The 72,089-nt window shown below is 38.6% G+C and overlaps 1 protein-coding gene across 8 annotated transcripts; it reads left to right on the forward strand.

Annotated features, from left to right (window-relative positions):
• The first annotated feature begins 8,569 nt into the window (after positions 1-8,569).
• On the forward strand, positions 8,570-59,316 carry PPP6R3 (protein phosphatase 6 regulatory subunit 3). Of its 8 annotated transcripts, XM_058858821.1 has the most exons (26): positions 8,580-8,727; positions 22,327-22,496; positions 22,866-22,955; positions 28,121-28,248; positions 30,223-30,455; positions 31,483-31,669; positions 32,499-32,636; positions 33,192-33,257; positions 34,171-34,283; positions 34,727-34,840; positions 35,513-35,642; positions 36,742-36,894; positions 38,834-38,983; positions 39,483-39,547; positions 41,926-42,041; positions 42,429-42,514; positions 43,686-43,772; positions 45,337-45,434; positions 47,072-47,126; positions 47,765-47,895; positions 48,508-48,626; positions 49,956-50,109; positions 51,184-51,290; positions 52,224-52,374; positions 55,586-55,708; positions 57,692-59,316. In XM_058858821.1, the coding sequence occupies exons 4-26, from the start codon at positions 28,237-28,239 to the stop codon at positions 57,741-57,743; spliced, it is 2,640 nt and encodes an 879-aa protein (XP_058714804.1). In that variant the 5' UTR covers positions 8,580-8,727; positions 22,327-22,496; positions 22,866-22,955; positions 28,121-28,236; the 3' UTR covers positions 57,744-59,316. The 8 variants fall into 8 exon arrangements, with proteins under 8 accessions (XP_058714833.1, XP_058714804.1, XP_058714851.1 ...); XM_058858868.1 differs by lacking the exon at positions 28,121-28,248; XM_058858831.1 differs by lacking the exon at positions 22,866-22,955.
• Positions 59,317-72,089: the final 12,773 nt, after the last annotated feature.

A 72,089-nucleotide genomic window follows, 5' to 3' on the forward strand; every position in this document is an offset into this window, starting at 1 on the left:
TCTCCTCAGAAAACAGAATATTTCTTAATTTTTATAGATTTTTAAATGCCTTAATGAGAAATGTCTAAAATATTTCAAATGCTGCAGAAAACCTATGGGTAGGGGGTTTATCTCTTTGGAGGTATCACAGAACAGCTACCAGGCACTCTTCAGAGCTCTCTGGTGCAGGATGTTCCAAGCACAGTTTAAAAACTCTTATTCATTGATGTCCTATTTCTTTTACTCCAACAGTGAAATTACTCTTTGGAAAGAAGCTGTCAGGTGAAATTCTCAAACATGAGGAATTAAATCAGCCATATAAAATCCAGACTTGGAGGGGGACTCAGGGAGTGTTACACATTTGCTGCAGTCAAGTCCTTGGTGAGATCAATTGAGTTTGGAGATACTTGCTCTCAAGCAGGGGCTGGAGAACTACCCTTGAATTCTGGCATCAGTCTTGACCCATCCTAAGGTTAGCTCAAGCTCTGTTCAGTCTGGATGTGGCATCTTTAGTGTGCCTGTGCCACTTTGCTAATATAAAAAGGCTTAAATAGCACTGTCAAGTGGGTCATGAGGTCTCTGTAAGGCATTTCCCATCTTAGAGATGGGAACTACTGCAGAGTTAGTTGCATTCACTTAGACTTTTTAGGAACCTAATCCCTTTGACAGTCACTCCTCATCTTTGCATACATGTTCCACACCATGAGGGCAGCAGGTCAGGACAGATAGGAAAAGAATGGGCCTGAGATAAAGAAAGCATCTTAATTTTCCGTGAAGTATTGTGAAGGTAATTCTTCCACCTTGTTTTTTTTCTTTGCTTGTTTAGTTGCCTTAGTTCTCAAAGATGGACCAGCAGATCATAGTGGTCCTTCCTAGCATTGAGACAGGGAAACATCTTCCTTTGTTCCTTCCCACCCAGTGGAACAATGGGTTAAAACCAGAGTTTGCCTCTATTTCAAGGTTGCAGTACTTAAACTATGTACAAGTTTTCATCTTGACCAGTTTGGGGGAATGACACGCCCTTTTCTGTGGTGGAGTTGAAGGGGAAGAAAGATAAGAGAAAGGAAAAGCTTGAAGCAAAAATAACCTGCAACTGCTGCTTATGACATGCACCTGATTAGATTATTGTGTTCACAAGTTTGCCTGGGTAATACAGCCTGTTTCTATCACCTCTTTCGGTCCCATGCTACCACTTCACAGAAACTCAGTAGTTACTAGGCAGCTGTATCATGGCTGGTTGGGAAATGACACAATATATGCACTTTGCATGCTTGAAAAGCACCTTAATTTTACTAGGAGAAGTACCATGAAGGTAATTGCTCTAACTTGTTTTCCCTCTGTGCTAGTTTAATCAGCTTAGCTATTAAAAGATAACATGGGCTTAGGACTATCATTAGACCAAAGTGGTCATGTGGTTGTGCTGGTAATTAGCACTGTTGCTGAACAGAGTGAGATTTTTTTTTTTTTTAATAGGTAACTACATAACAAAATCAGTACTCATTGCATATCTAACAAAGCAAAAGAAAAATGAACTCTCTCTCTCTCTCCTGGGATCTGTATTGAAGTACTTGTCTAGCAGCTTTCTTCTCTCTTTTCTCCTCTGTCATATTAGTAGCTGTATCAAAAGCATTTAACTGCTTGAAATGGGATTAAGACACTGCAGTCCAAAATTGCAATCCTGCAATCCTCCGGCCCAGCTGTTCTGTAAGTTTTAAGGTATGAAAAAAAAATCCCTGGGAGGGCCCTGAGGGGGCCAAACAGGTGACGTCTGAATCATGGTGTAGAAGCTCTGTATCATTTGGCCTGAGTCCCCCGGAGTTCAGTTTGGTCAGCATCCCAAATCCTCGGCCTACTGCCAGGATACTGGACTCTACACCCCAAGAGTCCTTGGGTACGTTTTCTTTTGAAGAACAGCCAGAAGGAAAAGAAATGGAGATAGGTGCTCCTTTTACACAAGTCTTAATGAGAGTGTGGTTTAGCTCCCATTCCCTTCTTTTGTCATGGAAATTTCAACCTGCACCTCCCAAATGTACCTATAATCACCAAGTTACAAACTTTCTCTGGGGTGGGAATGTGCTGCCAGGCTCCTGTCAGGTCAGTTAGGACCAGAGAAGGATGAGCAATGCTGTACACCAGTCATCCAAGACAACTCCTCTGTACCTGCACTGGGTGCTGCATGTATAGGTTGTTTAATGGATATTAAGTTCTGCTCTCCCTTATGCTGAGACTTGGGTTTTGGCCTCAGATGCTTGTTGGAAACTACACATTATTTCTTCTGCTTACAGTACACACCCTGTTTTATTACTAGAGCATAATTTGCTTCTGACGTTAATAACTCATGTAACCAGGTCTTCCCCTCTTACCCATGATTCCTAAGTGCTGTGTTTGGATGGAAGAAGATAAACTGTAAGGCTCCAACCCTTTTATCTGGACAAAATAACACAAAGGCTCAAGGGAAGCCACCCTGCATATATATATGGGGACAGTGGTAGCACCAGGACCTAATGTTTAGGTTTATTAGGCTTCCATTTCTTCAGCCATTTTCCCATGTAATAAGGTAAGTAAGGTAACAAATTATGTCAAACTGCCTTTTGACCATGTCCTTACCAATCACTGTTTCCTCTGCTCTTTTATTAAATGGATGGGAAGAAATCAGTGCTTTGCCTATACTGCTGGCACACCTTGCCCAGCCTTCAGCATCCTCTCAGAAAGAGAGAGGATCCATCCCAAGAGATTGATTTTCTGTGCAGCCACCCAGCAGGCTCCCACACTGTGTACATTGCTGCCAGGTCAGCAAAGCTAACAGGTTCTGTCTGCTTTTTGCTCTCAGGTGATATGCCATTGATTGCTGGACAGGTGGGAGAAAAAGATGACCAGTACTGATATATGCCCTTCCAGGGAGATGGAAGGGGGATGGCCAAAGCACTCAAGTGAAAACAAAATGGGTTGGTGTCAAAACTTCCCTCCACGTCTATGTTCTTTCCAGCAGGGCCGCAAGCATGGTATGGAGGTCCTACCCTACACCCCAGCAGCTTTGCCTTAGAAATGCTAATAGGATCAATGCTTGAAATGAGATTAGAAAACTGAACTTGAACATTTTGTTTCAACTAAATGGATTAACTTGTGGGTCTGGTGCAGTCAAACATCCATGTTCACCGTCAGGAGCATAACCATGAAGTTATTGTTCAGAAATGCTCCTTCCCTCTTCTTAAAGCTACTTAGTTTTCGCAATTTTAATAAGACGTTGGGCTAAACATTAAATCATTAAAATTCTTTAATAGGCTTTATTCTCTCCTGAACTATAAGACAAACAATGGATTTTGTAAGGGCCATGTTTAAACCAGAGGTGTCTCTGTCTTGGCTGACCTTACCCTATAAATATTCATTCAGTGCTAACAGAGATGGGGACTCTGGTGCAAGGCACCCAATTGTCCAGCTTTTTCTATGTCTATTTCCTATATGTAACTTGTCAGTGCTCAGAAGAGTGAACCTCAACCAAAGAGGTTACCCTATGACTTCATTTTATGCCTCAGTTGATTAACAGCCAAATATCACCAGTAGGGAGGTTCAGCTCCAGACCTGTGTGCATGTGTTCCCACTGCCTTGCAGGCCCTGGTGCTTCCCAGCGCCCGTGGGAAATCCAAGTCTGCAAGCTGGGTAAACTGGAAACAAATAATCCCTCACAGGGTCCCCTCAGCTGCCCTGGGGGGACAAAGAGGAGATAACATGTGGGTAGGGACAGGACAATGGCTGTCTTGGCAGAGCTGAAGCAGAAACACACCTCGCATGGTCATGGTCTGACATTATGGCTCCATAAGTAGCAGCAGCGGCTAGTACTGAAATGCTGCTGAAAGGCTACAGTCCTGCCTGCCCTCCTCTGCTGTCACATCCAGCAATTGCAGAGCCACGGGACAAGCTGGCTTGGCAGCCAGTGCCACTCTTGGGAAGACAGGTTTGTTCTCCAAGGTGTGGCAGAGCTGCTGAGTCACAACAAGCCCTAAGAAATGCTTCCTCTGGCACCTGCAGGGAGCCCACCGGAGCCCATCAGCTCCTGGAGGGAGCACAGCTATGGCTGAGGGGTTAAAGGTGCACACTGAGGAAACACGCTCAGCATCCATTGATGGGGTGGAAGTGATTGAGCAGGCTGATTATTTGTAGGTCTTTTTATTTGCCTATCACTTTATGCTGAGGAAGTGGCTTCCTCGAGGGAGTAGAGGAATTAATCAGAAGTGCTGTCTCCTAAAGTGCCACAGGCAGCAGCCACCACCAAGTTAAGATACTGACACTTGAAACCCTAGTCTAGTGATTTAGTAGAACACCATCAAGTTTCAGGTCCATTGCCTGAAAGTTAGAGTTCCCCTGCCAGCAATAAAATACTACAGTCACCTGAAGCAGGCTAGGTTTTTGTTTCTGATTTGCCTGTAATCACAGGCACAAGAATGGTGTGGAGATCTCCAGATTCGCACACAACTCCCAGCGATAAAGGACTGGGATTTCACTTTTTTGCCTCTGGTTCAGTTTACTGTGTGATGTTGGGCAAGCCACATAACCTCCCCATTTCCCCCAGCTCTTCAGTATTGTTCTGAGATACTATTTGTAGACATGAAATGTTTCTACCTTGAGGTAGTAGTGCCCTGGCATTAGCAGCTTATATGGTAATGGCAGCTTCACCTGGACAGTTGTAGCTTTAAAATGTAATTGCACAAAATCAAGATTTAGAAATATATTGATATGAAATCTCTAAGATAAAAACAGGGCCTATGAAATCCCAAATGTTTCTGGAATTGTGATGGTGGTGATAGGACCCTTGAAAATCAGGTATGTGCCAGTGCAAATATTATCCTGCCTCTTCTCAGCTGAGATGCATCCCTTGCTGCCAGGGCACATTTGCTCACGATATAGGATGTGTCCAAATATAGCAGTTTAACAATTATCTGTGAGGATATGCTTAATATTTACAGGAGCTATACTAGGTACCTAACTATTTTACTGTTGTAGCTGTTCTACACTCCAGCTACTAACCCTCTCTCTAGATACCACTTCTGGTGCTTGCTATATTTTATATATAATAATCTCATTATCATTTTAACAAACTATCTGCTTGTCCTGGGGATGCCATTTAACATGGTATACTCATCCATCCATTCTCTAGATGCATTCTTTCCTGTTAAGTATCTACTCACAATTTCCAGTGTCTTTCCTACACACTGTCATTGATGATACAACCAGAACTTCCACTACACATTTTATATTGTGAAATCTCCATTTGTTGTAGGTAGTGCAGGTACTCTCTGCTGGAACATGCAAGTGGCATGACATAAACAAAACCACCCCACAAAAAAACAGACACAGTAAAAGGAAAGAAAACAAAAATAAGACAGCTAAAATAAATGTGGAACAAATACAGTCTAGAGAGCTTTCTGGATTGACCACCAGCTGAAATGATGAATAAAGAAACAATGTCCCATTTCATGTCAATTGTTTTGAGGATAATCCTTTTTTTTTTTTTTTGGTACATTTTACTAAATAAATCTGCTTGCATGAAAAATAAAGCAAAAACCAGGCTGTACACTCAAAGACCTGTGTAACTGTGCAGTAGATATCAGCAAAAACATTTCATGCTGCTGTTTTTTTACCATGTGTTTGTGACACATTGAGATCACATGTATCCGTAATTGCTGCAGCTCCACTAACTTTATTCAGGCACGATGAGATGATCATGTGTCTGTGCTGGCAGCCAACAATATCCTATTAACGGAAGCAACCCACCAGGCTCACGGCTTGGGGACGGCTTCTGTTCGCAGGGGTTTTGTAAAAAAGGGCTGTGCCATCATATACTGAAGGGGAGCAAGCACAAGCACAGCTCTTAGTAAGATAATCACGCTGCAGCTCAATCTTTGGGAGAACCAGTAATGCCTGCAGAGGGGACAGGAGCCAAAGCTTGGTCAACTGGTAGAAAAGACGCAGGAACACAAAGAAAGCGGACCCTGTGGCCAGCTTTTTATGCAATAAGCGTTATGAAACCAAGCACCTGAGCAGCTGGCAAGAATTTCTGGAGAAAGCACAAAGGCCAGGCCATGTTAGCCTGTTTGCAGCTCTTGTAAATCTGGTAGCTACCTTCTCCTTAGAAACAAGTGTTTTAACATATTTTTCTGTATTTAGAGAAATCCCAAGCAGCTTGTACCCTATTTTGAAATTTTTGAACAGAATACTGTTGTGAAGGAGAAGATGTGGAGTCCATCTGATCTGACAAGGACACACACAGAAAGGTAAGCAAATGCTATAAAGCATTTACACTGCTATTACACTGTCCCTTTGTCCAAACCCCAAGATGTTTTATGTAGAGACATTAGCATCTTATTCTTGTAGACCAAGGTTTGAGCCCATTTCTAGCTTGGATCACTGTTTCTCTCCTGAAAAAGGTGCTGCTTTCTGCAGCAGCAGCCTCAATATTTATCTCCTTGTAATATCACTAGCTTTGTCTTAATGGGAGCAGACCTGCTGATTGTTTTCCAGTAAGATGTAAGCACAGCTGTACTGAGCTTAACTTTGTCAGATGAGCATGTGAAAAATGTGAAGATACATAATTTGCAGTGGAGTTGCTTTATCCTAGACTGCTGATTCATAATGAAGCTAAAGAAATACATTATTTTCCCCTCCCTTTACATGAAATAAATACAGTGCTACCCTTCAGTTTTCATGTCCTCTACATGAGGGGCCTGCAAAAAAACTACCTTAAAACTACCTTAATGCTAAACTATCATTTCAGCTCTGTTGTTTCTTTTCCAAGTGTAAATAAATAAATAGAGTCCTTGCCTTAACCAGCCCATTCCCTCTTAACAAGAAACCAGTCAAAACCACATTGAAACCTGACAAAATCCCGTTGAAGCCAGGCAAAAGCCCACCAAAAGCCTGTGGACATCAGGCAAGGCAGGTACCTGATGGTATCCTCCTGCCCACAGGTGATGCGCTACTGACCACGGCTGGGTGGTCTCCAACAGAGACATGGAGGTCATCCTGACAGTGACATGTTGAAACCAGGAAGGCTGCCCTGAGAGGCCAAGGGGTTGGAGCCGGAGGGGGTCACCACCTTTTTGGGCAGAGGTGATACAGGAAGCTTTGTGAGGGAGGGCCAAAAGCATCCTGGTGGGCCAGAATTCGTTCATGCCTTTAAGACACAGGGCACTGAACATGCACCCTGGGTGTCCTGCACCTGTTGTGGCACACAAGAGGCTGCCTGGTCAGGTGTGTGTCACCTGAGCTTTCCAGCAGAGCCCCTTGCCCTGCTCAGCCAAGCAGTGCAGCAGCCACAACAGCGGCTTTGCAGGTGGCAGCCAGGGAAGTTTGCCAAGGCTGAGGCACACCACCCACCCTGGATCTCACACACATTCATTCTAGAGCACTTCGGGCTCTATTGGGAATAGTGTGGCCAGAGGACCACGGTGCCCCCTGTACTCAGCACTGGTGAGGACACACCTCAGGTCCTGTGTCCAGTTCTGGGCCCCTCACTACAGGAAAGACACTGAGGTGTTGGAGCGTGTCCAGAGAAGGGCAATGGAGAAGGCTCTGGAGCTCAAGTCCCGTGAGGAGCAGCTGAGAGGGCTGGGGATGTTCAGCCTGGGGAAAAGGAGGTCAAGGCAGACCTCATCAATCTACCACTGCCTGGAAGGAGGTTGTAGCCAGGTGGGGCTTGGCCTCTTCTCCCAGGCAACAAGCAGGACAGGAGGATATGGCCTGAAGTTGTGCTAGGGGAGGTTGAGATTGGATATTAGGAAAAATGCCTACACTGATAAATGGTCTTGAATTAAAACAGGCTTCCCAGGGAAGTGGCTCAATCAACATCCCTAAGTGTTCAAAAGGCAGGTGGAACTGGGCACGTGGTTTAGTGGTAAGCAAGGTGGTGTTGCTGGCTGACGCCTGGACTTGATCACCTTAAAGGTAGGTCATTTCCAACCTTAACCGGATCTTAGGCGGCGTTGGAGGCCTCACGGGCACCGGCACGGAAGCAGGCTCAGGGAAAGGCAAGTCCCGTGGGTGGAGAAGGCGGGCACCGACCCCGCGACCAGGCGCACCCCGGGCGGGCGCTCTGACACCGGCCCCGCCTCGCGCCCCCAGCCCCCCCGCGCGCCGCCGCCCTGTTGTCAGGCAGTTTGGCGCCCGCGCGCGCCCCGAGGGCGTGGCCCCGCCCGCTGGCCAATGGCGAGGCGCGGCGGGTGAAGCTGCGGGACGGACGCCACCGCTGGCTCTGGCTCCCGCTCCCGCTCCCGCACCCCCTCCGCCGCGGCCTCCGAGCTCCTCGGCTCCGGATTGGGCGGAACGGGTTTATTTTTAAAAGGAACCTGCTTTCCCTATTGGTCGAGGGAGACGCCTGTCAGCGTGACGTTGCCTTGTTGCTAGGCCGGGAAGGTGGGAATCGAGGGGCACCCGCCCCATACGCTGACTGGCCAACGGGAAGCCGAGATCCCGCCGCCATCCGCCTCCCACCCTGTCGCCGCCGCGTAGCCGGGTGATTGACATTGGCCAGGCGGCCAGTGAGAGGCCGCGCTCCGCACAGCGCCCAATAGGAAGGCGCGAACCGGGGAGAAGGGCGGTGCCGGGGCGAGGTGATTGGCAGGTGGGCGGAGGCAGAGGAGGGCTCGCCGGAGCGGCCATGTCCGCCATCTTGGAGCGTCGGTGATGGTGGCGAGCGGAGGTTTTCCCGCCTGAGCGGAGGCACCCGGGGCCTGTGGCGGGGGACGCGCTGCCGAGGTACGGCCGGGACGGCTCCGTGATCTCCTCTCCGCCGCTTCCAGGGGAGCAGGGCTCTGGCGGCAGCCTCTCCGCGGCGGCGCGGGCCTAGCGCCCGCTCCCGGCCGTGCGGGGGCTCCGGGCGCTGCTCGGGCGGTACCGGGCCGGGGCCTGCCGGGGCCGCCGGGGCCGGTCGTGCGCGGCCTCCCGCAGCCGCAGCGCGAGGCCCGGAGCGGCCGGGGTGCGGCCGCGGGGCGCGGGCCCGGGGCGCGGCGGGGAGGCCGGGCCGCACCGCGCAGCCCTTCCTTGCCTGCCGCCGCTTCTGCCCTGGGTGCCGCGCTGGGGTTCTCTTGGGATGGTTCGGTTGTTCTGGGGTTTTAACAAGGCAGCTTATTTGAACGATAATGTTTTAAAAGCGCAGCAGTGTTCCGGTAAGCTTTAACTGCTGTTAAATAAGTTTGGCAAAATCTCACTTAGAACCTGCCAGTTTTTCTGGTTTTGTTTTGTGTTGGTTGCTAAGAACCTTCCGAAGTGTAAGAGGGAATTAGTGTTTTAGTCTATTTAGTGTCATATGAGACTATCTTGTATGACATAAGTGCAATTGAGGCTAAAGATCATTTCTGTCAGCATAAATGTTGTTTAAGTCATAACATTGGGATACTTTGAATGGGTGTGTTGCTATTTTAAAAAAAGTTTTCTGAGTGGAAGATTGGAGAAAACTTAGGAGTAGGTGGATAGCTTTTGGAAGGGATCCTTTGAGATGTTGACAACTTAAAAATGAAAAATTGCATTACTTACTGCTGGTGGTATTACTTAGGTTTAAAATGTCCTTCAGTGGAATGAGTCTAAATGTACTCTAGCAGTGTAGTGTGTCTTTGGATTGCACAAATACCTGTGTGTTTTGTCTTTTTTTCTGGGATGCTAAAAGATGGGAAGTCTGTCTGTTTCAGTGTTCCAGAAAGATTACTGCAGTTATTTGAATTGAATGTTCTATTTCCAACAGAAATTCAAATAGGACTCTGATTACTTAGCTCTGTGTTATTTATGTTTTCAGTAGCAAAACATAGACTAACTGAAGCTTGCAAGAGTTTCTTTGTTATACAAGTAGAAAATAACACTGCAGAATTACCTTTCAATATGTAAATTGTTAATGAGATGCCATGCAAAAGTGATATCCAGTTTACATGTTTTTCTTGACAGTTTATATTTTAAGTACTTCTTTAGGTTCACTTAAATTACTTGTTTTGTCTACCTATGGTATTATTTGAACATTAGAGATTTTTATTACTTGCTTTCTATTTGAAAAGCAGAATGTATAGACAGTCCTGTACTGTCTTGAGTTACTAAAGGAATTTATTTTCTAAAACTACGCAGAAATAGTGTTTTAGCCAGAAGAACTGTTGATGAAGTCTATTTACAATGATCAAGGAAAACATTGAGTTAAGTGAAAGCTGTAGTTTAGAAATTCCGGAAAAGCAACCTGTTTAACAGGACTGCCTTTAAGTGGGGTAGTGAATTACAACTTCTTTACAAGCCAGTTAGATTTGTATGTAAACTGCTGTAAGCATCACAGCTTTGAACTTTTTTAAAATACAAATCAACTAGCTGTTATTCCCTTACGGAATTAAAGATACTGAGTAGTTTATGTGTCTCTTCACAATACTGCCTGCAAACTACTCACTTCTGCTGAGTTGCTGAAGTGAGCAAAAGTGACGTTTTCCTTCGTGATGCTTCTGTCTTGCACTTAAGGGAGGTGATGCTATAGCCTGTGTGCCACTCAGAGAATCAGATCGTGTTCCAAGAATGAAATTCAAGTGAATTAGTAGATGGAACTTGAATTTAGCAGTATTAGAGCAGAAATCTGTGTATGTAGCTTAAGTATTGACAGATGTTGAGAAAGTGAACTCTGTTGTTATGGCTCAACATCTTTGCTTATTTACTTAGCTTAAGCTTGACATGCGTGTTCTGTGAAATGTGAAAGAGCTGTCTCAAAACCAACCAGTCAGAAGGCTGGGACAATCCAAAGGCAGAAATGTGTTCTGGTCCACTTTCCTTCCTGTCCATTAATGTTCTGTTTTATCCACGGCTTTGAAAAGCCTTGAAGTATATACTTTATTCCACAGTTAAAGATTGCTCTTTGTAAGTATATTGCAATAAGCCATTTTTAGCTTCAGTGTTTCAGCATAGTACACAACATCTTTGTAGGTGGGAGACTTTTGTATTCACTTTTCTTGGGTAAATGAGTTAATTTATGGCCTTTGGAACTATGGTGGAAACCATGGCTTTTGTGCTTGGGCAGAAGAGGTATGAGCACAGTGATCTCTTTCTCTGGTAAGGTAGGATGGCTTCAGCACATTGCCCTCTAGATTAGTCTTTTGTAGTAGCACCTTCACCTGTGATCCTTAAGTTTGCTGTGTACTCCACTATATCATATGCCAGGTTTAGGAATACTGTGTTATCTCAAATTAATATCTCACTGCCAAATTCTAGAAGAACCAATGTCTGGTTGGGTTGTCCTAGGAGTAAAAGATTTAGAGCCACTGTTTTTTGCAAAACTTTTCGCAATAATAAAAGAAGTATGGGTAACTGTAAAATAATATCTTTCTTGTGTCTTCTTCGGTCACTTGGAGGAAGAGAGCAAAGAACTTCAGAAATTAGTGGTCCTGGTATTTTTGGGGTGGGAAGGAAGCCTGAAAGATTGAGAAGACACACAGAGAGCATGAACATCACGTTGAAAGCTCTGCATAGCATGTTTAATTGTTTCTGTAGTGTGTCAGGGTGCCAGCATCTGTTTTAGAAACTATATGCTACTAAGCAACTGAAGTAAAATATTTTTCTACTCTTGGATATTATATGCAGCTTTATAGCTAGTTTGGGACACTTCTCAGGAAGTGAAATAGACTGACTTGAGAAGATTGGGAGGACATGCAATTTAAGCTTGCCTCTTTATGGAATAGCTCTTCACATAATATTGGCAAAAAAATTGTTGATATGAAATACTAGGCTTTTTGTGACCCTTGATTATTTAATAGCTTATATAACATATCAAGAAGCACATTTTAAATGGTATATCGGGTTTGGAATAGGTGAAAAAGTTCCTGCCTAACCCTTTGACTTTTTTTTTTGTTCTTGCTCTTAGTTCATACAGTCATCCCTGTATTTATTAATTAACATTAATTCTGTTAAATGGATGTAGCTTTTCCTCCTAAACTTGAAATGCACAATGAAAAATCTGTGGGATATGTTGCATATGTTCCAGCTGTGGAAAAGAATAGCAGAAGCACCTCAGCATACAACCTTATGGACCAGTGAAGCTGCAACACTCCACTGGAGGGGAGATTTATGTTGTTAGGCATCTTGGCAGAATGGCAGAGTGCCTGGGATATGCATAGTGGGGATTTGATTAATGAGGGGAAGGAGACTGAAAAAGGAGAATAAAAAAATATATGTGTGCGCAAGCAGAAATTGCCCAGTGGTGAGATTTGAGGAATGATTAGTTTCCTTGGAATGTTCTTAAAACTTTATCCGATTTTGTTTTCAAATGTGGTGGTTCCAAACATTTATGCAGTTTAAATTGTGCATCTGTAAGGAGCTGGAGCACATGGCCTTACCATCTCTGGCCTGTGTCCACTGGTCCTTCTTGAAAATAAGCACAGGAACACCATAGGCCATCTCTTGTCATCTCTGCCAAAAGATGCTTTTAAGCCTGAAGAAATCTCTAAAGCCTTTCTAGGATGCCCAGGCCCATCCTGGGTGAGGCTTGACAGATGGCCGTGTGATTTCCAGTTTAGTAAGAAAGCACAGTTGGGATGGAGGATGAAAACTTCAAATTTTTTAGTAGAAAGTAGTTTCTAAGTTAATTAAATATGTTCTAGAATAGCTATTTCAGTACTAAAAGCATTCTGATTGTTAATTACAAAGTGACTCTCAAGCCTCCTACCCCTGTTACACAGTGGGGGAGTTCTCTTCTTAAGTGACCATTGGCAGGATTTCTAACTGGTTGCCAGTATATAAAATAAGATTTTGTTGTACAAATTGAACTTCTCTGGGTTTTTGAAGTGAATCCCATTATTTCCTAAACTATTCTATAAATGTACATGATGCTCCTTTAGAGGAGCAAAGCCTAAGACTCTAATCCTCAGTTGTGTGTTACACATTTCTCTCTTGTCCGAGTAACCTAATTGATAGATTAAAAGCTTCAAGTAGTGCTTTATGCAGTGGCTGTAGGCAATGCTAGTGCAGGTGTTTGCATTTTCCGTTGTATTGTAACTGGTTTGAGCCTTTGTTAGAGCAGAAAACAAGGGAGCAGCAGATACTCTTAACGCTTGCCTTGCTACAAGTTGATATTATTTCAGTACTTGTTTGCATTGTGAAAGGAGTGTGAGCCACTGCCCCCACAGGGTGGATTTCTACACCTTTGTAGCGGAGTGCTTATACAATTAGTGATTCTCATAGAAAAAGTGAAAATAAAATGCGATTTGCTTTTTTTTGGTAAGCATAGTGGAAACTGAGTCTTGTGTTTCCAATATACTTGGTGCGGAGGAAAAAAAGGGGTTTTTGGCGGGGGGTGGGGGGGGGGTTTCAATTACTCTAAGTTTCATTAAGGCAAAATTCATAGGTTAGGTATTGGTGAAAAAATTAATTTTTTCTGTGATTTGCAGAAGGAGGGTTCTCCATATGCTGTTCTTGGCTACTGTGTGCCTACTACTTTGACAAGTTCCCAATCTTAAGAGTTCAGCTGTAAACTTTAGGTCTGGTTTGAACTGCAGAATTTGAATTAATGTTATTTCTTCTGCTACTGTCTTGATGGACTTGCTGGATATCCATGTAACTGAAAGCTAGGTCTTCTAGAAAATAAAAATAATAGGTGACATTTGACAACTTTAGCTATCACCAAACTTCTTGGAAAAGGATGGAAAGTTTAGAGACAGCTAAAACAAAGCTGTGGGTGGTGGCAGGAACAGATCCACTTTTAAATAAGGGGGGTTTCTACTGATGTAAGCATCTCCCTTCTCTAAGAACTCAGTGTCCATTTCATTTCAGTGTTGGTCAGTCTAGATGGAAGTGCACATAGAAGTTGTAACAGCACAGGAGTTTTGCTCCCATCGGCCTTGTTTGTCTTTTTCTGTTCTTTCTGGCTATTACAAAGGAGGAGTTTGTCACTGCTCATGGCAGCTCTGGGAGGTACTGACATGTAGGTGTCTTTCCCTGTCTGTGAGGGACAGCTGTAGAAGGTACACTGAGCTGGCTGTGAAGTATCAGTTCTTCCTTTTGGCTGTGACAAGCAAACATTTATCAAAGGATCCTTCTCTGTGTGTACTTGATGTGTTACAGCTTTAATCCACATCTAAATAGCAAAAAATTGTTCACTAAACACTGTATTTAGTGAAATTTGTTTGATAAGGAGATGGTGAAGGTAACATTAATGAGAGATCTGCATTTCTTAATGATCAGCATAAAAACCTAATGTGTCTTTTCTGGCTCCTTTCCTGTACTGTAAGGGCTGAGGCTCTCTTTTAGAGCCACAATGTAAGAGTTTATACATCTGGTACAAGTAATATGTGATTGAAGACTAAACTTACAACTTCTGAACCCATTAACGATTGATTACTTTAAGTACTCAGTAGTTGTGCCAGGTGCGGTTGTCTTAATATGACTTCAGTCATAGATTGGCACATATTTTTTTTTCCTGTGTCTGCCTCACCCAGTATGCCCTCCTGCTGTACTTAAATATGACTTATTTTGTGAACAAAAACCAAGGAACTTTAACATAGCTGAACTGAGTACCAACTATACTTGGCTTGGATGCTCTGCTTAAAAAATGCAAATGTATAATTTGCAAAAATGCAAATTATAAGTATAAATTAATCCCTAATGCCTTGGTTATTGACTAGGGAATTTAGTTGCCCAGATTGGACTTGGAGAGATAGGGTATTGAAGGTAGACAAAAATAATTCTGAATCTTTTATGTATGAGGCAATCTGTGGAAAAAAGATTCAAAGTCTGAAAAACCCATGGGGTTTATGTATTATATTTATTTATTATAGGAAACACCTGCAGATGTTTTTCACTGTGGGAAGCTGGATGCCTTTTAGGGCATAGCAAAAAGCAATGATGTTAATACTAGTATGAGATTTTTTTTTTTTCTTTGAAATGCAGTGGTCCAGTCTTCCCTTCTTCTAGACCTGGGAATTCCGAAGTTTAACTCCTAGCAATAAGGCTGGAAACTGGAATGCAGTGGCATTGGGTTTTTTCCTTCCCAGGTTGAAGTTGTAGCCCCATGCAGCCAGAAATGAAATTATTTCTAAAGACAATAAAAATTTGTAGTATGGTACTGATATCATGCTCAAAAGAAGTTGTTATTAGAGGTTATCCAAATATTTAATTTTTTAAAAAATTATTGTAGGTAGTGAACATTGAGTGAAACCACCTAAGAAGTCTTGTTGCAGACTTCAAGGCATTTCAAACAAAGTTAATTTCTGTGCCACTTTGCAGAGCGGTAACTTGACTTTTTGGAATGGTAATAAGACTGTCAAGACAAAAGAAGACTTAAGTTCAGGTCTTAAGTAAATTGATTTCTAAGTCTTTGGCTCAGCAGGGTATTTCTCTTTAGGGCTCTATCATGTAATGCTTTAATAAATACCATTTTAAATTCTGAGCTTGCATTTTAAATAGCTTGGTTTCTTTGAAACTTTATGCTTTAAATCCCTTGAGTAGGCGTAGGGCACAGAAGTATCACTGTAGTTTTGTGTAACTATAACCTATCAGTGCTGTTTTCAGTCTTGCATTGGGATTAGTTTTAACAGTGTGTGTTCAGTAATTCCTATTTAGTAAAGTAACACTAGGTGAGAGTTCAGGCTCTTCTTGCAGCAGGAGAAAACTTGGCAGATAGACTGGTAGTTAGGAGAAAGAACGTGTAAGAAGGAGAGGATTCTGAAAGTACTGATGATGAGTTACTGTGTGGTAGCCCTCTCTTGAAAGTGCACAAAGAAAATGAAAGAGAAAATAGCCAGTTGAAGGAAGGGTCATTTCAAAAGGACACTGTATCCCTTAACTGTGGCATATTGCTTGAATGGGTTTTTTAAACTCTGTTTGCAAGTTCATGCTAGTGTCCTTAGGGTATTGCACAGCTGCTGATCACTGCAGTGTAAAAATTTAGACTAATCTCCCTTTGAAAACAGTATTATTAAGATCTGCTGCTAAATCTTTGAGACAGACGTGCCCCAGAGTTGCCACTTGCAACCACGGTAGAATTCTGAAAGGCACAGAAACAAATCTGCTCCCTGATACTCCAGAGAGAAGCACTGAAGTAGATTTTTAAAAAGATTATTTCGAAGATCACAGAGAAAATAGTAGGTTTGCCTTTTTTAATGGAACTTTTTTTTCATTAAACTAGGGTGGGTCTTGGAAGGGTCTTCTTCTTGGAAGAAGGTGTCTTACTCTATTAGACAGTCTTGATTTTTGTACTATTGTCCAACGAAATAAGAGTTCCATGGCGAAGGCATTACTTCGGTTGAGACAACAGAGGCACCTCTGCCTAAAAAAATGTGTGGTTGCTCTCTGTGTGTGGTTTGTAAAAGCACAGTGTATCAAAACTCACATTACTGGAGTCTCCAAAGTACAAATTGTCTGTGGGACTGGGGAATGAGAAAGAAAGATAGCATTAGCTTAATAGCCACTTCAGACTTCGCTGAGAAGGCTTTTTGCACTGAAGTTGCATGATGTTGCTGGGTTTCTAATTTCTTTTCTGGAACATGTTTTTGCATGTACCTGTATAAAAATGATATAATTCATTAAACTTAACGTAGGTGAGAATTGGTGAAATCTTCCCATTCAAAGCATTATTTTCTTAGTTTTCTGAGATGAGTCTCAGAAAAGTCAAGCTGGTCATGCTTTTTTAATGCTCGTTGTTTAAGTAACATTGGACAGTTGTCTTCCTAGCACTCTGCATTACAGAAGGAGGATATTGAATCACTATTCAGCTGTCTTAGTCTTTGAATGGTAAATTGATCTGTTCGGCATCAAGTACTTAATTGACATTCCATATGTATTAGGATATTTTTCTTTTCTGAGTACTTACCTTCATCCTCAGGGTATCTGCAGAGGTGGGGAAAATGTTGTGTAGACTGTTTTCCTGGAATATACAGGGTATGTTCTGTTAAGGAAAGTAGTGTTCTTGTTTGGTTAAAGGCTCAAATAAAGCTGTAAGACTGGCACTAGGCTGGGGAAGTTTCCAGGTGACTATAAAGCATTTTGTTAAATGCAGATACCAAAATCTAAAGAAGTGAATATGCTAAAGTAGCATATTCCTTCTATCTAGGTGCTGCTTCTGTGTTTTATTTCTCTTGCATGGCATTGGAAGAACTTTTCTACTTTTGTCCTAGGGATTGTATTGTTAAACTTGAAAATGCTAGTATTGTAGAAAAAAGTATAGGTGGGGCTTAAGCTCCTTGGTAAAGCGAGTCAATTTAGTAGTCTTTGCCCATGGGCAAATCAAAATGAAAGATGTTTTAACTTGCTTAAATTAAAGATTAAGAGAAGAAATAGCTTCAGCTTTTCATGATGTTGGATTTGAACACTCTTTGAAAAAGACTGTTAGGGATTCTAACTTCCATTTTAAAAAGCAAAACATGTTTATGATACTGTCATTAGGGGAATGTTTAGCTTTTGTATGCATGTAGGGTGGGTTGAATAGTTCTGTCAGTTTTTTCAAGATATGGTAGCATTTCTTGATATCCTAATTAAAAGAAACTGAGAACTTGCAGTTGTCAAAACTTATTTTAATGGCTTTGTAAAGCTTAGTATGAGGAAAACCAGGAAGATACTCTTGCCCACAGCCTTTAACTAGTGCAGTTCATGTAATTTACCATGAAAATTCAGGTTACCTGACCAACAGTCCGAGAAACCTGTAATGAAATTGAAGAGCTAAGCAAGATGTTACAAATTGCTTCAGATTTAATTTTGAAGTTGCTATCTTCCTGCAAGAGTCCACTCCAGGTGTGGCAGCAGCTGTAGCTGACTGGAATTTCAGGAGGCAAAACGTGGATGTGCTCCTAGAAGCTGCTGACTACCATTTCTGAACTGCAAATGGTCTTTTAAGTATTCTTTTTAACGAGACTGGGATTTTGCATGAAAAAAAGCAAATAATAAACATGAATGCACTGTCTATACAGAAAGAACACTGGTGTCCTGGTTAGAAGTTGCTGAAGTAGCAGACTTTCTTTTACCTCCATGTATTTTTCATGTGCCTTAGAATTTAATTTATGTCCAACTTTCAAGGCCTAATCCACAGGGGGAATAGGAGGATGAACTTGAGAAAAAAAGATCCAAACCCCTGCTGTCTTTGAACTAATACAGTGAACAGAATAAAACACATGCTTATAAAAGAAACCTCCAGTAAAATTCATGCCTTTCAACTTAAGTCTTTGTCTTTAAGTTACTGTACTTGTTTCTAAAATGTTCAAACAAAAAAGTTAAGTTTACTGCTAAAGCAGTGTGTCAGTGTTACTGGGGGTGTTTGCATTTCCAGAGCAGCAGTAGTAGTACAGGAATTCAGGACTCATTTACACTCGCAAATTATCAGCTGGTTGGGACAACAGTAGGACTGATTTTGTCCAAATTCAACATCACCCATTTTATTTATCGGATTCAGGAGAGCTTTTCCTCTGTAATCCTGAGCAGGCTTGAGGTGATATAATTTAGGGCAAAGATGGAAGAGTCAGATCCTGATTGCACTGTCTCTAATGGTGTGTTCCTTCTTCCTTGGCTGCACTGGCCCCAGTGATTGATAGACCCTTTGAGCTAATTCATCCCATGGACATGGCAGAAAAACTCTTTCCCCTTCTTCCTCCTGCATTTGCCACTTTTGGAATAGGTTTTTCATTTGGAAATGTCTTGGCAGAGGTTTTGTCAGTGTTGGGGAGCCAACAGAGGGTGACTGCACAGCAAGGGGTAGAACAAAGCTGCTTTACATAAGCTAATTTAGTATCCTAAAGCACTCCTGTGAGACACCATGAGGAATTTTCAGTCCTTATCCTTATTCTGAGTGTGAATGGTGACATTTCAGCATACACATGTATCCTCAAAACAAGGTGTTGGAAACTGATAGCCAAAGCATTCAGAGTTTAAGTCCTGACCTAAGTGAGAGCTTCTCAGTGTTTAAAAATTGCCTTGGTTATCATGAAGATGCAGCAGTGTCTTGGCCCTTCAGCTCTTACCACTATTGATGGTTCTTACCACAATAGTCGCAACAATCTTACACAGATTGATGGTTGTGGATCACACTTTCAGGTCAAGTTTCTTCAAGAACCGCCTGTCCAAGGGGTTACTTAAAAGTTTTTGGGAGGTGATGTTCCTGATAATGTGGTAACACATGAGTGTTCTAAGGACTGCATGTTACTTTGATTTTTCTCATCTGACATTTGGAGAGGTGTGATAGAGAGCAATGCTGAGTCTTAAATTAAGATTTCACAGTGCTCTGCCTAAATGTTACATTAAACAGTTTTATATTGCTAGACTGTAATTTCACTGGGGGATCTTTCTGGGCCCATAAGCTGGTGGAAGAAGGGAAAAGATTCTACTATTTTGTGCTTAAGCTGTTTTTCATGTGTGTTGCATAAAAATTATTGGACTTGTCTTGGGCCAGAGAGGTGATAGAACTAAACTATCCCATGCCCTGTGCTTCCCTTTATTAATTGTAGTCCAGACCCTTATGTTCCAGAAGAAATGCTGGTGTTCTGCTAGTGGTTTTGTCACACTTATGTAACAACTTTATTTCAGATATATGAAGTTATAGAAGTTAAAGCACACAGTGAATTACTGTAGTAGCAGCACTATTCAGGAGCTTGCAGTTCTTGCACTTTTTTACCAGGAAGCACAAATGTTGCATTGGTTTCTACTAGTAGAGATGTCTGTTTGGTTTCAGTGTTTGAGCCAATACAGATGCATGGAAATGGTATTAGAAACAGACATGGCCCGGTTCATGCAGCATTAATAAAATTAGTTTAGTCCTCTTTATGGCAACTAGTCACTTAGTGGTTAACTTCTTTAATCTAAAAATGTGTGAATAAAGTTTGTTAGGTAATACTTCAAACAGACTTTGCCATGCTATTGCATTTCATGTGAAAATGGATTCTACCCTGGGTAGTTGTGTCTTGCTGTATTTTCTGGGTCTATCAGATAAACATGAACGTGGGTGTGGTCGGGGTTGTGATGAGTCTTTATAGTTCTGTGTTTGAATGTAATCAGTCTGTGCACATGACAATACTTCCATGCTGCTCTTGCATGTTACCTTCAAGTCTAAGGTTTTGACCTTCCATCATTTGATACTTCTTCACGACAGAACTGTATTAACTTAGCTGACCTGTTGCTGAATATAAACCATCCCTGGATATAGGAAGGTCAGATTTAAATAGACTTGAACGTCATCCAGTCAGGTGATTCTATTTTTTTACATTATTTTATGCAAAGAACTGTGGGGTTTTGGGAGTGGGGGTTTGTCCCCTTTTTCATAAAGCAATACCTAATCTGTGCTGCAGAGAGGAGCAGTCTGAGTTAATAAACCATCTGTGCCACTAAATGTAAGTCTTTAGACCAACCTCTCTACTCTTGCAGATGCCGAGGTGGATTGAAAAAGTCCTGATTGACCAAACAGAGTTTTGGTGGTGCACCCTTCATAGGGTATGCTATAATACGTGCACTCCAAGTATCTTGCTAATTTTGATTACACTGGAGTCTCTAATTTACTATGTAATTCTATTGCATTGAATTCAGAAGCCAAGTGTTCTGGTGCTAGGCAATAGTATTTAGACAGTGAAGTCTTCAAACAGAAAGCAGAGTAAAGAAGTAACAAAGGCATTATTGTAATGGGAGTAATAATAGTGGTTTTCATTTGGATAGTTCTACAAGCAGTTGAAATCTGTGAATCTTAAGAATGTGTAAACTCTTGTGAAAGTGCATTAAGCTAAGCAGGCTTCTTTGTTTCCACATGATATAACTGAAGAAGTGATGTTCTCTTCCTTTTTGGAGCTCTGCTTTGGAACATAGGTACACTTCTAAAATGCAGAAGCAATAACCTAGAAAACTTAATAAAGTTAACTGAGTCCAGAACATTTGTTTACTTTTTCTGCTCTAGTTCATCACTTGACTCACAGGGGATTGTCAGGTCTGTCAGGCGTGGAGACCTGAAGGTGTGCGGGTGAAAAAAACACATTTAAAAGACCTTGAAGAGAATTATGGTCAGTGTATTACACTGAGCTTCAGTTCATGTGTATGATACTTACTAAAATAACCCAAGAAATTATCTTTAAGGTCCTTTCCAACCCAAGGTATTCTTTGAATCTATGATCTTTAGGTTGACAGAGACCATCTGTTAAATCATGTGCAAAGCTCAAAAACCAGCTTTGAAGAAACAGCTCCTTATCTTTAACATGGAAGGTGTAAAATTAATTCATTCTTCTCTTTGGCAGAATGTTTGAAATGCTTTTGAGGTGAATAGTTTGGGTTTTTTAGCTGAAGATATATTTGTGACAAACTGATAGCAGAGCTTCTCAGCCAAATACTGGATAGTCAGTGACCTGAGTTCATAAACATGCCACTAATTTTGCTGCTCTTCTTAGTTGCAAGTATTTTATTTTCTATAAACAACATTACCCATGTTCCCAAAAGAAACGGAAGTATTGTGTTGCGTGAAACCCATGTTAAAAAGCAAAATCAAAAAGCCCTTCAGGGTGCTAGAAAGTGAAGATGAATTTTTGTCTCAGAAATTCTTCCTGCAACTGCTACAAACAGCTAATTGGAACGAAAAATCTGTTCATAGGATGCTTTTTCTTGCCTGTTTGGTGCTGACTAAAGCACAGACAGGTAAGTGTCAGTCTGAAGCCAGTGTAAGGATACTTAATAGAGCTCTTCAATTCTTTCAGTGTGAAGCAAAGTAACATTAAACTATCAAAAGTAGAGATTTTCATAATGGTGACTGAATGCTGTCTTAATTCAGCTTGTTACTTTGGAAGCCTGGATATGGTCTGTGCTGGTTTTTTCCAGGTTGGCCTGTTTTCAAATTGAAATTGGCTTAATTTTTTATAGACTTGTGCCAACATAACAGGCATTCTTAATGCTTCTTAATTTATTTCTGTGCAGGTTTGTGGATAAATTATATTAATATAAGGGAACAATTATGAAGATGGAAAAAAACTACTGCAGAAAGTAATGGGTATTTCAGATCTTCCTGATCTGAAGGTGTTACTTTATGGGAAATTAATAATAGTTTGGGTTTTTTTTAAAGTTTGGATTTGCGTTAGATTTCAGTAGAGTGCAGATTATAAAGACAATTTCATTTCTGTGAGACAAAGAAGTTTCTTCCTTTTAGTCCCAAAAATGGAGGGAAATGTTAAAATTGGTTTAAAAGTAAATAAATATTTCAGATGACAGGCTGCTTTCCGTTTTATTTTCAGTGTATGCTCTGCTGAACTGACACTTTTCTTCCTAGCAAGTTTTTTCTTTCCTCCGCTCACTGTTGTATTTGTTGGGAAACAGTCCTTAGCGTTCATGCAGTTGTCAAGCTATTGAATAGAACCTATTGACAATATTAAATTACACATTTTTTTTTTTTTGTCGTTGTAGGAAGAAATCTGCTTCATCTAATTAAATGCTAATTCAGTCCTGCTAATCTGCTAGTACTGTAGATTGAAAGATTTTTTTGCTGTTGCCAGGATACCCTGTAATGGGCAAGAAGCCTGAGAGAATACAAAACGTTCTGATTTTTTAACTTTTAAAAACTTTGTGTTTGACAGGTAAGAAACTATTAAACTTCACCTACAGCAGTAGATTTAGCTTCTGCATCTATAAATTCTTATCCTAAAGCATTCAGAAACCACTTAAATCTTAAGCTTTTCATGTCCCTGATGTCCACTAAAGTCACCTGATTTCATAGGTTCACATTTACCACTTTCTAAGCTGCAGTTCCTTCAGGTCAGGCTTTGTGGCCATGCCTTCCATTTCTTGCAGCTTTCTTATGACTACTTTCTAGCTGGCTGATTCTAACTTTGTCTTTTAACCTACTCTGCTCTTGCACTATCTTCTTTCTCCACCCTGCTTTGGTTTACTATGACTATCAGGGGTGTTCCAGACACACTGTTGTGGGTATTCTGTTTGTTTTACAGTGTTTTGCTTTTGTGCCAGGAAATGTATCTGCTGCCCAACTTTTTGAAAGAGTTTCAAAGCAAATGTGTTCATGAACTGACATATAGTAGGTATGGGTAATATTTATAGATTATTATATACTGTCTTCTGCAATTTAATTTTTTGGTACTAAACCTCATGTTTCACTGCAAAAGTGTCTTCTGAGTAGCTATGCATTGTTGAGATTGCATTTTATATAATGGAATTGTGTACATTTCTTAGTGCAAAAATATCTTCATTTTTGTTTTGAAGCTAATTGGAAGAATTCAGAATAGGAAAAATCTAAGTGAATTCTGTGACCAGTGAATATTTTAAATTTGTAATTGGCAGTTGATGTGGAATTACTAGAAAATTATTTGTCTTCTCTACTTGGGCAGGAGAGATTACTGTCTTAATTTGTAGCTATTGCAGGTATTCAAGATCTTTATTTATTAACACTTAGTAATCCGTGGTTTGAGATAGTGTAGGAATTGATGAGGATATAGTTGTTGCTTGGTATAAAATTGCTCTTGTAAATTCACTGCAGACTGTAGATTTCATCTGATTTTTCTACTTCTTTTGAACAGTTACGACCTCTTGAATTTTGAGGTGTTGGTATCTTGGAGTGCACTTTAACTAGTTTGGATTTATTTACATACTTCAGCATGTCAAAGCTATTGATTGTTGAGGCATTCAGTCATAAGGAGGGGTGTATATGCACATGATACGTGTGTGTGTATATATATATGTATATAACGTATTATGTAAAAGATCATAGGATGACAGAATAGTTAGGGTTGGAAGGAACCTCTGGAGATCATCTAGTTCACTCCCCTGCCAAGGCGGGGTCACCTAGAGCAGATGACACAGGAGCATACTCAGGTGTGGTTTGATTGTCTCCAGGGAGGGAGACTCCATGACCTCCCAGGGCAGGCTGTTCCAGCGCTCTGCCGCCCTCAGCGTAAAGAAGTTCTTTCTCATGTTGAGGTGCAACTTCTTGTCATTTAGTTTATGGCTGTTGCTCCTTACCCTGTTGCTGGGCACCGTGGAAAAGAGTCCAGCATCATCGTTTTGACATCCAGCTTAGATATTTGTACAAGAATGAGATGCTCTTTCAGTCTTTTCTTCTCTGGACTAAAGAGGCCACCTCCCACAGTCTCTCCTCCTAAGTGATGCTCCAGACCTCAAATCCGTGTCTGTGGCCCCTGCTGGACTCCTCTCCAGTAGTTGCTTTTCTTGCTTGGCCCGTGGAGACTAGATTGACCATTGCACTCCACTCAGATGTGGCCTCCCTAGGGCTGATTAGAGGGGCAGGATCACCTCCTTCCACCTGCTGGCCACACTCTTCCTGATGCACTCTGGAATACCATTATCCCTCCTGGCCACAAGGGTACGCTGCTGACTCATCCACAAATGTAGTACTGTCGTTCTCATCTAGATAGGAGTGCAGCTGGGATTCATGAATAAGGGAGACTAGGTTGATAAATAAGGGTAAAAATGATGTCGCTTCGCTTATTAACTGTTCTGTAACAATAGCAGGCTCCTGCTCATGTCTGATAGGGGAATGAAAGTTTGATAACTTGCCTCAGTAGAAGGTGGCACCTTGTTAGAGAGCTTGTTAGGAGATCACTGTCTGTCTTCATACACTTTTCTGGAATGTTTTTCTCCCACTCAAGAAAGGACTGCCACATGGCATCTCCTGCATTTTTCTCAAGAGGATGTAGTTACCCTCTGAAAGTATAGCAGTAGTTAGCAGAGGAGCACATGTGCTGTGAAAGAGAATAGCGTCTGGAAGGAATCCTTTCCTGGCATCAGGAGGCCACAGTGGCAGCAGTGTATGTGGCCAAGTATGGCCATCCTGGGAGCTGGGGAGGCTGAGAGATGCGCTCATGTGGGAGAAGGAGGCTTAGATAGACTGAGAGCCCCTTCTTGGGGATCACTCCCCTGTTCCTGCCGTCGCCCTGGGCATAGGGACTGCCCTCTGCCTCCCTGCATGTGCCTAAGCTTCAGCCTGCCCTTCATCCTGTCTCTGGGATCCCCTGCATGAGACAGTGGCAGCAGGTTTGCAGGAGGGTAAGAGATCCTTGGTAACCTCCCACTCTGCAGCCCCCTGTGCCCAGCAGTGGCTAAGAAGAGGGTGAAGCATCCAGAAATCCTGTTGTGAGGAAAGAAGTGCAGCCAGCCTGCGCAAGATCTCCCTGCCTTCCGTGAAAGAACTGTTGGTTGGTTTTATTTCCTTTTTAGTATCTTTCTAGTTTGTTATGCCGGTGGACTAGGAAGGAATGTGTGTGGTATTAGAAGTATGTATTAAATTGTTGAGGTAGAGGTAATTTCAAGCTGTCTGTTTCCTCCTTTCTCCACAGAGTTTGTTTGAAACTTAACTAGTTTATTATAAGTAATGAAGTTTTTATTTTCCACTAGATCTCAGGTTTGTGACATGAATAGGCTGTTCTGACACTGAAGAAGTAGCTACATGTTATTTTGTATTCACTTGATACTTGCAAGATCAATTTGACATAGAATACATTCTTTTATGAAATGTAGCAACTGTACCATGAAAGTTCTCATTTATTTCTCCTTTATATCTCTTATTTAAGCCTTTATTTTTTTTTTGTGATTGCTGGGTGTAATTCTACTGTAATTAAATCTAGAGATTTTGAACACCAGCTTACATCTTTCTAGCTAATAGTACTTAGTGAACCTCACTGCTCTGATGGAAAAGAAATTTATTCCAAATAGGTTAGGACAGGCAGTTGTAGACGTCAAATTTACAATGGGTGATGCTCTGCTGAGTACAACAGGGAGTTTAAAAAGTATCAACTAGAGTGTCTTCTGTGACTTTGCATTCACTGGTAATTCTTTTTAGATCTTATTTTTTTTTAAGACGTGCATTTATGCATAGTTTTGTTTTGAACAGATGGTCCACTTTCAGTGTCAAAATAAGCACTTTATAAATGCTAGGACAGTGTCCTATTACTGTCCATTGATTGGAGAAAGGGGATCCCCTGCCTCAAAACTGGAATCTAATTGAACACACCTATATAGTAATTAGGTGAGGTTATGTGAAGCTGACAGAAGGTCATGCTTGGCATTTGAAATAGATATCTTAATGTGTGTAAAGGTTTTAGAGGACAATCTACCAAAGTTTTTCATGATAAAAAAAATTATTTACTGTCTTTATTATTACTTTGTCCTTCCTTAAACTTATCTACCTACTTGGTTTTTAGGAGGCAAAGGATTCCTTGTATTGGAAGTGCTTTTGTCATTAGGAAGTGCAAGACCATCTTACTATCAAGGACTCCTTTGGTGGTTGCTCTCCTTGTATCCAACAACTAGATTGGCTTTTGTTAGTTGCTGCACAGAAATTATAAATCCTGTTTTGCTGAAGTAGGCTACTACATCACTTAAGATGTGCTTCAATTGTGGAAATGTTTGTTGGTACAAAAGTAGCTGATTTCCTTTTCCTTCTGTGTACTTGAACCCTATAGTAAGAAAATACAAGAGTGCACAAAGAAAAGTGACAGATTCTGAGTTTGATTTTTTTACAATGAAGTAATTGTTACAACTATATGTAGCATTTCTCAAAATTTCGCATACTACAGAATCTTCAGCTTGACACTGATAGACTTAAAGTTTCTCTTCCTTGAAAAGTGAAACTTGGCATTGCATTAAAATCTGTGAAGTTCCTACCTGAAGCTCTGTATATATACATCTATGTAGTTGTCAGGTAAAGAGCCTTCAGCTGGCTGCTGAAATCCTTCTGGTTTTCTTTCTACACTAGTCTAGATGCCCATGTCTGCTTGGAGCTGCCAGTACTCAACTTCTGTGTGGAAATCTGAGGTACTGAGTTGGAAGGAACTCAGTGTAAAACACCCTTCTCATGTTTGTTTAACCTAAGTATGATGCTTAAAAGTTCAATTCAGAGGAACAGTTTAGTTTTTATTATTTAGTTTTCTTATTTACTGGAAGGACTTCTGGATGCCTTAAAGACTTGTTAGTCTGCTTTGTAAAAGTCCGCTTTGTCTCAGTATAGGAGATGTCCAAAATTAAATCATATGCTTTTCTGACTGGAATTCACGTCTTAGTTTGGTAGCTTGAAAACAGGAATGTGTCTATTCAGAAAGGTGAGTGACAGCTACCATCACTTGAAGCTACGGAGAGACTTTGTGATACAACTGTTGCCGGTTGTATTGTTTTGGTTTTTTTTTTTCATGGAAATGCCACTTAAGCTTTTGACTTCCAAAAAGAGCCATTGACTAGTTACTGTTAAAAGTACTTGTGGGGTTTTCTTTCCCTGCAGCAGACAGAAGACGTAATTTTTCTTTCGTCTGAAAGGCTTGTTTCTAAGCTTTATTTCTTCCTTTGAGCCAATAATAAAAGCAAAAATTTGAGTTACTTGTATGCCAATAATTGGAAGCAGGCTTTCTTTGCTTTGTTGAACTGCTTTTTTCATTTTAGATTTAAGTCAAGTGTTTATTACATGGAATGCTGTTCATTCAGAGAAGGATCTGTTAACAATATTAATTAAGAAAACAAAGCAATGTTTTTTCTGGGTATTAGATGTTACTCAGGATCTTGACTTGTAAGTTGTGCATCAGCAAGTTGATGTAAACTTTAATAAGTATTGTTTAATGAACTGGATGTCAGTCTTGCTTACTGGGAACTTTCAGAGATCATAGAAGACTAACACATTACAAAAGACAGTCAAATACATGCAGCATCTTTGCCATCTTTAGCACATTTTGTCTTTCCACATGTGAGAGTTTTTAACGTCATCCTGGATTATTTTGCTTCTTGTAGTTTCTGATCTTGAGCATGTCTCATATTTGGAAGTCTTTTGTCAATCTCGCATTGAGTCCAGATGTCTTTTTCTGCCCTGATTGAAAGTGAAGTAACAGTGGGAGTAATACAACCCATTTGACCCATTGAGTTTTTTGTAAATTTGCAGGTAGTGAAGTCTTGGAAGGAGCACACTTAGGAGTTTCGGATAGAAGGCCTAATCCAATGGACTGAAATTTGAAAAAGCATAATGATTCCGAATTTCAGAATTAGTGGATTTTGGGAGGGAGGGTAGAAAGATAGGCTGTGAGAAAAATAGCAGTAACATGTTTTGATTTTAAAACTTCCAATCAAAACTATGCCAGGCTGATTCTAGATTACTGTCAGTAATAATGGGTATGAAAATTCTCTTCTCTTCAGGGTTCCTGGACTTTCCCTTTGGCACAGTTTATGTTGTTTATTTTTCCTTATTTCAAAGGACCTGGGCTCCTGTTGAGAAGTGATGGAATAATCTGTGGCCGGCACCTGACATATTGAGGGAGCAGCCCCTAAAAGAGCTTGCCTGGGAGACAGTTTGTGAAATAACGCAGTAACATGTTTGCAGTAGTATGCCTCTTTTTTTGTTATTGCTCTTTTCTATTGTTGAATTTCTCTTGAAATAACTGACTGAGAAATACATTGATACTACTGAAATGAGCATTAATCACTACAGAGGTATTTAGATCTGGAATTAGCATTGATAGTGGTTACTTATGAGGATGGTATTTTCACTAATTGGGCCAAGGGGAGGGATTTGATCTACTTCCTAGAGATTGAAAAATCCCAATCAAAAATATCATCTGGCTTTAATAATGCACTGGTTTCAGTTCCTCACAGTAAGTTTGTGTGTAGCTTGTATTATCCACAAGCTAGTGTTTTTTGTAACTGTGTAAGTTGATTTAAGCTAATTTGTAAGATCAGGTGTGTTAAACCCTGTGTGAAAATGTACTAATACTTCTAGAACAAAATAATTTTTTTCTGCTTCCTAATCATTTAATACTGGCATGGGATGTTAGATTAGTACCAATATTGCAGTTGAATAAATCTGTACATTGATTGATTTTGAACCCCCTATCTTTATGAACAGAAAGCTATGCAATCTAGGGCCAGTTATGAATGTTACAGCTTCTGAAAAAAGATTAAGCGGAGTAAGGTGATCAGTATGTAGTGGTTAAAGCAACAATTAAAACCTTCAAAGCAATTAAAATGTCTCCATCGTGAATATACCAAGCTTTAAAACATTTAGGCTGAATACTGAAAGTCTTGCTAATGGAAAGATTGTGCACATAAAGGTTTTGCTAGATCCTTGAGGTCATTTCTGTTTCCAAACTGCTCAAGTGCTAAATTTGACACAATGCTGTTCTAAGTAGCTGTAGTGTGCATGCTGAATCAGTTTTAACTTGGAAATAAGTTCTTAAATGGAACTCTTAGTTGGAAAAGAATTGGATATTTCTATTCTAATTTTATGGGGTGTTTTGAGTGTATGACAACAGCATAGTTGGATTATTGCCTTTAAGCTTGCAATATACAGTCTACAGTTTACAGAAGTGTCCTTGCTAAAATAATACTATTCACTGAAATTCCCTGCCTTAACTACATGTCCTCACAGCTGATATTGCTAATGCACAGCAGTAACTAATATATTGAACTAATCTTTCATGTTTGGAAAATATTTTCTAAAGGAGCAAAAGGAGTCTTTGTTTCTTTGTTTCTTTCTTAGCTGCTCAAAACTGCCACTTTCAATTGTAAGGAAAGGAAAATTATCCTTACTGTGTTCTAGTATCTCTTTTCAGTCCACTTAAAATCTGCATTCATATAAACCAAATTAATGCTGTGTCAGAGGTCATGTAAAAGCTCTGTTTTCAGGGCTGGATGGAAATTAATTGTTTGTATGTAGCTTAATGAGAGGTGAAAGCAAGAATTTATTTGATATATTGTGGACTGAAATACTCTTTTCTGATAGCACAGTTGTCTCAGTAGCAACTTTTCGAAAGGTGTCTTTGAGAAAAAGAATTCATATAGAGGTGCCAAAGTATTTTATAGAAAAAGATCAAGTTGATCATTCTTACAGATCTGTTAGAGCCTCTTAGAGTGTTTCAGTGGTTTGAGCCACTGCCCTTTATGCGTTTGTGTAACACATCTTGGCCTTTGATACTCCTCCTCTGTCAACTTTGTGGAGGCAGGGTCAATTAGTGTAGTGTTGAAATTAGCTCCTCTCAAGTGTGCTTCCTGCAAGCTAAAATTCTTTCAATTCCTCTACCTTTATAGATGTTTTCTTCAATGACGGGGGTTGTATTTCAGTGCAGTTATTCTCTGTCCATTTCATCTTTGCCCAGCTCAATTAATTGCTGAGCAAATCATTCTGAATCTCTGACTCAATGGATAGATTTAAAAACAAGGAATGGGAAAAGCAAATTTCATCTCTTTTTCTTTAATGCAAATTAGCATGTTCCTTTCATGTAAGTAAAATCGTGCCTAACTCTTACCTTTGGATGTTAGAATAATGGCTACTGCTAATATACTGCTATTCTTCTCACACAGACCAGCATGTTTTGGAAATTTGATCTCCATTCATCATCGCACATAGATACACTTCTAGAGAGAGAAGATGTAACACTGAAGGAATTGATGGATGAAGAGGATGTTCTACAGGAGTGCAAGGCTCAGAATCGCAAACTTATAGAGTTTCTGCTGAAGTCAGAATGTTTGGAAGACTTAGTTTCATTTATTATTGAAGAGCCACCTCAAGACATGGATGAAAAAATTCGATATAAGTAGGAAGACTTTTGGGTTTGGGGGAAATTTGGAAGGTGGAAAGAGGACTAAATAAATCTGGTTAATTTGATAGTGTGAATCCCTGTGTGCTGGTGTATAGTAAAATATTACTGTATTTTAGATTAAGTGTGTTTTCAAGAGGCTTCATGGAACTTCTAAGTAAATAATTCTAATATATGCATAGTTTTCAAATGGAAGCTTCTTGTCCCCAAATGCTTCCAAAACCATTTCCTGTCCAAAGCATTTGCCAAAAAAAAGGTCCAACCAGAACTCACATTAAGAATCCTGGAGTTGTTATTCAGAAAATAGTTGAATTAAAAACCCTTTTTGAGTAGTATAACTGAATGGTTAGCTTTGTTTTGTTGACTTGTAAGATATTTTGAAGATGCCTTTTAGAAGATTTCATGGTGCTCCTTGGAAGAATGTCCTTAGGGTCCAAATGCTGATGTTTTCCTTTCTGGAGTATGGCCATGACTTCTGGCTTGCTGAGAAGGTTCAAACTGAAGGTCCATCTAGCAGTTTGTAGAAAGGCACTTGTATTGCTTTTAGCATATTTTAGTGTTGTCCATATAGAAAGCTGCTTTTTTTCTTAAAATAGTGTATTAAAACAATGGGAAATAAGCTACACTCTTACTTGCAGAACTTCAGCATTTCTGGTAAACCAAGCCTCCTGTAAATGTTTCTAGTAGAGTTGGGAATTGAAGCAAATAAGAAGTCAGTACTTGAAGAGATGGACTTAACAATAGAACTTGAAATGAAAGCTTGCTCTTTCCTTTCTCAGCTTCCCTACTGGTGTTCTGTTGCTACTGAAGATAGAAGTAGTGCATTCTTCTTAAATGAAAACAGGCTGAATATGCAGTTTTATTACTTTGTGTTAGTAATTTATATTTTGTATTAGTTTGCTGCTTCAGTGTAGATCAACCCTGCTTGAAAATTTAGTCAAATGCATTACCAGGATCTGAATTCAGAGCTGGAAGTATGAGAACTCTGAAGTATGAGTGATGGATAATTTTTTCTTCTCCCCAGATACCCAAACATATCATGTGAGCTGCTTACATCAGATGTCTCACAGATCAATGATAGACTGGGAGAAGAAGAATCCTTACTCCTGAAACTGTACAGCTTCCTCTTTAACGAATCTCCTCTAAACCCTCTACTGGCCAGTTTCTTCAGCAAGGTGTTAAGTATTCTTATCAGCAGAAAACCAGAACAGGTAACTATTTGCAAACTCACCAACTTAACAAGTGCTCTGATAAAGCTGTAGTAGTCAGCAATTCTGCTTTAAGACTACAGGATTGAGGGATAGCAGCAGAGTCAAAACGGAGCATTCAGGTTCCATCCTAGCTGAAGATCCCTTTTCATTTTGCACATGATTAAAAAATACACTTGGATGAATAGGATGTATTTGATTCAAATTTGCCTGAGCTATTTATGCAGTCAGTGTGTGAGTGCCTACCTTTTGGTTTAGCTTAATGCATTGTTTTATATGATCATATTTGCATTTATTGCTGTTAAAAGCAAATGTAAATGACTTGAATCAGTGATAGTGACTTTGACTTAGTGTGAAGAATTATTTAGAACAAGGAGAGAAACATTTGGAGTCCTTGCTCAGAAATGGTCTTGTACTCAGTGCATGTGGTCCAATACTGCAAACAGCTGGCATGACTTGACTCTCAAACCTGAGTTACTGTTTGTATTAAGAGTTTTGCTGCGTTGAACTTTGCCAGAGATGAGACTGATTCATATCAAAAAGAAAACTTGACTCTGCTTTGGATTGTAAGTAGGTTATGGTCAGCAGGTTGGGTTTGAGAAGAGACCCAGGGCACACTGCATATAGTATGGATCTGCCCTGTGCCCTTTTAATGTTCTCTGCCTGGGATTTATTTTATCTTGTCTTGTACTGCAGGCTCTAAGTGGCAGAAGTGTTTAAGAAGTTCTCACCTATTTTGTCAGTTTGGTAGGAGAGTGAAATTAAAAGTGATCGGTGTAATTTATCATGTGAAATACATGAATCAAACAAAAGCTTACTTTTTCATTTCCAGATTGTGGATTTTTTAAAGAGGAAGCACGATTTTGTAGACCTCATTATTAAGCACATAGGGACCTCTGCTATCATGGACTTGTTGCTCAGGCTACTGACTTGCATAGAACCTCCACAGCCCCGGCAAGAAGTGCTAAATGTAAGTAAAATATTGCAGAACTTTTGTCTGGCATGTGTGAACTCTAAGCTGGCTTAATTTCTGCTTGCTTTACTAAGTTTATTTCTTGAATGTGCTGAAATTAGATGTGTGGGGTTTTGTTTGTTTGTGTTGTTTGTGGGGTTTTTTTTTCGGTTTGGTTGTTTGTTTTTTTTTCTTTTTCTGAGCTGCCAGTACTTTTCCACTGAAACCCCAGTGCTGTTGGGGACAATTTAGAACCTGACTGGCTGTTCTCTTTTGCAGTCTTTAATATCTAACTTACACCCGACAGGTGCAATTTTAGAATTGTTTTGGACCTTACCAAACACACTTGGCATCAAAGTTTGTTGAAATTAACCTAAGGTTTTCTTTTTTACTGTGGCTCAGAAATGCTGATTTTACTTTTTCTTTTCTTTCTGAAGTACTGTTAATCCTTATTTAGAAGTATTGGCATTTTGACTTGTGGCAGTTGTCAAAAGGCTACTTTCAGTTTCAGGAATTCTTTTAATTCGTTCACTTCGGAAAAATTCTTACTAACATCCACAAACATTTTTACAGTGGCTGAATGAGGAGAAAATTATCCAGCGGCTTGTGGAAATAGTACACCCATCTCAAGATGAAGATGTAAGTATTGGTCTGATGATGCCTTGGACTGACTACCTAGAACAGAGGCTAGACAGAGTTAGAGAAAGTGGGTGTTTAGTAAAGGCCTTGAAGATACACCTTGGGCAGTGCAGGAACCTTGCAGAGGCTACACCCAAGATGGACGGCAGTCACCAGTTTTCTCAAACAGATATAAATAAGTTGGGTCTATTTGCATATCAGAGGTTAATTGTCCAATTATGGCTTCAGGTAATGAAGTCACATTGCTCCAGTTTGCTTCTCCCCCCGATTCACTTTTGTTTATACTTCCTGGCTTGAGGCTGTGATGGTGACCTTGGTTCTCAGGCCTGGAAGGATTGTTTTATCTGACCAAACTGTAAAGAGAGCTTACTAACACTCTATATGAAGTTGAGTTATACATTAATGCAGTACAGGATCTGAAAAATATACCTGCTGAAACTTAAGGCATCACTGGCACTCTCCTGGGTCTATCTGTTCAACTGTACAATGTGGTGTTAGAACTTTTTATTTTTACTGTTTTCTGCTTGCTTTTTCCAGTAAGCTGATTTCAGTATTAAGCGTGGCTATTTGAGGAAGGTTATGTGGTTTTGTTCGCCTCCCTGCCCCTTTTTCGGGGATCTCAAAAAGATCAATATGGATCTTTTTGAGATCCATATTGAAGCCTTAGGCATACTTGGAGTTGTTGGAAGATTCATCTCTCATGTTTTGCCACCTTAATGTTGGAAATAGATTCTTGCCTTGTGCTTCAAAGTTTTTTTTGTTTTGTTAAAGTTAGTTATGGCATAAAGCTCTGCCTGGATTTTTTTGGGTAGGAGAGCTCTTGTCCATGTTGAAGCTTTCACCTTTTTTACCTGAAGAGTTAAAAATCCAACATGTTATTCTTGTAGTGAAAAGTGCTGTTTTTCTGTTTCAGAGGCATTCAAATGCATCACAGTCACTCTGTGAAATTATTCGTCTAAGCAGAGACCAGATGCTACAAGTACAGAACAGCTCAGAACCAGATCCACTGCTTGCAAGTTTAGAGAAGTAAGTTGGTTTGAATTTTTGATGTTATTCTCACTTCATAAGAACCTAGTATTTAACTTTTGACCTTTAAAACCTTCAGTAATGGCAAACTTTCAGGTGAATTTTCTTGACTACCCATCTTCTGTTTGTGTAATGAAAAATAACTTGGTGAGTAAGCAGAGCACACCTGGAGGATATTCTAGTGGGGAATGTGGGAGTGAAGTTGTCTCATTAAATTATTTCCTGTGCTGCCCTTACATGTGGAGGTCAGCTTGATACTGTACAAACTAAATATGGGAGACTTCAGCTTTGTTCTATTACTTAAGTTAATCTAAGTGAATGTTTCTGCCAGAAACAATGCTCATGTATTCCTTTCTCCCTTTTATGTCGGCAAATGGTAGTTACTTCTGCTAGCTGCTGTATCCTGTAGTGATTTAATCTGCTGCCAATGCTTTTCTTTTCAGACAAGAAATCATAGAGCAGCTTCTGTCTAATATTTTTCATAAAGAAAAAAATGAATCTGCAATAGTCAGTGCAATCCAAATCCTATTGACCTTACTTGAGACAAGACGACAGACGTAAGTGTTACTATTTCACTTGGTTTATGCCTGCAGTAGAAAATGACTTCCTTATGGCTGTTACCAAACCATTTCTGTGACCTGTTGTAGCTGAAGGAGTAAAAATGCAAATCAGTTGTGGTTGACATTACTGCACTTTCACCAAATGACTGGTCTTTCTGCAGCTTTTTCTAGAAGCTGGTGTGAGTACCAGTAAACATATCAGACTAACTACATTTCATCAATTTGTTTCTGGATACAGGGAATAGAATACAGAGGTGTAGTGCAGTGACCAAATATTGACTTTCTAAAAGTAATTTGTAATGTTACTGCAACTTCATTTGGAAAACTGCCCAACAGATCTCTCTGGTACATTCAACTGACGTTGTTTTGGATAGATAAATGAAGCTCTTTATCTGCTTCGGTAAAGCAAATTAAAATGTAATTTTTAATCCCAAAACTATTTGGGGGATTTCAAGCATGATAAACCTAGAAATACTAGGGCTAGTGTTTGGCAAAATCTCTTGTTCACCCATTATATAACGCTTAATTTTTATGTGTATGTAACCCTATGTTTTTACATTTTTTGCCTCTTAGTTACTTTCACATCCTTTCAGAATTGTTACATACCTCAGAGATGTCTTACAACTAGTTTTGGTACTAATTATCAGATTTTGCTGATGTGTGTTTTAGATTTGAAGGACATATAGAGATCTGTCCTCCAGGCATGAGCAATTCCACATACTCTGTCAACAAAAGTGTTTTAGAAGCCATAAAAGCACGACTTTCATCCTTCCATGAGCTCCTACTTGAGCCTCCAAAAGTAAGTGAAATCTTGTGTTAACAAATTAATTGAAGCAAAACTCACCAGGTGTCTGTTTTAGGCAGATTATAACAAACAAAACCCAGTCTGACAACTTCCAGGCAAGCATCCAGGCTACTTCCTAGCCTGTTGTGAGCTTTGGCTCAGGCAAACAGTAGTAATGAGCAGCAATGTTTTGTGCTTTTCCAGCACAAACTTTGTTTAATTAGCAAAGTAACCTTGGTGCAGTTACTGCTTTCTAAAAGTAATGAAAAGAGATTTGCTATATATTCTCAAGGGAGGTCCTATTTTCTGCTTGGAAATCCAGTCTGGATAGGAAACACAGGCTATAGATGCTGCAGTTGTTTGGAGCTTTGGAATGGCCTACATCAGGCTCATGCAATTCTCTTGACTTTCCCAGGACCCAAGTAGATAAGCTCCATGACACATCCCTGCACTCTAGGCATGTTAAATTCCTTTGGCTTTACAACTGATGTAAGCAGTTTACCTATGTCATGTTCTTGCCAAAGATAAAAGAGATGTATAAATAGGGGGTTTACCTGTGATCCATTTGTATTTTCTACTCACATTTTCACTGGCAGAATTTCAGCTGGAGCACTACACCCTGAACTGGGTGCTGCAGATTTTAACAGAGAAATTAACATGAAATTGTTTTTAAATATATGAAGGTAGGGTTGCTGGGGCATTATAATATATTTAGACTGTCCATGTAACTGTTCTGTGTATATTGTAGTGATGTAGAATATAGCTGGATTAATGAGTGAGAATTATTTCTGAGGAACTATCTCCTAATTCCTGCCAAGACTGAGTAGATTTCATCTACTTAGAGATCCTGTCTGTAGTTAGCAATCATTTTTTTACCAAGTTGTTACTTTCATGTGACTGGTTTTAGTGCTTCCTGTCTGTGGAGTTAAAATAAGCTCCAGTATTTGGAATTAAAAGGAGAGGTTTTTTGCAGGATGAAGGTAAGACAGTTGCTCAAGGACTAAATGTGTCTATTTTTAAGCACTGCTCAATCATTGTATGTAGTAATAAGCCGATTTTTAAAAAAAATATTTAATGGGTTTATGTATTAAACTTTTTTTTTTTTTTTTTTCAGAAAAGTGTCATGAAGACAACCTGGGGTGTACTGGATCCACCTGTAGGAAACACGCGTTTAAACGTGATTAGATTAATATCTAGCCTTTTACAGACAAATACAAGCAGCGTGAATCAGGAGCTTATAGAACTTAACAGCATAGGAGTAATACTGGTAAGAGCTTTATGCCATCTTCGTTATTTTTATGAGTTGTTGTTAAGATCTTGTCTGCTTTTTCATACTCTGCAGATAATTTTCCAGTCTAACTTATTTTCCAGCCTAACTTTTCTGCATCTTTGTATTGTGATGCCTATTGCTTGGTTTAAGAACTTTTAATATTGGATTTTACTGTTAATCAATCTGAGGTCAGTGTTGACCACTGGAATGGTTCCTACTTGCTACACCTTCATAAATGCATGAAGTGGCTATCTTAGTAAGCTTATTTTCAGCTGAACATTCTCGAATTTTCAACCGTGTGTTTTTTAAGCCATTTAAGGCTTCATTGCGATTTTCATTTTTTCCCTAAGTTGCTCCTTCAAAGCCCTTTTTTCTCACTTAATATATGGCCTACAACGTGGTATCTCAGCGCTATCTTGTAAAGGAACAGTTGCTCTTGGTAGCTTGTACTCCTTCAAACCTCAAAGCAAGGTGCTGTACAGCAAACTCAATTACCTAACGCATTGCTCTTTGTTAATGTGAACATGTACTTTGAGTCCTTCCTACCTCATACTTTCACTATAGCAGATGGGTTCTTTGTGTTTAGGTTCACCAAAGAAATCCAAATGTTGGTTGATTAAAATATAACTAGCAAATCATGTACAACTTAAGCTAGTTACTGAATAACAATATGTAAACTTCTAAGTTGGCAGTTGCGAGATTAAAGTGTAAATACCTTTTCTTCCCTGATTTTGGTCCAAAATCCTTTTTTCCTGTGATTGATTAATACAGTGTGATTGAAATGTTTTCATCTCAAATTTTCTTCACAATTGGATTTGCAGACAGTTACTAACTTTTATACAAATAGATGACTTTACTGTAGCTGAAGTTTTTCCTAGATCCATTGTGTAGAGGAATATACATACTATGTACTCATGTGTTCTTGTAAATAGATTATTTTGTAAACTAAGTTCAGTGAGGTTTGAACACACTTTTCTGTTGCAAGTTTTACATGAGGAAAAAAAAGTACTTGTAGCCATGGAAACCTCAGTGTTTTGTGCTGTTTGCTGAAATAGCACACGTTTTACTGGGCAGACTTGACTTAGGAAAAGTTACGAGAGAATGTCATTAGTTTAGGAGGACTGAAGATAGATTGAAGACCTTTACCTGTACTTTGAATGAGACTAAAATTGTTCAATACTGTTCCAGTCACTGCACATATTTCCAGAACTCATTACATAAATTTTACCAGTGACAGCCATCATTTGAATTTTGCAGTGAGTAGCCTAAAATAACTAGGCTTGACAAAAATCTTTCTTGTGTTTAAGAGAAAAAATGGGGAGAAGCAAGAACTTGACTTAATGAATGCTGTTTATTGTGTATCAACCTCAGTATTTGTCTGATGCTTTGTTAATGATCTTAAACTGCTTCTAGATTATCTGAGGTAGTGGATGATGGGTTTGAAACAGGTAGATACAATTTCATAAGGAATCTCACTGAAGTGAGGAGCACATTTCTAAAAGGCTATCATAGATACCTTAGGGTATCTATGATACCAAGTGGACTCAAAGTCAAGGACTTTTAAGGTCATAAATAACACTTCTGACTCTGGGACTTTCTTGGCTGCAGCTGGCAGAAGAAATTTAAGTGGGGAGCATTATTTCCCCCCATCTTCATAGTCTGAAAGTGCATTACTGGTGACCCCTGCAGTAAATCCAGTTAGTTGAATTCTTGTTATGATCCAGGATAGTATTCCTTGCGTTCAGATAATGGCAAGCACAAAAGTTACTGGTTTTGTGTGTCACAAATTTTCTCCTGTACAATAAATAATGCTTAGTGTAAAACTTAAAAGATTTCTTCCAGTGTAGTCATTAAAATGATTAGGTGGGTGAGACTATTGGTTATGTTTAATGAAAATATCTTGGTTTGTGTAAACCTTGGTGAATTTGTTTTTCAGGACATGTTTTTTAAGTATACGTGGAATAACTTTTTGCATACTCAAGTAGAAATCTGTATTGCATTAATTCTTGCAAGTCCTCTTGAAAACACGGAAAATGGCACAATTACAGATCAGGATTCCAGTGGGGACAATCTCTTACTGAAACATGTAAGTTGTGTTTTGCAAGTCTCTTGAATTTTCCTGTTTCCATGCAGTTAATTTTACATAAAATACACCCCAATTCTACTTAATGAATAGAATTAAAAAGATTGTCCTTCTGGTTTTACTTAAAATGTGAAACCTGAAACTGCCATAGAGTAGATTTTTGTTGTTGTTGTTTTTGGTTTTTTTGTTGCTCCAAAGTGAGCGTGGTCAAGAGCTTCAAGTATTTATTTTCCCCTGAAGTTTTTCCTGTTTTTAAGGCTTAAAATTGCTATTTCAGTAGCTTTATGCTACTACAACAACTTGGCACCTAAGAGGAGTAGAATTAATACAGGTTTAGCTTTTAGGTTTCAGGTTGTGATCTGACTGCTGGACTTTGAACCATTTAATGAAAGCATGTATTCTGAATGTGAAATTAAAAGACTTTCAGACGTTAGTATCAACTGTAAATGCATAAATGGTGTTCTATTTTACTGCTACTAAGCGTATTTTGCTTTTTTGACAGCTCTTCCTTAAGTGCCAATTAATAGAAAGAATACTTGAAGCGTGGGACATGAATGAGAAGAAACAGTGAGTAATTCGTTTCCTCATTCCCTGCAATTGTCTAAATAAGACTTGAGTGGTAAAATTAATGCATAACCAATTCAGAAGTGATCTAACCAGTTCTCAAATCACTTATATGTTAATATTTGGGTTAAAGCTTTCTCTTGTAGTTTTTGGTAGCATTCCTGTGACCTCTTGAAAGCATGAGAGTTGTCATTTTTGTCATGTATATTACTATGATCTTTAAAGTTCACCCATGTTCTAGTACAGAAGCATACTGTAAGTTATGAGGGGACAGGAGATACTTTTCCCTAGTAAGCAGTTGAAAATTACTTTGAACACATTAAAGCATATCACATACTGGTGGGCATCAGACTCCTATATAGTAAAAGCCAATTCCTCAGCAATAGAACACATTCTAAAATTATGTGTTTGAAAGGATGTAAGCTTCAAGTAGCTAACATTGTCTGAAATCATTTTTGTAGCAGGAGAAAAAATCCTCATTCATCACCTGAGGCAGTAAAATGTTCTCATGAAGGCCAAATAATTTTAGCTCTGGAGATACTGAACAGTAAATGTTAGTTCTGACCTGTCAAAATATTGAATTTACTTGCTGGGGTAGTGCTGCTGATTTGATGGAATGTTGAGACAGTTCCACTCTTCAAAACATTCCTGTTCCTATCTTAAGTGAATCAGATAGTAAGTATATGGGTAATATAACTGACCTGGAAATAAGGATGGTGAAGAGGATGGCTAATAGAGAAATGAATGTGCTAAATTTGACTGTAGAAAACATGTTCTCCTGAATGTCTTCCATTTTATATCAGTTCTCCTGAGGTTACAGAGAATTGCCAACTTTACAGGCAATTAGATTCTTGTAGGAGAGAAATATGAAAAGTTTTCTCTGTAATTCCAACCTAAAAGTTAAGTTTTACTTGGATAAGACTGTTCTTGATCCAGTGCTTACCATATGAATGATTTAATTAAATATTTAGTCTCACGTTTGAGAATACTAATGAAGAAAATAGCGTTTCAAACCTTAGGTAGTGCTTTTATCTGGAAACAGACTTGTAATGAATTCATTCCTCTATCCAGTTTTGTACAGGTGTGGCTCCAGCTGTAAAAGATAAATCTTTAAGGGTGCTTTTAGCTTAGCCGTTTCTGGAAATGGGTAGTTTTTTTAGTTTTTTTGTATTCTATCACTTAATGTTATTTCAAGCAGCTCTAGAAGCTTAAAGGTGACTGCTTTCTGCTGGTAAAAATTTAGCATAGTAAAAGTTGTTTGATTCGCTGGGCTTAATAAGTGTTTGCTAACAAAATGTACAGTTGTATTCCAGACTTTCTGGCTAGGCAATGACGGCTCAGTCTAGTTTGTCAATAGAAGCACTCTGTTATATCCTGTATTAGAAACTATAACCTTTGCTGTCATCGTGTGCTACATTTTGAATGTAGTGGTTACCTAAGCGAGCTGTCAACAGTGTGGTAGTTTATTCATGATATCTTGCATAGACATAATTTCAGTTACCTGTTATGTTGGATGATGATGGTGGAAAATAAAATCATGTGATCTGTGTTTGCATAATGTAAGGTACTTCATGAGCTGCTGTCACTTTACAAAGATTTCAGTTACAGAAGGTTTGTCCAGCTGTGTGAGGAGGTCCTTTTTGGTTTTTGTTTAAAACACAAAACCTTAAACCAGTGCAGCAGAAGTTTGATTGTCTTGCAGCCAAATGCAATCATTTCATGATTGCTCTTTGGTCAGATTTAGAATGGTTCCAACTGGCAGTATGTGTTCAGAGCACTACTCTAACATCTGGTAATTACTGAAGAGCAGTTGTGTGAAATGTTTAAATGGATTTGTAATTTTAGCTTTGGTAAGCATGTTGTTCCTAAATTTCACAAAATCAATAACCTGAACTTGAATAGGTATGCTACATGTAATGCTGAGAAACCCTGAAATACTGAAGCATACTTAGTAATGCTTTTCCCTTTTGAATGTGGGCTGAAAGCTCGGAGGGAATATTTGGTGTTTTGGGGTTTTGCAAAATAGTCTCAGCAACAGAAATTTCCTAAAAAGTCTGAAACAGTTGCTAATTGTTACTATTTTGCTAATGCTCTGCATTTTGCTTTCTACACACATAGATATGCAGTATAAACACTTGTACATCCTTCTTGGTAATTTATGTGCTTGTTAAGTCTCCTAAACTGGCTCAGTGAAGTCTAACTGGTTGATACCTTAAATTCTTCAGTATTTTTGTGAACCTGTGATTTTAGGATGCAGCTCTAACTCTGAAGAACTCCAGTTCATTGTCTTGTGTAACATCTTGACTCTGCCAGTGTTTTACACCAACACATGGCATCAAAGTTGCTCTGAGTGCGACAGTTGAACTCTTGGTCTCTTGCAGGGCTGAAGGAGGAAGAAGGCACGGCTACATGGGTCACCTGACAAGGATAGCAAACTGCATTGTGCACAGTACAGATAAGGGGCCAAACAGCACACTAGTCCAGCAGCTCATCAAAGGTATTCATTCGTGGTCTTAACTTTATCTTCAGGACTTTCATTATCAGATGCTGAGGAAATTAAGGAAACTTAAATTAGAAGGCAGCTGGTGAATTAAAGAAGAAAACAACTGTATTACTTCTGAAGCATTCAATTTAAAGCTGTCATCCTTAAACAAATGCTTAAGTATTTTCATTTCAAACATAAAGCTCTCTGAAGTAGATGCAAAGAGGAGCTCACCTGCTTAATTTGGACTTGTTTGCTAGATGGACTTATATTTATGGATTTAGGCAGATGTATATGTTCTTACCAGTATTTTTGGTAGAATAGGAAAAACGTTTGAAAATTAAGTGATGTCTCATTGTTGATAATTTCTTATTGGTTTGGGTTTTTTGCTTCCTATGCTAGAGCTTCCAGAGGAGGTCAGAGAGCGATGGGAAACATTCTGCACAAGCTCTTTAGGAGAAACCAACAAGAGGAATACAGTGGATCTGGTAAGTAGTGATGGGGAAGGTAGGAAAATTGCTGCTGCTTTACTTGGACAGTTTCTTTTTGTCAGAAGCACTGTCGGTCTTCCGAAATCCAGTGTACTTTTAAGGAGTCCCTCTAGTTACTGAGCTATGGAACTGATAATTCTTTAGCTTACTTTTCAACTAAAGCCATATCATTAATATTTGTGCAGGCATAATGCAGATGATCAGTTTGTAATAGCTAACTGGCTCATTACCTAGTGTAGCTAATCCCAGGCAATCTGCAAGGAGGAGGATTTCTTTACCTCTTCAAGGTAGTGTCCTTAAAAACTCTTCTCTGCTTGAGAGTACAAAGTAAAACTGCAGGAGCCAGTGTTACTGCTTTATCTACAGGATGTAAATGACCCAGTACAAGTTTAACAGAAGACTGCCACCTGCATTCCACTGACCTTGCTTAAGTTGCTTTGCTTACTGTTGTGCACCTGCCACATTTCTTCTGCCTGCAGCTGTTGCAATTACACTTTTGGAAAAACTCTTAAGTAGAAGAGGTTTGTGTAATCGTGTTAAAAATACAGTCTAAGAATAATTACTTGGAGACTTTAATTAGCAGAGGCAGTTGATGTCAGCAGACCAATTCATGAATTTTATTTTACCTGACTTCTCCAGGAATGCAGTGCTTTGCGTGTGGTTTCATTAACTCGTGCTAGTCCTGTGTTATTTGGACTATAATTAATTGTTGAATTTGCTATTTCAACATAAATACTAACTGGAATATGATGTTAACAGGTGTAAATAGAAGCAATAGGAAGTTCATCTGAAACTGTGCAACTTGTGAACAGGACCAAAAGGTGTACATAAGGCATTTTTTCTTGAGCCTGTGAATGCAAAGTGTGTAGGGTTTGCAGATGAATGTTATTTTTCCTCTGGGTAGAAACTACTTCTTAGTCAAGACACCAAGAAGGATCATGTAAAGAGGAAGAATTTTAGGCTTATAAAAAATGGCACTAATTGGCCCTTCAGATACATAATTTTGTGCTTGGAGGTACTTGATGTAGTAACAGTAAAACTTAATTGAAAACTTACCTCTAAACTCCACAGTTTTCAGTAGAATAAAAAGACAAAGCATTAAAACAATTTATTGTATCTGAAACAAATGCATTATATACTATGCCAATGACCCAATTTCTTTGTATAGGTTACGACCTGCCACATTCATTCTTCCAGTGATGATGAAATAGACTTTAAAGAAACTGGCTTCTCACAGGATTCTTCTTTGCAGCAGGTGAGTTGAATTCTTTTAACAGCTAAAGTTGCTCTTTTTGTAAAAGTAAATTAAGACTTTTTTAAAAAGCAGGGGTATTTTTATTTTCTCTCACAAGCAAATATAAATCTAGAAAGTTTAAATTAAAACCTAGGCATGTGTGCATGCACACAGCTGTGTCTTACCAGACTCATAAGCATCTCTTTGAATTCTTTTGCTGGCGGTGAACAAGTGGGAGCCTTGTGGCACAATCAGATGCTTTAGATGGCATTATTTGTATGGGTTACTAACCAGAATCTTTCAGATCACACTAACAGCTGTATAGTAATTACCTAGGCTAATACTGGCTTTGGTATTTTATGCATTTTCTATAGTTTTTATAATAAGTAATTGCTTGTCTAAGTTTGAATTGTGGGTGGTGGCTCATTTGTAAAGAATCTGATGATGCATTCTATCTGATTAAGTGCTTTTGTACCTGTAAGGTGCGCCTGTGCAAAAACTTGATAAGTTGGGTGCTATCTGTAGCAGCTTTAGTGAGAAAGTAAGATCTTCTAATATCTCTGTGCTTTTCATGCATCCCCTTAGTGACCTGCTGTGCCTAGGCAATCCCAGCAGTTCCAGGTAGTTAATCTGGAGAAATGCAGATGGTCCAGTGCTGCTTCTTTCAAGTTTGTCTTGCTGTATACCTCCTCCTTTTATATATATTTTCTTTTCCTTCAGTTTTCATAATGCCTTAATCTAAACTTGGGGTTTTTTGATTGTTCTCTTGTTTTCCTTCCATATTCACTCTGTTCAACTTTACCACCATACTGTGTCCCCTCAGCTACCTGGGCAAGGAACCAAGAGTTGACATGACAGCTTTATTTCCTAGATTGTCTTAGCATTGCCTGATTTTACACATGGAAATAATGTTATCAAAAGTCCCTAGAGGATGTGTAGTAATTTATAATTTAATGACAGTCCTGCAAAATAAGAGACAAAAACCTATTGTTATGGATAGATGATGCCCACATGTACCTTAGTGTATATACCAATCTGCTGGCAGTCAACACTGTCATTTTTATTTAAAAAACCAGCACATTTGTGTCAGTGACACTGCACCGATACGTAAAATGTTCAGTGGTTTCATTCTTCTAATATTTAATAGATGCTGTGGGTGTGTGTGCCCGAGACTGATTTTGCTAGTGATACCTGCATAATAAATATGCAGCTGTGCTTTAGTATCTACATTTAGTTTACTTTTCTGGTTCTTACTATTTATAACTTTACGTTATTTTGAGAAAAGACAGCTTTTTTCTTTTATTGTTTCTTTGGGGTGCATTTGGAAAGGTGCTGTTTAATGTGATTAACCTACAGTTTTAACTTTTTTTATTGTAAGCTGTTAGATTGACTTTCAAGTCAGTAAATGTAAGTAGGGTTGTAGTTGATGCTACCTTTCAGCATTCAGAGGTTAAGACAATTCTTTTTCCTGTCCTTTTATGTTTACTTTAAATAGACTTTTATTTCTTTGAAGCAAAATGGGCAAATAGATTGTAGAGTATTAGTAGAATCATTATATCACTGTCGTTGGTCCTGGGGTTGCCAGGCCTTTTCTGATTATCAGATGCAACAAATGACGTCCAATTTTATTGACCAGTTTGGCTTCAACGATGAGAAGTTTGCTGATCAAGATGACATTGGCAAGTGAGTATAATATTATACTGAATTTAGCTATAGTCTTGTGAGTTTTCTTTCTTACCGTGTTTTTGGCTGTGGTTTTGCTGATAAGTACAAGCATTAACTGATGTGCAGTCAATCCTGTCTTTATGTGCTATCTGTGTGCATTGATAGAAGCCTCCCTGAACAGAGGAAAGCAACAGTTTCTCTGCTTATTCTCATCTTCTGGTTGTGCCAATGTAGAGAATGCTGTGCTTGTGAACAAGAAACTGAATTATAACTCTGCTTTTTAACAGTTTTTTTAACAGTGCATATTGTTCTCTGTTGACCTGACATTGTTTGGGTCACTTTCTCTTTGTCTCAGAGTTTTTTCACCTGCTGATGACCAGATGAATAGCTCTACTTCTAAGTTTTTCTGGAAAAGATGACAGGAGCAACATGTCTCTGAGTGTACTTTTCTGTAGGGGAGAGTAAGGAAGGCCATTGTAAATCTGCCTTTGTTTATAAGGTCAAGGCAGCTAAGACTTATTTCTATAAATAGTCTTAGGTGAAAAATGAGGAAATGAGAAAAATCTTCGTCAGGTTAAAAAACCCCAAACTAAACAAAAACCAGCACACAGCAGATAACACTCCTCACAAAAGCTGGTATCTTTCTTCATAAGTAAATGGATGCAATAAAAGGAAAAGGGGAGAATAGGAGTTCTTGCTGATCATAGAGTTGATCATGGTTTTTATAAGATTTTATGGCTTGGGATGCGAGAACATGCAGGTAGGAATAAAAAGTGTTACTTCAAGATGGTTTTTAGAAGGTATTTTTATAATAATCTCAGTGCTCTTCTATAACGTGTGTTTAGTAAATGATATCTGACTGAAGCTGGTATCTACCATCCAAGAAGTATTGCTGCCTTTTTACACCACAGGACCTGCTGGCATAAGAGATTAAGATATGATGGTAGAGGAAGTAATGCAGGATACTCCTTAACTTTGTTAGAATTGAGGAAGTTACTTTGAAGTTACGCCTTCTGTGCAAGAATCAGTTACACTCTAAGTTAGGTGCATAGCGTTACACAGTAATTCAGGGTAGCAATACAGTCACACTTGCAACTTAGGTTCCTTTGAAAAATATTTCAGTGATTGGTTAAAAAAAATATTTGTGGGGTTCTTTTGCTAGGAAACAGATTTAGATATTATTTTTTCATTTTGTCCCTTCCTGTTGAAAGGCCCTTTGACAGAAGGGTGAAATCTGTTAAAATATGTAAGAACTGTAAATGCAGATATTTACAGGATTTTGAGGTATATCATGGTGGAGCATAGTCAGGTTAGGCATTCTTTAGGCCTAGCTTTTTTCCAGTGCATAGCAATGCAGTATTTGAGATTTGGGTATATAATTTCAGTTGTGCTTGTTTAGGCTTGTTGCGTCTCTACACCTAACTGTAGATGGCAATGTTCTGTTTTTTTGTTTAAGATACATAACAGTGAAAAAAGTCACAGGAATGCCAGGCCTCCTTGGTGTGTAACTTTGACTGTTATGTCTTGGAGACTACTTTATCTTTTATCTTCTATTTTTAGATTATTGGAAAATAAGAAACCAAAGAGAAATTAAATATCTTCATGTCACAAGAGAAAGCCCTGTTTCAATTAGTACATTTCTTTTTTTCTTCTAGTGTTTCTTTTGATCGGGTTTCGGACATCAACTTTACCCTCAATACAAATGAAAGTGTAAGTATGTGTTCCAGTATTATCAGAAAAATTACTGGTTTTTAAACTTTGGCATGACCTCAGAGTTTTGGCAGTGGTCATATTTACTCCTTTTATGTGGAAATCACTGGAAAATAGTTACTCTACCTGATTCCCATATCATGAGATTTACTAATTGGAAGGCACTTGTTCTTTTTGATCAGTATTAAGCAGAATTGCTTCTAATTTGTATAACTGTGTTTAGATCTGTTATATGATTAGAAGCTTTTTAAATCTTCAGTGAGATTGTAGTGACAGGGAAAGTAAGGACTGAGTCTCTGAATCTCGATATTATTTGCTGGTTGAACTAAAATGATCCCCCACTACAGAAAGTAAAGCTGGAGTACTTTTTGCTCTGGTTATCTGGAAAGCTCTTTGGGGTCACTCCCACATCCCATTTTCAAACATGATGAAAGTTCCTAAGCGTTCTTTGGTCCACTCAGCTTATTAGTAGCCAAGTAAAACAAGCAGCACTGCATATTTTCTTGACAAGCTTTAAATTAAGACATTCTGGTTTTCTGCTGCTTTTAGAGAAATGCTTAAGATTCTCTTCAGAACAGTCATGTATTTTCAAGATGTTCATTAATATAATATGGTTTTTATACTTTTGCTGCATTTAGGGCAATATAGCCTTGTTTGAGGCATGCTGTAAGGAACGGATACAGCAGTTTGATGATGGTGGCTCTGATGAGGAAGACATTTGGGAAGAAAAACATATTGCATTTGCACCAGAGTCCCAGAGGCGTTCCAGGTGAGAAGGGTTTTTCTCATCCAAACAGCAGTGTAGTAATGCAGTAATGCACCTGTCCTCTGGTTCAATCTGTCTTTTAGCACAGACTGTCCAGCATAACTAGGTATTTCTGTTCAGTGGAGAGGTGGCTCTAGTACTTTGCTGCCCAGTCATAATTTGCAGAAGGTGGACTTTGGCTTACGTAGCATGTTAGTTTTGGGGTTTTTTTTCCCTGCTGTGTATTCTTTACTTCTGCTTTTAAACTGGCCCTGCTGTCCTTGCTTTGGACAAGGCAGCCCAGCTCCACACCTCTATTAGACCTTGCTGCCTCACTACAATACCAGTATGGCTGTGAAAGAGGAAAATGCATTGAGTGGAAGGAGCATCTAGTCCCCAAAACTCAGGGCTGTGCAGCCTCCCTCAGTATCTACTGAAAGCGTCTTCTTGTGCTCAAGTGAAATACCTTAAACCTTGTTTCTTTGAGGGAGAAATGAGGGGAGTATTTAAAAATTATACGTCAAGTAATCTGTCAGAAATAATTGTAATTCTCCCTAGCCTGAAACTCTGCAGTATTCCTTGTGCCCAGGGTATTATACTAAAAACAGAATGTAAACTCTCTGTTTGTATTTGAAGTTCTGGCAGTACAGACAGTGAAGAAAGTACAGATTCTGAAGAAGAGGATGGAACTAAACAAGACTTGTTCGAATCCCACACCAATACAGAGGACAAAATGGAAGTAGACTTAAATGAACGTACGTAGCTTTATTCCCTGCTGCTTTGGGTTATTGGAAATTGTTAGATCTAGCAGCTGACTTTGTAGGAATTTCCTCGTTGACTGCTTTTATTCCAACTGTCTTAAAGTAGTCTTTCCCACTCACCACAGAGCATGCACATATTGGGAAGTTTGAATTCCTTACATGTCTTAAATTACTTACTCTCTCTAAAATTTATGATTCTACTCTTGAAGAGTTAAAGGAGGAGTAGTCAGAAAGGGAAGGATTAAATACTCATTTTTAAATACTGAGTACCTACAGAAACCTAATATGTTATTATCCAAACCCAAAAGATGGTATTTTTACTGGAAGCCTTTCAGACCAACTTTTTGTCTAACAGTGCTCTTTAGAAGGCATCCTACAGAAGCTAAGTGAACTTGCATTGTTCTGGTTTCAAATGTGAATGAAAGATACACATCGGGAGACTCTTACGTGGAATCTTACCTGATGTAATAGGTTGAAAAGTTTTCACATTCAAGTCAGACTAAATTGGCTTTTGTTAAACTGGCAATGTCTGTAGGTAAAAGCCCTGTGTTTATCTAGACTGTAAGGAATTAAATTAGAAGGAAAAGTTAAGGGTTTTCTTTTCTTTTGTCAGATTGGTGTCGTTGGCATCTGTGTGTCAAACAAGTTTTGATCCATGTGGGTCTCCTCCCATATCTGCCTGGGTTGGAATTTCTAATTGCTAGTCAGAGCTTCCTTTTCAGCCTGTTTTTTTGTATGTAAGTGTTAATGAAAAACATGTTTCCCTTGGGTAGGTGAAGTATTTTGAATTGACCTATCCTAAATTAGATGCTATTCACAGTTGCTCCCAAATTTAAAATATCAATAAATATTTTAAGTTGTTAAAAGCCTCGAACTTTTTTGAAACTTAGCAATGGTATTAGTGCATGAGAAGTTATTTGAAGAAATTGATAAAAGGATGAAAACTCTTATGATTTTCATTATTGTAGAAATTAGTTTGAAAAATGGTTACAAATATTGAGGTTAATTTGAGGGATAAAGTGGATTGTACTTGTGATTTAATATGTTTTATTAGTTTTGTTCTTCAGATAAACATTTTTTTTAGTGGAGTACTCTGAATTACTGATCTTTAAATTCTGCTTTACTAGCACAATTTTCCTTTTAGAGAATACATTCATTTTTTAACAGGATGTACAGGATTTTTCTGCATGTGCTTTCAAGTTTAGTTATGAATCTTGCTTCTCTTTATGGAATGTACATAGAGAGAATCAGTGTGTTAGGCATATGTGCGCTGATGTTCTTTATAGAAATTTGTTCCTAATGAACTTCATGATGGTTTTTCAGCACCTAACTGGTCAGCGAACTTCGATGTACCCATGGAGACTGCACATGGTGCCAGTCTGGATTCTGTTGGCTCTGCTGTGTGGAGTAGTGAAGCACCTGTGCCAGCTAAAGAAACTGGCTGGGCTTCCTTTTCTGACTTCACATCCTCTTTGAGGTGAGAATGTCAGTTATTCAGGGTGAGTTTGGTTTGTTTGGGGCGTCCATCTCTACACAAGCCTGTGTTGGTGGTGTATATAAAGTGTCTGAAGAGCGCCATGTGTTCCAACAGCATGGGTCTGTTTGATCTCCCTTTCCAGGATGGGTGGGTACTAGTCTTCTGGGCTTTTTAGTTTCATATCGTTATGCAGCTGTGATAACTAGGTTAAGTAGTTCTGCTCAGTTTTGAGAACAGCCAAGATAATGCTGTTCTTTTTTTGGATTGAACGCTACATTCTACTGAAATCTTGTGTATGTACCTAATCAAATAGATGAAAATTTTGGGTTGCCAAATATTGGCAGTCAAGAATTAATTCCTTCTCATATTGGAAGACTTTACTCTTATACATTTGGCTTTTGACTTTCTGTCTGGGCATTAAAACAGCTCAGATATAGAAGTATGATTTTTTCCCAACATAAAGCAGTGTTGTTTCATGATTGAGGCAGGTAAATTGATAATCAAATTTAGGCCCTAGAAAATGAAGACTTGGGAGTTGCCACATTACTGGATATAAGAAACAGTCTGTAAATGGTGAGATGTTTTCCTAGTCTCATCTTGAATCTTGTCATCTGAGTTTCTTTAGAATGAAAAACTTGTAGCTATGCTGTATATGAAATCAAGTAGTGAAATCACTTTTGTAGTGGTTCATGACTGTGCTGGCAGTCTCAGAGAACTCTCAAGTTAGAAAAATGCATTTAGCAAAACAGTTAAAAATATTTGGAAACACTGCAAAGAGCTGGTGATACTTGTATGCCTTAGTTGCCAGGGACGAGTCTATTCATAGTGGTAATGTAACAAAATTAAGTAAAAATAAAATGACCATCAAACACGCTCAGCTCAGTTCTGGTGCATTTTGCAGTACTAAATTTCTATTTAGCATGTCTTTTCAGCACTCATAGAAACAAACTTGCTGTAATTCAGTTTCAGTATAGTTCTAGGCCTTACAGCTTTCATGGAGAACTAATCCTGTTTTAAGAACACTTCACTTTGCTATACAGAAACGTTTCTAAAGTTTTTTTACTCTACTTGAAGCTCAAAAGACTCCTTAAGAAGTAATTCTCCTGTGGAAATGGAAACAAACACCGATCCGGGTGATCCCTTGAGTGCAAATGCAGCTACCCTTACAACACAGCTAGAGAGTAAGTAAACTGCATTCCCAAATGTAAGTGGCTTGATTGTAGGAGTTGTACATAAGAAAAATCTCACTGAACGTTAAAATTTTAGGTTTCCAGAGACTCATCTCTGGCTCTGCTGCTTTTCTGGCAGGTTTTAATACCTGTTCTGACAAGTATTAAAAGTGACTTTTCAAAGAATTTATAAACTATTTAAAATAGTTTCCATTTTAAATCAAGAACCAGTGTTACTGATACCTCTAAAAAGTCTGCACATTATGGACAGAAAAGCATTGCAAAGAAACAGTTAACAGTTTGTTAGCGAATCTTCTCACCTGTGTCAGCATTTAGCTGAGCTGATGCCCCAAAAGAATGGTAGCCCTCCAGTTTCGTCCTGTGTGGCAATAGGCCAGTAGCCTCAATGTGTTCAGATTTCTCCTTCCTGCTCATGCCTTTCTAAGCCACTGTCACCATGCATGCCCTTATTTGTTCTACATGTATGAACTGGTTAAAAGGACAAAAATACTTTAATATGCTTTTTTTGTATCTGTTACTACCAGAGAGAGTAAGAAGTGCAGGTGAGAAGTCCAGGCAGACTGGACATGCCAAAGATTTGTCAGTACTTGGAAGCTTAAAGTCAAATTTGTACTGTGTAGACTTGTCATGAATTTGACTGTACAGAAAAATAATTCATCACTGTAATACTGTTAAGGCAAAACTGTGCAGTAACCATTGTCAGTCAAAAAGAAAAGCTACAGACTGTGGCTTTTTCTTAAACCATCTATAAGCAGTACTCAGGCTATCTATGTGGCACTTGAAGAAAGGTGACATTCTCTGTAAGGAAGAATTCAAGAAAGTAGGAAACTGCAATACTGTTCTTGACATACTGGCTTATGTGCTTGCACATGAGGTAGAATCATAACCAGCCATGTACTAAATTGCTTCTATTTCTACTTGCAGCGCCTGGAAGTGTTGCTATGGAGGCCAGCTCAGATGGAGAGGATGATGTGGAAAATGCAGACAAGGTAACTGAGACGGTCATGAATGGCAGCATGAAGGAGACACTGAGCCTAACTGTAGATGCTAAAACTGAAACTGCCGTTTTCAAAAGGTGAGAATGCCTATTTATTGTCTTCCCATCATGTAAAGAGAACACTGTTGATGGAGTACTGTGTTATCAAAGAGACTTCTTTTTAAAAGATAATTCCTGAGGCTTTAACTTGAAACCTTTCAAAGTAATTGTTTGGAAATTTGACTTCTAGTCAGTTACTGTAACATGCAACTTGACTTACCAAGCCTTAGTTTCAGTGGAAGGTTATTAGCAGAAGCCTGACTCAGCTTTTGTCCCTGATGCACATTATTGTGCATTTTTCTTTTAACATCAGTTCTTTTAACGTTGCATATCAAAACTAAGCTTTTAAAATTTTGCACAGAACTCTTAGATTTGGATTGGAATTTCATTCTTCTCATCCAGGAGGATGGAAGACAGAAGTTGAAGGCCAGCCAGGCACTGCTTTTGAGTGTAGCTGATCAGACACTTGGGGTGATCACTGTTGGTGGTATGCACAATGGTGTTAAATCTGTTCTAGACTACAGGTGGCATATGGAATTCTAGAATAACTGGAAGAGCAACTTCTAATTTTGCTATCTTCTGATACAAAGATTCAGGAATAAGTGTCATTACAACATGGTCAAATTGTATATTATATGTATATCAACACTGTGATCCTTTTATGAGTGCAAAGCACATTTCAGTGTTGTCTACTCCATTCCATCTACTAAGATACTGTCATCTCAGATTTAACAATCAAGTGTTTTTTATTTAGTATCCAATATCTATGTAGGGAAACAGACTACAAGCAGTATGACTTGCAAAAATTTTGCCTTTATTGAAGCTGGTGTGTTCTGCCTGCACCCTGATGTTGACAAATTGGAACACACTGCTAGAGCATTTTGACATGCAACCCTCTTCTTCTTTTAGAATAACTTCTAGTATCTGTCCCTATTCTTGCTTTAAATACTAAAAAGAAGTTGTCAGTATGTCTTGGAAGTTGCTTAAAAAATACCAGCCCCGAGTTGATTCCAGTATAAGAAATTTTCCAGTGTTACTCTGTACACTGCCTGTTGTTTAAATTAATTTACTTTGTTAGTGGTAAGAGATAATTCCTGAACCATCCAAAATTAACAGATCTTGAAAACCAAACAGCTTTCTGTCACTCTTGATTCCATCCTTTTGATTATCTGAGTGACTTAACTTCTTGTGGTCTTTCAGCAGAGGAGGGAAAATTTGTGTCTGAACAGTGCTTCTAAATCAAATGGCATTGATAGAGGAATGAACCACAGCACTTCAGAGAGGTGTTGGGACTCCATGCAGATTGATGTGACATGAAGCCATCCATAGTGCATTGCTGATTTAGTAAATGATGTCTGCTCTCCAGTTTGTTCTGTCTTTTGTGCAATGCTTTTACGTGGTCTTCACTCTTAGATGTTTACAAATTTGGTTTAGTTATCCATGGTGTCTTTAAACTTCTCCTCAAACTAGTTTAGCTCACATGCACTTTCAAGTTGTGTGACATGTGATACTGATGCAAAAACTAACATGAGGAGGCAGCATCTGGTGACAGTTCCTGCCTATATTCATGGAATTACCTGCTGGAACTGTAGTTAAAAGGACATAGAGATGCAAAGGGAGGCAATATCATAGAATTGTCCCAGTAAGAAGGAACCTTGAAAGTTTATCTGCTCCAATCTTCTATGGGAAAGATGAGATTACCAGCCACTGTCAGATTGCATACAGAAAACTTGTAGTAAAGGGGATGCTGGGATCTTGATTTGGAAGGGAAACGTCAAAGAAACATATAAGGGGGCTCAAAGATGAGGTCTTAAATGTAGACTGTTACACTCTGATAGAGATGTGCAGCTTCATAGTGAATTAATGCTCAAGTGGCATTTTTTTAAACCAACTTGTTGGTCTAAATTAAGGGATAATTAAGAGTAGTGAGGAGGAGTCCTACTCTGGCCTGTTTGCCTTTCAAAGTGGATGCTTTCACACTTCAGCTTTATCTAGATTTCTGTCAGTAGAAAACTGATGGTGTTGAAGTCCACATTAAGGGGATTCATAAGTACAGTAGCTAATTTGCGGAAATCTGTAAAGGACAAAAATGTGATGTCTGACCTTAGTTCAGAAGTAGGAAGAATGCTAGTGGAGACTGCCTCTTTGAAAAAATAAAAAAAGCTAGGACATCACTTTCAATGGTGATAGTGACAAGTATTTTATTTGGAAGGAATGCAAAGAGTATCAAGAAAAATGAGATGGGGAGATTAGATGGGGAAAACTTGATGAGAGATTGCAATGCAAAAGACAGTATTTTTGCAGGCTCTGCAGGATAGAAGGAGAAAAGAGAAGGATTCATTGAAATTTAAAGGACCCATGGAAAGGAGAACTGTGAGAATAGGAAGAAAACCAGCAGAGGAGATTTGCACTTCTTGAATAAATAGATTTGTTGCCACAGAGGTATAAGATTGATGTTTGTCTACTTCAGAGCTACTTTATAACTATCTGTTGCAGGTATATATGCTCAAATTTGTATTTTAGTTTGCTCATAATGGTGTGGATGAGGTGGAAGAGGGTGGAATAGAGAGGCAGAAAGGTTTGGGTTTAGAGGCAAACCAGAAGATTTGCTTGCTAATGACTTTTGAGGCTTCCTGGTTACATGATACTGTCTTCCATAGTGTGAGTGTACAGCTTTTTCACTGAACTTTCCTTTTGTCTACTAGAAGAAGTTTGTGAAGTAGATTGGGCTGCAGTCTTTGTACCCCATAAACCGTACATAGTATTCACTGTGGAGTATGTAAGATAGTGATGAGTTAATGATTTTGCTGGTATGTTTCATGGACACACTTTATTTATGCCAGTTTCTGAGGGAATCTTGAATTTCTTTTATACTTTCTTCCATTTTTGCTTACTTCTGGCTTCAGAGTGTTGAAATCCTATCGGTATGTATAGTAAAGGATCGTGGTTGTTATCACTTCAGGCATCTCATACATTCCTTTATTCCTTTCTGATCTTATTTGCAATCACTGTGTTTCCTGCCCTTTTTTCAAGTTTTAATGGATGTAAACACCAGTGCATCATTTAGGTGTTTGTAAAGTCTAGAGCCATGTGCTTGATCTTCATGTTGCTGTCATAACTTAAAATCCATTTGCATGTGAAATATGGACCCGTCTCAGTTTTCTCCTGTTGCCTGAAATTCCCTAAAAATAAACTTCAAAGTTATATACATTAAATAACTTCCTGCTTTTGTTTTGTTTTGTTTTTTAAGTGAGGAAGGAAAATTGACTACCTCGCAGGATCCTTCTTGTAAATATGTAGTAGAAGAGAATACAGAGGTTGCAGAAGAGGTCCCTTCAGGTCTTCAGCCTACTAACAGCAGTTCAGAACAGAGGTAACTGCAGTCAAGGATACTTTCAATTTTCTAAATAGTAGTTTGTGTGCTTTTCTAATAGGATTGATCTAAAGAGATCAGTCCTGTTAGATTCATTCTAAAAATGTGCTTGCTTTTATTTTATTAAATCCTCACAAGTTGTGTTTTCATTTTTTTTCTTGATTCTAAGATTCTTGAGTCATCAAAGGTGTATATTTCTTGCAGGGAGTTGTAAATATCCCTATCCTGTTTTGTGACAATGTTACCAAATTAGAATAGTGAATTGATGCACAGATCTCTACTGCATGTTCTGATTATACTGTGTATAGACTAAAAAGACGTAAGCATGTTTGACAAATTTAGATTCTGGTTTTTAAGACTTGTTTATGAGCCAGTATTTAATTAGGTCCTTTCTTCTAACTTCCTGCTCTGCATAAATGTCAAACTTGATCAAGAAGGGGATTCTAATCAGAAAAAACAACCCTGTATACTTAGAGTGGGAAACCCAAAAACTCTTTCACAGTGTTTCCTAGAGATGCTGGCTTCATCAAGACGACAATATTTTTTTAGAGCTGATAAGCATTAAATTGTAGGGAAAAAGTCCTTGGATACTAGGAGATTCCCTTTTGAGTAAAGATGCTTAACCAACAGAGGGTTCTCAGAGCTAGCAGTTTGCTACATTGCTTTCAGGTTGTGGGAAAACTCAAAGAACTCTTTTCACTGAATCCTGCTGGCTTCAGCAAAGCTCAGAACTTTCTCTAAAGGTGGCTGTTGCAGTAGATCCTCATAAGCACAGGATAACTACCAAGATAAACCCAATGGTGCTTTTGGGGCTCCATGTATGTATGACTAGTGGAAGGAGTCCCCTAGATTGGTCTCTGGCTGGTGGCTAGCAGGAGTAATCTCTGCTAGGAGCCCTGTTCTGTCATGGACATCATTCCAGTTAATAAGTGAGTGATGGTTGTGCAGACTGTCACACTTCCTGTCCATGCGACATTTGTTTCTTACCTTCCAGGTTTCTCTACGAAGTGTTTGCTTTTGTCTAGTGCTGTCTGTCTTTTCTCTAATGTTTACATATGTTTTTTAAAAAGTGTTTTTAGAGCTTAGCAGCCAAAGACTTAGCTAGGGGGCTCCTGCTGGTCATGTGCATGTAGAGCACAGACCCCAGAGTGGCTTCTCTGTGATGTCCACCATCAGAGAACAGGAGTTACAGGTAACTTTCCTCATCTGTAGTTTCAAGCAGTATTTGCATTCTTTTTAGAAAATCTTCAGATGTATCCCACAGATTTACACTGAATGGAAGTTGAGACTTTTTGCTGCTGTTGCTTGCATATTTTTAATGTCCTTATGCAATGGTTTGATCTCTTTGTGCCAGTCCAGAGCAATTAAGCTCATGTTTACACTAAACTTTTATCTAGAAATGTATATTCTGTTACTGTTTTCACTCTTGTAAGTTTGCTCTCCATTTTCCTCCATACTTCATGAACGTTTCATCCTAATGGACTGACACTGAAAGTATTTGTGAAAGGCTCTTTGTAGATTAGATTAATAACTAAAGCAGTTTTTTAAGATGCTGTTGTTTTCCTGTTGTGTCTTAGCTGCTGGCTTTCCATTGCAAACTTAAATACTCCTGGTATCACATTTCGCCTCACTGAATAAAATTTGGATAAGTATCAGAAATGTGCTCTTCATTAGTAATTCTCTGAGACCACGTCTCTAGAGATCACTTGTTATCTCAGTTAATGAAGATCACACATTCTTCAGTGGTGTGCTCGGTTAATTGAGCGCTATACTTAATTAGGAAATAAGTACTCCAGAAATGCTGGACTGCAGAAGATAATTGGGATGAGCATGTTATTAGCACAAGTTTCCTTCCTTCAGTTCATGGGTTATGCTACATAGGATATTTGGGGTTGTTGGTTTTTCGTTTGGTTTTTATTGCACCTACCTGAATTTGCTTTGAATCTTTCTTGTATACTTATATCTCTTTTTTTGGCCTCTTAGGACTGAGCAACATACCCATTTAGGAGAGGCATCTGTTAATGGCCCTGTATGATATGTGATGTCTACTGCCTTGGCTGAAGAGAAAGAACTGATGTCCAGGAGTTTGAGTGTTTCTTGAGGATATCATCTAGACCCTGTTGAAGCCAGTCACTGCTGCACTAATTTCGCAAGGAATCAGGACCAGCAACATTTATATTCTAGATTTTAAGACATTGTACAGAAATTCATAAGTGTAAAAATATTGCACATTGAGAAATACCAATAATTTTTGCGTATGTTTATATTGTATTGTTCTAAATAATGGGGGGCCTGTGAAATAAGATCCTGCTACCCATGTAATGATGACAGTAGTGTTACTATAGTTAAAATGGCTGTAAGAATAGTTTTATAAAAAAGTGAATACAAAAATCTAATGTATTTGAGACATAACTATTTGACGATTAGTGTGACCAAAGTATTTAGCAGTTTTCTTACATTTTTCACCTTGTAAAAAAAGAAAAAGAAAAGTCATGTTTTTTCTGAAACTGAGATGCCCTATAAATGTTATTTTGGTTGGTTTAGCTTAAAAAAGTGATTTAAATAAGAATTTTTTGGTGTTCAACATTTTACAACAGGTTTTTTAATTGGTAATTGTTTTCTGTATTGTTCAAAACAGATCAAAAAATGTAAGTCTATTGGTAGAGATTTTAAGTATTTATTGCAACAGCTTAGTTGACAAATTGATGTTACTGTAAAGCCATATGTTCTGTTAAGTCTAGTTTGCTTGAAACAATACCTTCCAGGTGAAACACTAGAATATTTGGAGTGCACATGGCTTGTTGTGTTTCAGTGGTTCACCTGCCTTTTAAACAGTTCACCAAGATTTAGTTTAATACCAAGCATTATACAATGGAACATTTCAGAACAATCTGCGTATTTAAAACGCTATAATCCTTTTAGACAAGTCAAGTAAAAGAAATGCTCATGCTGCTAATGTAATTACAGTACCTGCATTTTAAAAGTAAATAGTGTTTTTAATACAAATTTTGGCAGCAGAGCATGTTAATTGGTAATTTCACTGTACTGATCTGTGTGAGGCTTTCATTTGTATGTTCTAAACCAGTTTTTTCACAGCTGGTTTGTGTATATATATAGTGATTATGGAAACTAATTCTGTGTAATTTATAATTTTCTATGTCAGTGTAAAATTCCAACAGCCTTCTCAAACAAACAGAAGCAATATACTGTATATTGCCACATTGTCCGGTGAAAGGGTTAAAATACTCCTGCACTTTTAGACGCAAAACCATTTTTGTTTCTGTAATCGTTTTATTCATTTTTTTTTTACATCATTTGTTTTCCTGACCAGTATTTAAAGCCAAAAGGATATTCTAAACAATGGCCAATGAGTTATTTTAGAAGGCGTCCCAAACAACGTGCCTAAACATTACATTGCATACAGAAATAAAAAACCCACACGTATGTCACTGCCCTTTTTGCTTTCTCTTTTGCATTTTCTGCAAGGTTCAGTGCACTTGTCCTTGGAAGTTTTTGCAGACTGATCAGTTCTGTGAACATGAAGGGTAAAAGCACAATATCATAAGTAGAAGGGGTATGGTTGCCTTTTTATTTATAAGTGATGGAATCTAATCAGTTTCTAAGTTTTCTTTATCAGTTCAGAATTACTTTCAGATCAGCTTGACCAATACCAGTTTGTGTGTTAGCTTTAAGGTTGGAAGCCGTCCTCTTGTCACTTTGATCTGTCACCAAACAAGCAGCTTTGGCAACAGAATAGCTCATTTAGACACGTGGAGTCAAGTAGAAATTCCAATTACTGGCAAGAAGCAAGTTGTTTTGCATAAGTTTGATGTTTGTAAGGAGGAAAACTTGAGTCCTTTCCAGTGGAACTGTTTGTCCTGTGCTAAAAAGTTGATTTATTTAGCTCTGTAGCTATGAAAACTGGAGAACACAGTAGATGAAATTGAATCTGGGCCCTGTTGCCTTCTTTTCGGCAGTCTTGTACTTGTCTTTCTGTTCACAAACTGTCATATCAGTCCAATGTTTTGAGGAAGTGTAAAGGTGTGTTTTACCCACTCACTCTACTACTTGCACAAGGAATCCTGAACTTGAAAGCACTGGAGGTGTGTTTGGGGAGGGGAGGGTGTATGGGTGTGTGTAAGCACACCTCTTTTGCCATCTTTTATCAACACTGCTGCTGATATGCTGCTCACAATAGCCTTACCAAGGTTTGAATGTACCGCAGAAATCCTGAATGGCTCTTACCCAGCCTGTTTAATCAGATTTGACTTGCATGTGATGGAATTTGAGTCTTCTTTATGAAAAGGTATTTTAATGCATTTGCAGCATGGACTGAAGTCTAACACCTTTGTACAGGTTTGAGTTCCTGTAGTGTTTTTAGCAGCAATTAGGATGAAATGAACTTGCTTTGAAAGGCTTGTCCACTGCCACATTCCACAGTGCTCTTTGAAATGGCTGAGGGCTCAGTCACTTGATACTGAGGATAATGATGTCAGTTGATGTCAATGGGCAGTGGATGTAACCCTCAGGATTTCACTGTAAAGGATTTTTACTCAAACAAGAGTCTGTTTCAAAAGTGGCTAGACCAGTAATATCTGTAGTAGCTCATTGCCTCTTCCCACCCGGCAGAGTGGATGAATCATACCTTCTTGACCAGTGAAACCATTATTTTTAAGTGCAAGCCCTGAATTAGTTTTATAGCAAGATTGTTCCATTTAAGTAAAAGCATAAGTCGTCATCTTGACTAACATTGCTATTAATTCACTGAAAAGATAACAGGATAGTGGAAACAATCTTATTATGTCTTTGTACATGGAATCCCGTGTGACCATGCTCTTGAGTGAAGTCTACATTTTTGCACCTATTAAACCTTGTATCTACCTCTTGAAAACAGTGAGTTCTGTGTTGTCATCTGCATACTTCTGTGGAAGCTTACTGTGACATTCATTCTTTGTGTAAAATCCTTTGAGGAGACTTGTGAGGAAGATGAATCAGATTCTTACTGTCATTCATTATAAACTTATCTTTCTGTTTAAATTTTAAAGCATTAATTTTCTTGGAGATTTTGTTTTCTGACATATGTCTCATACAGTTATATCAGGAAGTACTTACTGTACATAACTGGCTCTATTAATAGACTTAATCACTTCTGACTGTCTCAGAATAAATAGTGCTTTCTTCAGTGTACTATAAGTGCTTTCAGTTTCATTATGCAAGTGTCTGTATTGTTTTCAAAACCAGGATGGAAAATGGCTGTTGGTGTGGTAGCAAAACACCCTTTTTTGGGAAAGGTTTTAACTTTTGTCTTTAGCTTCTGCATCTTACTTGCTAGCAGGTAAGGGGCATCTTCCTGTTCCCTTATTGTTTGAGTATGTAAGGTTACAGCATGGAAGGATCTATGCTGTAGAAGCATAATTCTATGCTTCTAGACGGCAGTAAAATTTAAAAAATATTGTAAAGATAGAGGCATCTTTTTGTCTCCTTAGGTCACAGTTCATGACATTTTTTGGACTTGCTCAGGTCAGGTTCTGTTATTTCAAATTCTTATTTGCCCTGTGTTTAGTCTTGGTTAATGACTTGAATGTAATCACTTCTATGATAGCCAAAGGAAATCTGTGTACTTCTTACTCCACTGCCATAAGTTAAAGCATTGAGACCCAAACTTTACCTTGTTTTGCTGATAGCATCTTTCAGAATTTCTCTTTTAGGTGACTCTGGGCTTAGTGTTTTGTGTATATTTTATTGGAGAGGGGACCGTGTTCTGTATTTCTGTCTTCTTTAAGTCATTAAGTACCTTGCAAAATGAGGTGGGATTCCCTTTATCTTTCTGGCCACAGCTTAAATGCAGTTACTCTGATTCTGGGTCCTCATACTGGATTTGAATTGTGTATGGTGTGGGTGCTTTCCTTGATTTGTGTTTTCTGTGTCTCAAATCATGATTCTGGAGACTGTAAGTTAGATCACAATTGTCTGTTGGTGTACAGTCACCCAGAGTAAGCTCCACCTTGCCTAGCTGTTGTAGATTTTGTCGCTCATGTGCTGTAGATATAATGCAGTTATAATCCTTGCCCATTTGCACAGGGGAGGTTTATCTGGTTGTCTCACTACTTTGATCTGTAGATGATAGGTAGGTAGATGGGTGTTTGATTCTCAAGAGTCTAATAGACATCATTTTTTCAGGTGGAACCTGGACCTGTTATGGATCAGTTAGGTCTGCTTTTAAACTCCACTATGTGCCACACTTCTATCTTTCTTACCTGGGAAGGGTTCTTCCATTCCCCTTATCTACATCAATGATTTGTTAAAGATTGTCACAATTTCACCTTGAGTAATGCACTGTCTCTTTCATAAGGGCACTGAAGTCTGATTGCAGATGTTGCAAATAAAACCTGCTTTTCCTTACACCAGAGTTAAGTGGGAAATTCCTCTGCTATTTTTTCAAATGAAAGATAAAAAATGTTGACTGTCTTCTACTGATTCTCATATCAGACAGAGTCAAGAGATTGCTAAGATAAACTAAGACAGCTAAAACTCAAGTGACCTTGTTTCTGTTGTTGGGAGTTCTCCAAAACACCTTTCTTCCTATATCTTTATAGAAACATTTGTTAATGCTGTATTTGTTTAAAAGGGTCATTTTTCTTCAGTCACTGCTAAACTTAAAATTCTGAGATGTGCTTTCAGATGAGAAGGGTCTGCTTTGGAGTGAGCCATGGAGGACTGTGCATACTGAAAGACAAAGTAGTAACAAGGAAGTGTGAGATATTCATGGGACTGTGGGGCCCTATTGTTTCTCTTTAGTCCTTTCAGAATAAAGTAGGAAGATAAAAGGGCTGATGAAATGTGCCACTTTGCTTTTTAATGCTAGTACTTTGCTTGTCTAGTTTGAACTACTCCAAAAACAATTCTCTGAACTTGGAAAGTGGTGGGTGACTTCCTGGTAAGTAAATTGTTTCAAGCTTTAGCTACACGATTCATGTGGAATTGATACTTATTTCTATGTACAAGCACTGAAGACAATTTTAACTGAACTATTTAAATAAATATTTATAGATTGACACCTGTGTGCATACACATCAGTGTGTAGAATACATTATCTTAGCACGGCTGGTGCAGTGCCCAGCATTTCCAAAGTGCACTGAACTGTAGAATACCAGGAAGAATGAAGAGATACTTGTGCACATGTTACAGTCCATTATAAAGCATTCCAGGCTTGTGTCTGCATGTGTAGACATTGTCAGTGGTCTCTGGCCAGCATGAAGGTATCTTGATGGGAGGAGGAACTGGTGCCTCTGGTGTGGGAGGCAAACTTCAGCTTTTGTCAGATGTTTTCTGTGATGCTTTCTGAATCCAGCTACTTGATACATTTGAGCCCGTGATAAGGCATATCCAACTGGGAATTTCTTTTACAATCTCAATTACAGTCTAGAATGGAGTAACTCAGGAAAGGACTTGGATTGTAAAATTAAGTCCAGGTTATGTTAGGCATGAATTTGTACGTGTGTGTTTGGTGCTCTTCCATCTGAGCTGTTCTCCAGCATCCTTTTTTTTTCGTCATATGAGAAGATATGGACTATGTGTTAAATGACTAACCAGTTCCTTCAGTGAGAGGAGTAGATGCTACTTCTGGGTATAATTTTGTGCCAAGTGTCTGGAAAGGAATCAATAAAGTGATGATTGTGTACTGTGACACTTGTACAGAAACTAGATCCAGTCACACTAAAACATTTATTGGGAGGAAGAAGACTGTGCTCACAAGTGTGCAGAAAGGTTATAGGTAGGCAGCACTCAAATGGAAAGGTGATTGCTTTCTAGTATCAAGATACTGGCTTGAAAGAAATAGGGCAGGGAAATGGCAAAGCTTTAATTGCAGGGGAAGGCAGTTTGAAGTTCTTAATCTCGGGCAAGGCCTCATTTCACTTCTTGGTCATTGTAGCACTTCAGTGAGCTAGAAAAAGGTGGAATCTTTCAGGCTGGCTGTCTGCCTGTGGAATAATGGATTGCTCTAAACAAGAATCCTCAAATGGCCTTGGGCTTCTGGGAGAATTCTTCTTCCTAGTTCATGGCAGTGATGCCTTTGACATCTTATTCATGAAGGGAAAAGACTGAAGTTGTGGGTTTCAATGGGAGAAGAAAATACACACTAAAGAAATCCTCTGAATAAGTTGTGTAATGAACTCAGAATTTATACTCATGGTGTGGCTGTGTGTTACGTAGTGACATCTGGCCCTCTGGAATATCAAGATTCAGAAACTTGAATGATTGCTGCTGCTAGACAAAATTAGGTTATTTGTTTTGTGTTAACATCAGTTGTCTTATGAAACCTTCCTCTATCTAACTTGCTGTGAGGACTGTGAATTTAGTCTTCATTTACTCATAAAAGATATGACTGGTAATATGGAATGTTTGACAGAGTAACTAGTTTTTTGGTTTGATTTTTTTTTTGACTATGTCCAGCCATATGTGTCATCAAGGTATTCCACAGGCACTTACCTGACTGTAGGACTTAGTATGGCCTCTGGACTTTTGATTTGCTCCAGCTTTGACCTCACTGCTTGAATACTGCTATCTCTGACAAGCTTCAATGTATGTTTTTATGACAAAAAAGCTTTTTTGACCTCAGAACAGAAAGGGTAATGGAGCATGACAAGAATAACTTGTTTATAAACAATCTATGACCTTGATGTGTGCTACAAACCTCTAAGAATGTCTTAGAAATTTAAAAATAAGCATTTCTGTTAGCTACAGCTTTTCTGCTGGGGAGAAATAATGGTAATGAGACTGCTAAGCTGGCAGGCATTTATTAGGTGTTCAGTTTACTTAATGTGTCTGAGTCACTCTCTGCTGCTGCCATAGCAGCTTCTGTGGTGGCTGAGGATGAAACTGATGAAATCCCACAGTAACAACACTTGAAACAAACCATTCTTAGCCTAAGAAGCAAAGGGGAGAGCAAAATCCATGTCAGTATTTCCCAGTGCTTTTCATTAGAAGAGGCTTGTATTGTTTTTCTCCAAGTGCTTTATCAGGATAATTTCTTACAGAAATGAAGGAAAAGGAATCAGTACTAGAAACAGTTTTTGGTTTTTTTTTTTTACAAAGGATGGCAATAACAAATAGGGTGACAGATAAATGTTTGCAGGATTTGTATTATATGCAGGAAGGTCCTCCTTACTCTCCATTAAGAATCCTGGTAGTATTGCATTTGTCCTTCTCTTTTGCCTGATGTCTCATGGAGGATTTCACAGAACCATTTGGAGTTGTGGATAGAACAAACCATTGCCAGGACTGCAGAAACCACATACTCAAGGCATAGGTGTTTGTGAAGTAAAAGTTCTTTTTTCATAGATGTTGCAAGTTAAATAGATGTGATGGCTGCTAACTAAAAGCTGAAAGAGGTGATTGAAAATATCTCTTATACAAATCTTTGTGAAAAAGACTAGAATTTCACTTCATCCTAGATAACCTTGAACTTTGGGTTTGTCTGAGAAAAGCTCAGTTTTACTTGACTTCACACAACGAAATTAACATCATTGATGCTTAAAATTCTTAGTCTATTTCTCCTCCCTGTCTCAATCACTTCTTGAGAAATGACAAAATGCTGGAAATACAAATATAATTTTTTTCCCCTATGGGAAACTGAAAATAAGTAAAACCTACCAAAATTATACTTAGATGCTGGAATTAGGGAAGAATATGAAACAAAGAGACAGGAGAAGAAATTGAAGAAATTAAATGCTAAAAAAAAGAAGAAAAAATTCTGAACCAAAGTGAAATTAATAAAATGGAGTGGGATGACATGAAGTTCAGTGAGGCTTTGTACAGTTCAATTTGCTTAGATAGTAGTAGCCAGTACTTCAAAACCTTCTGAGCTGCACAAGTTTCAGTACAGTGAGAAGAGAAAACATGACCACTCCTCCCACCCATGGCATTTTTTTCCCCATGATGCATTTCTACATACTTTATAAAGTATTTAAAAGTTTATAAATCAGTTCCTATAATGTATTTTACTACTGTCAGTATCTTTAAAGGAAGGCATTTGTTTAGTTAAAAGATCCAAACTTATTTGTAATAGGTTAGAGCTGTTAAATAAAAATATGAATGCTTAAATGGGTTCGAGAAAAAGCTTTTGTTATTTTCATCAAGTTTTACAGCTATTTGCAGCTTCAGATAATCAGAAGTAGTGGCATGTTCTCCAACAGTTGTTAATGTGATATTGAAAGACACAGCTATACTTCTAAAACCAGAAAAGGGAAAAAATGGCCCCTTTTCACAGTTTGAGCACACACAGTAAACAGCACAGTAAAACTCCTCAATTGTACATATCATCCATCACACTGCAGTCACTAATACAAATCTGACTGTTGTGGCTGTGAAAGTAAAAAGATGGACAATTTTATCTTACAAGAATTTTTCAAAAATTCTTTATGAAGAACACTGGAATAATCTTACTAGCTCCATAATTTAAAAAAAAAAAAAAATAGAATACAAAAACTCATCAGTCTTGGCTGTAGTACTGAAACACTGCCAGGGAATTTATAATGCTCCCCATATGTTGAAATTGAAAAGGTCTGACAAGTCATTAAATTGAGATTTAGTCAGAACTGGGCACTTTTGTATTGGTGAAAAATATTCTGCAGAAAACATTTGAACAATGACCAGGATAACACTTTCTGTGAATGATTGGTGTGTTGTTGGCATCAGCAGACATTAATTGGTGTAAGATAAACATCTAAAACCTTGATTGCTTATATCCATCTATTAGTACTTTGTCATATTTATTTGATCTTAGAGAAGTGATTTAACTGGTTTTTATGTTTGAGAAGGCAGGATTCCTGAGCTGCACTGTCAATGCTGAGTGATCCTCTAGAGGAACCTGTTTCTCCAATGGTTATCAGGAAAGCCTAGGGAAGTATCTGTCATGTGTAATGATGGAATTACGTTAACTAAGACTGAATGATATGGACAGTCCTTTCACAAAAACACTTTGAGTTTTCTCTTCCTAGAACACTCTTTACTCCCATTCCTCCATCCTTGTGACAATAGTTTGATTTTGTTGGGGAAGGCAAGAGAAAGACCAGCTTTGTAATTATACTTTCAAATTTCCTGCTTCCTAGTCAGCAGAACATTAAGTACAAATAAAATATAAGTGATATTCTTTAGCACTGAACAGCATTTATATAAGAAGCAGTGTGCTGCATTTCGTTCTCAGGTAGGTCACCTTGCCCCTTACTGCCCCTGACTTAGGCTGGTGAGTAACTTTGAAAGCTTTAAGGTTCTTGCCCTCACCTTGGATTTTACATTCTACAAACGGAGAAGGGTAGCAAGATGAATCAGTGACTAGAATAGCTTAAAGGAATTAAGTAACTATCCTATGGCATCTTAAAGTAGCACCAGAAAAATCAAGTGCCTCAGATGCATACGAATTCTGATCAGTAATTTTAAAAAGTGAAATGTATGTTCTGTTTCTATTGTTAGGATTAGCTTTAAATATCACAGCCTCATTTGTAATACTGAATCTCACAGTTGTGAGGCATAACTTCCCTTTAACTTTCCATGTTTGCTAAAAAGATTGCATTTATCTGCTTACTTTCTAATTTTATTCCTTATTACAACCTGTGCTTACTTGTTATTAGCTTGGTCTCCTTAAAGCCCCATAAAAATAGGCCCTATTTTGTGTTTTTCTACTTCTCTAGTACAAAGTAGTATTTATCAATCAAAACCAGCTGCTCTTTATTCTGCCCTTGACAGGCAGCATTTATATCAGAGGAATTCTGACCCTCTTGAAGGCAGATTACAGCAAATACGTCACTGTATTAACCAATTCAGAGTATCCACCCAAACCCCCTGAAAGCCAACATGAGGAACTTGCACTTTTTCTTGTCATTGCAGTGTCTCCTTTGGTTACAGACTAAGTACTTTCTCTTCATAATCAGTCTCAACATCAGTTACTTTTGTGGTTGCATCAGATTTAATCATGTTCACTCTTTTTGTCTTTTCAATGATGGTAAACTTCTGTAACAGAGAACATCTGAACTTGGGTCCTGAAGACTTCAGTTACAAAACATTCTCGGTAACCACCTATGCCCAGTCACCCACAAGAGCTGTAACTTGTTACAGTTGTAACTATACTCCCTGGACAGTGTTTTTGAGTAACTGGGCTCACCATATTGGATACAAAGAGTGAAGTGGTTTTTAGTGGTGCTGATGAGCTTGAAAAATAAATGCTGAGTACTCTTAGACCTACATAAGTAAAACCTTGGAGGTTTTTTTAGAGAGATTTCACAGAGGTAGATTACTGACCTTGCATGCCCAAGCAAACAGGATTACTATTTCCTAAAATGCAAGTGCTGGTGTCAGTACAAAGGCTCTGGGAACTTGCAAAGTTATCCAAGCTGTCAAAAGTCAAAAAAACTGCGGTCTTTGGACTTGTCATGGCTTAACCCCAGCCAGCAACTCAATTCCATGCAGCTGCTCCCTCACATGGGTAAAAGTGAGCCATATAACTGTCCTGTGAGCTCACAAACAAGTTGCTTAGATAATTAAAAAAGGATATTATGAAGTTGATGTTATCATCTGATAAAATGAAAGTTAATACCTGCAGTTCTAGATGTGATTTCAAATGTGTATCCTTGATTTTTACTGGATCTGTTAAAAACCCCAACAAAATTAAACCATCTGTGGTCTACATAAGCAAAAACAATCCAAGAAATTGAAGGTGATTCAAAACTGGATGTTTTGTTATGGATAAAGATTTACCTCTTTACAATTAAATTATATTGCAAAACTTAAGATTCTTCTATGAAAGAGTGCTGATCATCACATTAACCACAGAGGTGGGTCACAGTCATGCATTTGATGTATATGGCTATAATCATGTCAAATTCCAAATTTATGAGGATTTTTATGAGTACATCTGGAACTTAGTCTTAGAAATGAAAAATTATGAAAAACAGTCATGACCTGATCATACTCTGAAATGGGATAAGAAAGAAAAGAAATTGCAATTAGCTAGGTAACATTTTGAATTATGGACATAGAACTGAAATCTGAAGTGGAAAAAGTCAGGTAAATTGCTGTAAAAAAAAGAAAGAGGGATCACTAGAGCTGTTCATAGAGCCCATGTTCTCTTCACTTTTCTTAAGCTATCTCTCTCTGTGTGAGTTGGGGTGGATTGGTCAGCCTTTGCTGATCCTGAGGTGACAGGGTAGCTCCGCATTTTTATGTAGTCCATGAAACTGAGCCATAAGGCCAAACATCAACTAAACATAGATCAATAAATCCAAGAAGCTGGACAAAAGCAAACTAAGAACTGTAGCAAACAGATTAACGCATGAAATATTCATTTAGCACAGGGAAAAAAACTCCGCTGCAGAACTGGAGAACACTTGTGTTTCTAGAAAAATGTACCCATTTGGACAAAGGCCTTAGAAAGCCATGCAAATTGGAGACATGCAGTTAATGTTACTCATGAAAAACACTTGTATGAATTATTGGATCATTTTGGTCTCTAAAACTCAATTTTCAGCCCCCTGATTCTTGATAATTTAACATTTACCTTTTTGGATAGTCACAGCAAATAATTATTGTTCTATTTACAGCCAAGAGTTACTGTAGGGTGCAAAAGGTTGTCTTCCTGATAATGATTGCTTGCAAATTTCCAAAACAAATACAAAATGGATCTTTTGACTCATCCATTTTATGGGGAAATACAGTGTGCAGTCTAAATTGAGAAAATGAATGTTCTGTTACAAATAATCTACATTCTGTTGAAGGGAGTATCACGCTATATGCAAAAGAAGGAAACTGCAGATTTGCTAATTTAACTGAAATCAAGCACTTATTTCAGAATAAATTACTTGGAAAGGCTCCATATCTTATTTTCTACTATGCAGTTCTTTCTTTGAAAAAAGAAAATCAACTTTTTTTTATCATCTATTATAGTAAAAGAATCTGTGATTTAATAATATCGGAAAGAACACCAATGCAGGCAGCAGACAAGTGATTTAAAACAGATGTGAAATTCCCTCTGTGTAGAAAATTATAGGCACTGGTGATGACATTAGATGCATATGACTAATCACAGTTAATGCTTGCTGTTGCCAATTAGCTTTATTAGCACAAGCAATTTGAGCACAGCATGACATTACTTTAATTACTGTAAGCAGCTTGTTCATTTATTGAGCAGTATGCATTTAAAAAAGGGGTATTCTATCTGCAAATTAATCATAACCCTCTTTGTCATTAGAATTTCAGGAACACTGAGGAAAAAGACTTTACCATGCAAATAGAAAAAATGGGCGATGAAAGTCTGGCAGTAATTTTAGTATTTTACTACTATTCTACTTTTTTACAAAAAGACAAAGGCTATTGTATGATTTCTATCTGAAAGCTGGACATGAGTGAGACAAAATTACTACCATTAGAGTTAAGACAAGACATTATGACCATTAGGTGGTAGCAATGCGAAAAAAATCTTGTAAAAGTATACAGGAAAAACAAGGCTAAAGGTATCTAGGACAGAAAACTCCCAATCTAGACTCCAAGCTGTGCAAGAAGCTTATTTTCTCCTTTTTTTAATATCATATGAAGATACATTGTTATCTGCGACATAGGTAAAAATGTGCATATCAGAATGCTGTCTTCAGAGGGTGGGGGATGCATCATTTAATTAGGAAAATGCAAAAAGAGTCACTGAGCATTTATGTTACTCAAAATTGCTGTAGCAAATGAAACAGAGCTGCATTATGAGCTGATTGCATTGGTACCACCCCAGTGGCTCACAAAACTATTGCAGACATTAAAATCATGATGTTCTGGAAGCAGAAATTCAAAATAAGAATTTTATTTCCTTTGTAGTTTCTCCTAAGAGTTTATAATATCTCAGAAATTTATATTTCTTAATTCAAAAGATAACAGATTCAAGAGACAGAACATACCTCTCATATATCTTGTCTGTAGATGTTTTGAACTTGGATCAGGAACCATATTCCCCATGTTTTACAATAACTATTTGCAATCTTTCTTTTAATCCTCCTGTTGCAAATCTTGTTTTGGGTGAGATATTCACTGTTCAAGAATGAATTTAGAGAGGTCTTAAAGAGAGTCCTTATCAACTGTTGGCTTTTGTGCTGCTGTGATTCTTCTGTTCATCAACAGGTCTTGCAGTAGCAGTACTTCTAGAGGAAGTAACAAGTCTGTGGCTTGTGCTGTGTGGAAGAGGTTGCACTGAGATTTGGAAGTGTCAGGCTGGATGGAGCTTTGAGCTCCATCTGATCTATTGGAAGATGCCCACAATAGTGGGGTTGGAGCAAGGTGTTCATTAAAGATTCTGTCCAAACCATTCTGTGAGTTCAAGGTTCATTCTACAGTGATAGGAAGGAACTCCTTGGGACCCACTGTCTCCTTTTGCATGAATGTCAGCCCATTTTGGGTTACAAGTCACAGGAAATCAGGTAAAAATGAAAGAGGCTTCAGTACTGGTGCCAAGGATTGTTGACTTTTACATCCCAAGATACTGTCAAAAAAGGTATTTCTCTTTGTATACCAACAACATTTTAATTTCCTAAGATTTAAAGCACCTGGAGGGGATCTGAATCCAAATCCTTACTTATTCAATACAGAGTAAAGATGAACTTCTATGACAGGAATATGCCCATGACAGAACAGGCAAAGTTTGAAAACATATAGGTAGTGGAAGAAACCCCAAGCAGAAGAATAAATGAAAAATTACAAAAAGGGAAATATATCCAGCAAAAAAAAAGAAAGGTGTAGGGTAAGGGCAGTTTTAAGGGAAAGGCTGCCATACAGCTTAAATGACTTGGAGGGAAGTCAAGGCCATATAGTCTTGCCCAACATCTGTAGTCAAGGTACATGGGCAGCTTCATACCTGACACCCACTGCAAGGCAAAAAGCTGCAGCTTCACTGCCTGCTAGGGCTGTGTTAAGCACTGGGCAGACACTGAAAGAGGAGGAGCTCCTGTGGCTGGGTGCCCAAACAAGCTGTTCTGTGTGCCTGCACTCATCAACATCTCATAACACTCATTGCATGAATGCACCACAGATTTCTGTGTAGTGTTCAAAGGCCAGTCTAGGTAATTATAGTTTATCCCAATTTTCCCTGTTTTCACTCAGATATGGTTGTCAGTAGCCTAAGAAAGAAATACATGAAATTATATGCTTTTATTCACCTACTGCATCACGGTTGTATCATGGTTGAAAAATGTTATGGTTGAAAAAGCAGCACCAGTGAATGCAATTTATTAACAGTATTGTTAAGGCTGGAAAAGACCCCTAAGATGGTCAGGTCCAGCTGTTCACCCAGCACCACTAAACCAGGTCCCCAAGGGCCACCTTTACACATTTTTTGAATGTGTCCAGGAGAGAT

Source organism: Poecile atricapillus, chromosome 1, assembly GCF_030490865.1.
Source record: "Poecile atricapillus isolate bPoeAtr1 chromosome 1, bPoeAtr1.hap1, whole genome shotgun sequence".
NCBI lineage: Eukaryota > Metazoa > Chordata > Aves > Passeriformes > Paridae > Poecile > Poecile atricapillus.

Coding starts and splice junctions, on each gene's coding strand:
- PPP6R3 (XM_058858821.1), top strand. Junction 36,895..38,833: donor ACAGCATAGGAGTAATACTG/GTAAGAGCTTTA, acceptor TTTGTTTTTCAG/GACATGTTTTTTAAGTATAC. Junction 43,773..45,336: donor AGGATTCTTCTTTGCAGCAG/GTGAGTTGAATT, acceptor TGGGGTTGCCAG/GCCTTTTCTGATTATCAGAT.